A 72,089-nucleotide genomic window follows, 5' to 3' on the forward strand; every position below is an offset into this window, starting at 1 on the left:
TCTGAAAAGACCCCTGTTTACCACTATCTCTACAACCATTTGAAAATACATCAAAGCTCTGTAAGATATTTAGTATTAATTGTCAACTTCGAAGAACTTGTGGTTGTCATTGATGATCATAACCGAAAATCAATGAGATGGTGATAGTGATTGCTGGCAGTGATGAAGATGGAGTTTGGTTGGATGTAGGAGTTTGCACTACGGAATCGCAATCAGTCGGTGTTGTCAATGGTGAAGATCGAGTAACAAGAGAAGAAAGTGATTTGGGTGGTTGTGATGTTGTAGTGTGGTTTAATGATCGACGAAGCTGAGGTTGATAATAGTGATGTAGATGAGTTCAGCGAAGGAGCCTAATGAAAGAAAAAATTGAATTTTTTGATGCTACGAGCTTGGTAACGAAGTTGATAATCAGTTTGGTTGATGATGATCAATGTGTTTGATTGGTGATGTTGACTTACAAGAATATATTCTAAGGAGAATTGGTGTTCTACTAGAAGATTTACAAGAGAAAAATTCCTAAAGATTTACAAGAGTATCTTCATGCTCATAAATGTCTTTATAGACAAAATTTTGATTATCCGTAAAATGTTCCAATTGCGAGTTGTTATCATAAGCAATGTAAACACATTTTTCTTGGTAAGATAAGGATTTCCTAACATAAAATTGCTCATTAGAATCTCTCATTTCCCTCAAATCTCCAGAATTCTTTTTTTTTTCTTCTTAACTCATACTTCAAAATTATATAGCAATTACAAAATAAATTTGGATAAGGGGTTTGTAGTATTACTTCATAGTGTTTCTATTTTTTATTTTATTTTTGTATATCCCCCAATACGTAGAGGTGGAGTTGTTTACTGTGAAGTGACTTAACAGAGGGTGCAATTCCATAATTTTATTATTCTTTATCAAAACTTCCAAAAGCGATTTTTAAACTATTTGCATACCTTTTTTTTACTCCCATAATAGACTTTTCACAATGTTTTGGTCAACGAATTCTAGTAGAGTCCAGTTGACTGACAAGGAACGGAAAAAATCGTCCTTGACTAGTTAAATGAGTCCAGTTGACCAGTACATGGCGGGGGTGCACTCGTGCTCTCATATAGTATTATTGACCGGTCAAAATAATTCCAGTTGACCACTCAATTTTTGGAACGCACTATTAGTGCACTCCAAAAAAAAAATGTTCTTACTGCATTCGTCATGCAATCATATACGTCACATTTTAAGGATAAAGACGGAATTCTTTTAGGCCATATATTTCCCTTTTGGTCATATATTTTTATTTTGAAATTCACTAGGATTCTCGAAGGGAGATAAATTTCACCTTTTTTTAAGTCCAATACGACAAATACCTTGTAGAAGTATCCCCAAATGTGGAATTTTAATTAAAACCAATTAATCAAAAATCAATCAGTCATTAACAAATAAAAATACATGGATAAAGAATTTTTGAAACTATTTTAAAATAACCTTGTACTATTATTTATTGTATATGTAGCTTCAATTTATTTGGGTAGCCCTCAAAATAGCTAAGTAATATTGAAATGATTTCGTTTTCCTTTTCTACTTTCTACCGATAAGATTGGATAATAGATTTGAAATTCTTCTCTAAAATTCTTCTCGTAGAAGTATCCCCAAATGCGGAATCTTAATTAAGATCAATTAATCGAAAGTCAATCGACCGTTAATAAACAAAAAGACGTGGATAAAGAATTTTTGAAATTATTTTACATTAACCTTGTATCACTTATTATGTAGTTCCAAATTATTTGGGTAACCCACAAAAGAGCTAAGTAATATTAAAGTGGTTTCGTTTTTCCTTTTCTACTTTCTACCGGTAAGATTGGATTACATATTTTAATTCTTCTGTAAAATTGTATAGGATTTACTTCTTTCCGCCGATGAGATTGGACTTTAGATTTGTGATTCTTATGTAAAGTTATTAGATTTGAGATTCTTGCGAAAAGTTATACAAGACTCTTTACCAGTCCGCTTCTTTAAAGTTCAGATTTAAGAACGGGCACCTAGCTCAGCTGGTCATCCTCGTTCCCCAAAATTGCATGCGTTTCAGGAGGTCCCAGGTTCGAGTCCCCCAATGACGTAATATTACAAAAATTAACATGGAAGGTAGAGTTAGTTTGTACCCCTTGTGACACAATCACCCCATCCATTTCGGCTCCTTTAACTAGGTTATCCATGAGGCTCGCTGGTAGGCTAACACAACAACCCGTTCAATTAATATAGTAGTATGTCGTTGGAGCTTAGCTTGTTAGGCTTCCAACTAATTTCACGTAATAATCATTATCCAATAATATAGAAAAAATTGTTTTATTATTTTATTTTTAACAAATTTTGAGACATTATATACGGCAAAGAATATCTATCCTCTCTACAATTATTGGGATATTATATACGGCAAAGAATGTCTATGCTCTCTACAATTATTGGGAAGTGTTTAAAAAATAAAAATTAGGGAAGTAACTTTAACAAGTATAAAGTTCAGAAGGGAGGCGAGGGGTGACCACTACATCGAGGGGAGTGGCTTTTACGTTAGTTAATCCAATGCTCTCAGTCATGTCAGTTGGTGCTCCTGTTGGTGTTTTGAACTCGAACCCGTGTATCAAACGAGCTAATGCCAAGTGCACCACTTGCAGAGCGAGTGATGAACCAGGGCAGGATCTTCGACCCACCCCAAACGGCATGAGTTCAAAGTTCTGACCTCTAACGTCCACGTCTACATGTTCACCACCCATGCAAAACCTCTCTGGTTTGAACTCTGATGGGTTGCTCCAAACCCGTGGATCACGTTGAATCTTCCAGATATTCAACACTAGTTGAGTCCCCGAAGGAATGTGGTAGCCAGCGATGGTAGAGTCTTCAATGGATTTTCTAGTCGATAGTGGCGCAGCTGGGTATAAACGCATCGTTTCCTTTACTATGGCTTGGAGATATACGAGGTTCTTGATGTCAGAGTCGTTCACTTGTCTGTCTTTGCCAACGTGGGTGTCTATCTCATCATGAGCCTTCTTTAGCATATGCGGATGGTTTACTAGTAAAGATAAAGCCCATAGTAAGGTAACCATGGTCGAGTCACTACCAGCAAGGATCAGTTGCTGCAAGGACACAACAGATATTGTTAATATATATTTTAGCTTTGGTATAATAGGTGCATGACAGAAGAATTTTAATTAGCAAATAATCTATCTGAACGAATAACATCATGCATACCAGACAAGTAGCTTTCGTTATTGTATCAGCATCGAAATTGTCTTCTGTGACCTTCATCGAGTCCCTTTCAAAGACAGACAGCATCACGTCCATGAAGTCATGCGCTGCTTCTTTCTTCTCTTGATAATTATCTCCTGATGATACGCTTATTCTCTGTTTCCTCTTCATTTTATGTTCTTCTAACCATTCGCTTACTATACAATCCAGATCTTGTCCTGTTTTCTTCATCTCCCTTTCGTAACCACCAAAATCTATCCACCCTTGGAGAAATGGTATGGTGTCCGATGGTACGAACACAGCCATCAACCTAAAAAATTCTTTCAGCGCTTTCTGATACCTCTTGGTAACTGCATTTTTCCCTCCTGATTGATCAGAAGGACCGCAAGTACTACCAAAGTATCGCTTACCTGCAATCACCCTAACAGAGGTATTCAACGTGAAAACCTCAAACCATTTTTTCATATCCACCAAACCCCCCGTACTGCCACCAGCTACAACGTTCTTGTAAAGTTCATTAGTGGATATGTTAACCTCAGAGTCCCACACATGCTTTATCAACTCTAACCTACTGTTAGAAAGAAATTCTTGCTTCACCATCTTCCGAAGTTCCCGCCAATAATGTCCGTAAGGTGAGAACGCATACATTGCGGTACCGTAACCCATGTGCTTCATAGCTATTCGAGTTGGTCTTGAGGACCATACCCTATCGTTGTGGCCGTAAATTTCCCTCGCTACCTCCATAGAACTTACTACAATTGCTGGTTTCAAACCGATTCGGAAGGAAAAGATTGGTCCATACTTGTCGGCTAAGTTACCCACTGCCACGTGAGGAAGGTCTGATCCCCTTAAAAGAGGGAGATGACCAATTATTGGCCATGCACCCTTCGGTTCAGGCGCCCTATTACGACTAGATTTTCTATTGATCTTTGTTATCAAGGAATTGAAGAGTAGAATGCAGAGCAGCACAATGGTGGTTGTGAAAAAATATTGCTGGTAGTTTGGAACAGAATCCATGGTTATTTGTTAGCTAGCTAGATATGAGTATGGAAGTACGTTGCTAGTTAGGATTTCCTTAATTATGGTTATTGAATCAGCTGCGTGCTGTTTATATAGTGCTGCATAGTTACGAAAGTTCGAAGAAAGATAATCCAGGGAAAAAAGAAAAGAAGTCCTAAATGCTACCATAGACACTAAGGAAGAAAATTAAGGAGTTGCCATGAAAAGAAATGACGTGCGTTACCCATCATTGACTCATATTATAATAACATCAAAAGAATTTCTTCTCATTGACCATTGTTCTTCTATAAGCAGTTGTAAATTATACTACTTAATTAGGTGTAGTTCCTTATCGGAAAAAGGGACATGGATTAACACCGATAGAGATAAGTACATATGGCCGCCGGAAAAGAAACGAGCACTTCTTTTAGGTTGTACTTCAGTGAAAAATTCAAGGTATAACACGCCTTTGTAATATTGTTAGCCTTAGGCGTCTTTTTTTTTTAATATGTTAATTGACCGAGTTTGATATACATTTTATCTTACGCATAATAATAATTAGGTAAAAGTCGTTAAAGTACTCTTACGTCAAAGTGATGGCCAATTCTTACATTGACCACATACAAAAATAAACAAAAGAAAATTGACCAGGTACTTATTCTCGACTTTCAACATAACTGGGGGTGGTCCTAAAATTTGGGGGTAAACAACCATAACAAAGAATCGATAAGAAGAGTAAACGGGAGACCTGATCAAAACATTCCAGCGTTTCCAGTGACGTCGTCCTAGTATTAACTTAACTCAGTCCTTATTCCCGATTTTCATTTGATTCAAAGAACAAAAAAGCACTCTTGCTATACTGCTGATGGAAATTCAACGAAGCAATTTCCCTGAATTTCAACAAAACACATGGCTTTGAACAATCCATTCCTAATTCTCCATCGGTATGCATGCAAATTCTCATTGTTTTGCTGGCATACGCACTAAACAGCGTGCATGTGTACCGTTTTTGGGTACCATGGTGTAGGTTTTCTTTTTGTTGAATGGAAGAAAACTAGGTTTCCAACTGTTGAAAATAGGAAATGTACCCGAGTCCAACAATTTTTATGCACGGTTTGATAAGTCCAAGGAGTACTCGAGGTCATCTCATGGGAAAGTGTATGTCCGATTTTCTTAGTCAGATTTTACTAACTGGGGAGTCCATATAGAAAATCAAATGAGATGTATTGCATTTTTACTTTTCTATTTTATATTAAGTGTAATCTTCAGCTGGTCATCCTCGTTCCCCAAAATTCCATGCGTTTCATGAGGTCCCAGGTTCGAATCCCCAATGACGTAATATTGCAGAAATTAACATGGAAGGTAGAGTTAGTTTGTCCTCCTTGTGACACAATCTCAGCACCTCCTCGGTTCCTTTGACTAGGTTATTCATGAGGCTCGCTGGTACGCTACCACAACAACCTATTCAATTAATGTAGTAGTATGTCGTTGGAGCTTAGCTTGTTAGGCTTCTAATTAGTTTCATGTAATAATCGTTATCCAATAATTTAAGTGTAATTGTTTGTTTTTTTTGAAGCATGATTAAGGCAATTGTATGCCATCTCAAGGATTTGTTTTCATGGCGGGTGTCATGATAGTCTCACAACAATTTCTTCAACATGTATCAATGGCGGCCCCTGCATGATGGTGGGGGTAATGAAAAAAGACCTTTGGGCTCAAGTGGACGGGCAATTACGTACCTTTGTCGAGTTTGAGTGGCACTTAGGCTTATAACCTTGTTCTGGTGTAGGTTATCTTGGAAATTTTATTTTTGTTTCTCTTTTATTAGTGATACTGTACAAGGATGAAATATGGGATGAGAGCTTGTTGGAGTATGTTCTTTCATCTCTTTGTTTGTATGGGTTGTTATTTTGCTTACTCTTGGTATGCTTTTCAATATATTATTACATTTGCAGATCAAAAATAAAAACAAAAACAAACATATATACCATTTTGTCTTATGAATAACGCGTGGAAAGTCAGTCAAGCCATCCGGTGGTCAAGTTCAAACACAAGACAACGCATTTATTGAGGTAGCAGAAGAGACTCAATACAGTTGTAGAAGAGCGTATGCCATGTCAGAGCTTCGAATGAAGCTCGATTAAGAGTGCGATTCGACAGAGGATTTGGCACGATATATCTCGATGAGACGCAAAGGAAAGACTGTCCGAGAGATAATGGCGTACCACACCACCATAAATCGAGGAGTACCATATGTTCGGAAGAGTTTATTTGCCTATAAACACCATTCCATGTAGAAGGAGACATACATTTTTTTAGATAGCTCTGCTATTATGATATAGAGTCTAAGTAAGAAATAGTGAAGTGAGAATTTGTAATCTCGAAAATGGTAAGACCTTGAAAAATATTAATAAAAATGATACTTTCCAACCGTGGATTTAAGTCTTCATGGCCGAACCACGTTACATAGTTGTGTTTATATTTACTTTCATGTTGTTTGCATTTTGATGTTAGATTGTGTTTCCATACTTGTGTTTTTTTTGTTTTTTTTTAAAGCATGAAATTTATTAGATTAGACTGAAATTAAACGGGGGTGTGTAATATCCATATCTGCTATTACAACAGAACTGATAGATTGCGGAATTGTATGTTCCCATACTGCTGTCGTGAGTCTCCCTATGGAGCAATCATCTGCTGCTCGGTTTGCTAAACCATCTGCCGCTTGATTTTCTTCTCTGTAGACGTGGCTAACGGTATATTGCTAGATTTGGGCGAGCCTTTATTTGATCTCTACAACCAGGTCAGATATATACCAAGGGGGGTCTGTATCTGAGGTTATAAATATCATTAAATTTTCCGAATCCATTTCAAATTGGACTTTTGACCATCCTCGTTCCGTCGCCGTTTTAGAGGCTATGTGCATGGCCAGGTCTCCGCTGTAAGAGCTGTGGTGATGCCTAGAGGTTGTGATATTGCTAGGATAGTGTTGGTTTCCTCATTTCTACAAATAATACTTGCTCCCGCTATTCCGGGGTTTCCTATTGTTGCGTCGTCCGTGTTGATATTGATCCAATCTTATTGAGGCTTGAGACATCCTACAAAGATGGTTGAAGTTGTTACTGTTCTTTGTGTTGGGTTTGGATATGGATGCATCCCATGGAGCACCGATGGGAGGTGTGTCTAGGCCCAAGAATATTCATGCTGGAGCTTGATGGCCATTTGTATTACGTTGATCGGATTTTGTTGTTGGTGGCGATACATCACATCGTTCCTGGTTAAGCATAAGGACCAAAATAGGAAGCAGAAGGTTGTGGTTATCGGTGCAGGAACTTTTTTTTGAAGGAGTTCAGATATGGTTGTTTGGTGAGGTAGTGAAATGGGTATTCCTTGCGAGGCGACGTGAAGGTTTCTGAGATGGTTTAGTAAGAGGTTCCAAGAATCTATAGCTGTCTGAAAGTGTAGCAGGATATGACTGGATGTTTCGGGATTAGAACTGCATTGAGGGCATATGTTGGAGTTGGTGAGATGGATGCGATGAAGAATGTTGAGGGTTGGAAAACCCTCATTAATTGTTTTCCACAAGAAAAGATGTACTTTTGGGGGACATGGGAGTGTCCAAAGGAAGTTGGATGGTGGAAGGGGTTTTTGGTGAGTTTGCGCAGAAGCGTTAATGAGGCAGTTGTATTCTGAAGCAGTAGTATATTGTCCTCTTTTTGTAAAAGGACATATGATCCTATCGGGTTGATTACTATGTGGGATGTGGTTGTTGATGATTCATTGAATTATGGGGTGGGGAAGTAGGCTTAATCTTTCATGATCCCAATTCCTGGATGATAGGTCGATGATGTCTGCTACTGATTGTATTGGATAACAAGAAGCTGGGTTAATGGTATTTTGAAATTGTGGTATCCAATCTATTTGGTAAAAGAGATGTTGTTTGAAAAATTTTATGAGAGAGGCCAGTTGCCTCCACTGAGGGATAGGGGAAGACGGGAGTGGTGGGATGTTTTCGAAAATGGGGGTTTGATCAAGGTATTTTGCATTATATAGTCTGGCTAAGATAGAGTTAGGGTTTTGCTGAATGTGCCAAACTCGTTTCATCAGTAGTACTTTGTTGTGTTCCTTACTACTTCGGATACCGAGCCCTCCCTGTGATTTGGGTTTGTGGAGCTTGTCTTTTCCCAGTGGGTGGAGTTTTCTGATTGAAGAATCGTGACCCCGGAAGAAGTTTGTCGTGATACGATCCATTTTTTTGTGGGTATGAGAAGGAATGATTTGGGTTTTCATGAGGTGGTTGGCAGTAGGGGTTAGTGATGATTTTATGAGCTCGAAACTTCACGATTGGTTGAGGCATTTGGTCATCCATACTTTATGCCTTGTGTGCCAGCCGTTGAAGTAGAGGGCAAAATATGTGTCTAGAGGATCTATCATGTTTAAATTGTACTCCTAAATAGGTAGGGTATTCAATGTTGTTGGCATGTTGAAATCTTGGGTTAACTTATCTATCTGGGATTGTTCTAGCTTCGGGTGATGTATTAGTATGGATTTAAAGTTGTTGATGTGTTGACCCGCCGAGGTGTCGTAAGCCTGTAGCAGTAGTTTGAGGTGATTGTTGCCTTCTGGAGTTGCTTTATATGTTTAGGTTGTTACTTTATTAGTCGTTAGATTTATTTGGGAGTGGTATTGAGATTTTATGCATCCACACCATGGATAAATCATTTTGTCTACTAATTTTCTTAAAATACAAAAGAGCATGATTAACAGCCAACATGGTGATAGTTATATGGGATACGAATCTTTATTGTTCTCGTTTAATTGACTTTTAGAAGTAAAAGTGCAAGGTTTATAGATTCTTACTATTTTATCCTTTATACCCACTTTCGTAGAAACGTGAATAAAACATATATAGAAAAGGGACGTTGGATGAGAACATGCATGCATAATCGATGTGCGTTTTTTAGAGGACAGTGAATGATGCGACATTTTGGCCACCTATTATGCTAAATTCGAACCATCGAGTTTGTGAATGAATTGGTATCATTTGGTGACAATTTTTTGCACCACTTGAGTAAAACCAATGACGGAGACCCACATCGCATCATATGGATCAATAGTGCTTTATCTTGTCTTTGTGGTGATGCATATGATGTTACGTGAATTGGAACCCACTTAGAGGGTGGGCCATGTATCTTTCAACTAAATAATTCTCATCTGATCATATCACTATGGAAGAGTTGCTTAAAAGCGAATTACTGCACCCAAGTAGAGATCTAAACTCACGAATAAGCTAAAACATAATTAAAGAGACACTAGGAAATAAAAATTTGTAATTCATTGATATAAATTCTCAAGTTGGGATTCTTTGAAGAATCGTGGATGGGATCCTTAGAGCGTCCACAATGGACGAGTAAAAGGTGCACCAAAACTAAATTTGGTCGAAAATTCAATCGCAGTCAACAAGAGTAAAACTATATTTCGTGGGTTTTTTTAGGGTTTCGGAGTAAATTTGGTCGAAAAACTGGAGTAAAACTAAATATAGTCGAGCGGAAATTAAAAGTGCGTCTGGTATCAGGCGTAAATATTATCTACGTTTGAAACGCGACGTAGATTAGAAGTCTGTTCCATGGTCAAGCTTTAATTGAATGTTCGCTACAGATGCGCATAAGTTAAATGTTCACCCCATCAAGCGCATATACAATCTCCGCCCCAAAGAAAGTAGCATAGGAAGTGATACTAGTATAGGAAGTGATGCTATCAGGCGGTGATATTATCTTTTCATGTCACTCAAGCGTACCTTTACACCTCCACCCGATAATAGACGTAAATTAAATCTCTGTCCCATAACAGGCGTTAATAGTATGTACGCCCAACTGAAGCGCTGGCTTAGACGTCCGCCTCGGTCTTAGACGTAGATTAAAATTACGCTCGGTTTCAAGCGCTCGTTAAAATTATGCTTGACCAAATTTTTCTCCACCACCATGGCGTGCAACCACTTACCAACCCATTTTTATTTTTATTGTTTTAGTTTAGTTTGATTTCATGATCGTGGACGCTCTTAGATTTGAGCCTTAGATTACATATTCAATAGGTTTGGTGGACCGCTGGATCAGAATCTTCTCAACGGTTCGGTGCTCTTCAAATGGTACATTATCTAAGTTACATACATTATAAAGTGATCCTAGAGTTGGACTTAGGCTTAGTGTCTTATAACAATACGAGTTTTTAGGCTACACACTCAGGAGTCCCTAAAGTTCACAAAGTTGGTACCAAAAAGTTGTATTACTCTGTGGAACAGGATCCAGTTTCCCACCGTCCCTGACGGTCATCCAGGTTGCCACTCGTAAGTGGGATGCTAGCCGGGCCTGACAACACACACCATTAGACAGTTGCCAACGTGTGGGATTAATCAGTCCCATTGTCTACCCACCGTCCCAGACGGTCTTCCGAATATCCACTCGTAAATGGGGTGCCACTTAGGCCAGGCAAACTCACAGCACTCAAACAAGCTCAACTCAATTCGCATAGTAACTGGCATAGCAGTTACAAACTCCTTTCTGTGCAAAAGTTGTCCTACTCTCCAACTTTATTTCTGTGACGCCCCAACCTAAATACCTTCTTAGCTAGAAGGAGTACCACCTAATTGAAGCATCGGAATCCAAAAATTATCGATCTAAAGAACCATCTTCACAAAAAGTACTAACAAACAAACCCAAACTCTCTGATACAGTATATTTGAAAGGATCTCATGTTATATGAATATACAAATGTGTTGTCTTACAGAATAAAGAAAGAATACATATAATAAAAGATACACGATAACACCAGATCTGGTAAAGCACTAAGCTACGAAAACGGATATCTTCTCGCGCTCATTTTTTTCTGATTACTTAAAACTGAAGTGGGAATGAGTGAACACATCATCCCAGAAGGGTGCTCAATGAAAACATGTAACTCTCAAGTAATTACTTTCACAGTTCTACATGAATATAAGTTGAAAGAAACAAGAAGAAATTAATCTAGTTCAGCAATTTATGCATCATGAAGCAAGTGTCACTCTAACCTCACCAAACTCATTGGAGAAGACGACGCGAGAGCAACCCTAATCAATAATAATAACCTTGCCCACACAGAGTGCCCATACAAACCATGATTCAGAACATTACCATCAAGATCAGAAAGTTAGACAAACAAGTATAATATGCACACGAGTGATTCCCCCAATTAAAATAGTATATATAGTATTGAAACGGATGACTTACCGCCCTATTAGGTACTATAGCCGACGAATGACTTACCGCCCTACTATCTTAATAAGCAATAATATTCAAACAGGTGACTTACCGTCCTACTAAATGAAATAGTTATAATAATATTCAAACGGATGACTTACCGCCCTATTAATACTATTTTCAACGGATGACTTACCGCCCTACTTAACTTAGCTAAGAGCCATGGGGAAACACAAACACTCTTCGCGGGGAAATCATATAACGAATATTACACACACGCAATTACATTCCAAGCAACATCTTATGCAATTAGAATATACACTCATACAATTAGTAAAACACATCATGCTCGCAAGGAAAATAAAGTCAATGATTACAAGAAGGTTACGAGAGTTCCCACCTGATTTGATGACAAGCCACGCCTACCTTGAAGTCTAGAATCCACTAGTTCATCCTTTGAATCGAGCGTTGTTAATAAAGACTAACTGTTAATCACACAATAAATCTACGAGTTTAGCCAAAAGGCTCATACAAGGTTCATAACATAATATCATACAAGTCTCCAGATATGGGCTAAGTCAAATAACTAATGGTTCTAACTCTATCAATGGTTCTATCATTTGATATTAAGCACTCTAGGCATAAATAATTATCTACTTATCCAAATAGGGTCAAATTGGGTATCATCGGAAATCCCTCGGAAAACCCTACAACTTTACAGAAGGAACCAAAAGGTAGTTCGGATCATAAGTGGTCCAAAAACTCAAAATAGGGTTTCTATCCCTAAACCCAAGCCCATTGGGCCTGACCCGAGACAGCCCGCTAATCCGGCCCAATAACCCATATCCTGACCCGTCGGGTCAATCCACGACCCTACCCATTAACCTGTTTCCTGACCCGAATGGTCTGACTCACTAACTTGGTATGTCTCGGTCGAGTCAGACGGCTGACTCAATCAACTTCTCCACTGGACAGCTTGGAAATATTCCAAGTGTTGGCCAAAAATCCATATTAAGTGGTCTACTTTCAAGGTCTCTAGATTATATCCTATAAATTCAAAATACACAAACTTAGGTTCATTAGAATCATGGGATCATTCTCTACAACTTTATCCTACTGAATATTTTCCAATTATAATTCGAACCTATCTAGTAAGTCTCATAAACATTGACACTCGTGACTGATAACACATGGTATTTGCTGCGATGACTAACTTTCTAACGCTGATAACTAGTTCTCTACTCAACCGATTTGGACAATCTTTATATCTGCATAATCACCACCCGATATACTACAAAATACATTTCTATATCCAGTTATTACTCTATGGTACCTATAAAAGTCTCTAGATATAGGCCAGTTAACAAAGTACCATGCACATAAAATTATGATTATCGATTATTTATTTATTTTGTTCGGTAACGATTAATTTCATATAGAATAGTTAGTATAAAGTACAAACCCCAAACACATGCTTCTAAGAAAGAATCCCAACAAAGGAAAGACATGGACTAATGTAATAAGTACAAGGCCCAAACAATGTTAACTCACATTACACAATTCTGAGAGCCCAACATAGAAAACCCTCTTCAGGACAAATGAATTGCCCAAAATTACATAGAAACCCTACTAGCCCTAAAAGAGCTTATCACATAGAAACCCTAGCCCTAAAATAGCTATAGAAAAGTCTTCCAGCAACCTGAACCCTAACTCCGCCGCCGTCGCCGTTATTTCCAGATCCACCATCATCTAAGAATCCACTGCAGAAGCTATTAACGTCCACAACCAAGCCACCATAACGAAATCCGTCGACACTAATTTCGTCAACCTAAACAAATACCTAGGGTTGATGAAATCAGTGATTTCGATTTGATGTTGATTGAAACAAAAAGAAGAAAAGGGAGCAGATACCCAAATTGTATGAAAATCATGATTATCATACTATTCATAAACTTAAGAACTTGATCTTTTTAATATAATCTTGTTTCTAACACATACCCAAATCATTATAAACATATAAAAATTATTTAAAATGGTTACCTTAATTGGTTTACTAACTTCCATCATCTCCATCCTCTTAAAAATTAATTCATCATCCTTATGATCAAGAACATCATTAACATATATAAATCCTTCCAAGCTCGTCTCCCAAAAATCATAACCTATTTTCTACTGATCTATTTAATAATTACTCATCCTCACCCTATTCATATATGAACTTTTTAACCCCCATCAATATCTAGAACTCAAGTTTCTCCATAACAATTTCTTAAACTCTTTTCTTTTTCTCTCCTTCTCCTTCATTCTTAAACTAATTCTTCCTTTAAAAACAAACAAAACAAACTCTCTCTATGACTAATATCCCTACTTCATCAACAGTTCCTACTTATTTTTCAAATGAGATAAGTTTCACACAAAAAATATCTATTCCTTTAACTAACCGTAATTAGATGACTAATCTTAGCCTAAACATGATTAGCTATTAATAATTAGGTCTAAATTAATTAATAAGTTTCTAATATTACCAACCACTCAAAAATACTAAGGGACACCCTTTTACTAAAGGAAGGTCCGGTCAAACTTACTTTGACTTCATGGTCAACAATGTACTGCCGGTCAATGCTCATGGTCAACTCCGGTGGACTAATTTTTGTTCCATCTTCCGAGTTTGGTTTCTTCTTCGTCCGGTATCCGATTTAAGCGTTTGAGTAGTCCATTTCGCATAAATTTTCGAGATATATCTAATGGTACTAATTGTTTGTTCAAATTATTACTTGATTAATTTCTATTAAATTTATTGTTCATAATTAATCAGTTACGTCATTATTGGCTAAATTGTCACTTGACCGGTCTAATATCGTTGACGTGCTTGCGGGTCTTTACAATTTCCTTTTTGAAGAAAAATTACTCGTTGAAGAGTCCAGTCCGCACAGTCCCTAGAGTTATCTCGGAACTTGCTCTGATACCAACTGTGACGGACCGGAAATTTACGCCTGGCGCACCTGGATGCGCATGCCATAACTTCCCAGATGCGCTATGATGATGCTACAGTCCGGGCCTTAAAGCTAGGAAAATGCACGTCCATTTGCCCATGCAGGCATGCTCCGTAAGCATGATGCATCTAACTTAGCTTCCACAACGTTCCAAACTTACCCTTGTCCACAAAAGAGTATAAGGCCATAAGGCCAAGGCCAATACATATTTGCATGCATCACTGGCTTTGCCTCAGCGTAGGGAGTTCATCACTGAATTTCCTATCTAGACGAGTAACCGTCAAACTGTCGAGTCTTGTCCGGGTATAAGGCATAAGCCTTGGACTTAGGCATAGGCCACTCCTATCCTATTGTCATTTCCTTACTCCGCTTACTAACTATTTGTATCTTGATAGGAAGTATGAACATCCACTTGATGGCATGCAACTAATCCTCATCAAGCTTGGCTACAATCATCTCTTGCATCGAGCTACCGATATTAGATGATACGAGGGGCCAACGTGCTGGACCAGCTCATTGCGGATGCCTACGTACCCTTCCCTACTCTAAAGGGATGAAGCATTGACCGTAGTTCATCAAGAAGGACAGAAACTTAAGAAAACTCATTTGCAAGGCTTTGGCCTAGCAAAAATGGTAATGGCCTAGTCCATATTGGATGTTTTGTCAACATGCACAAAGGTTACGCATTACTGGGCCCGCGGCATGACATAGTGATGCCTAAGCATCAAATTCCCTCTTCGCAAGGCTACACATCTATGAGTGAGGCTTACGCATCATTTATATTCTTTCGGCTAAGTTATGAAGCTTACTTGGTGCATAGTCCGCATATGAACCTTCAACCGACTACCCCTCCCTATATATGTTAACTTGCAATTTTTACAACTTTGGAAAAGGGAGAGGATGAACATTCACCAAATTCCACTTTTGAGGTGCTTGCTTCACTATTCATTTACAATGATTGCGCACAATGATGGCGTGCAATGATTACGCGGCATTCTCTAATCCAGCCCGCACTGGCATATTGCACAATGATTGTGCAATATTCACTCAGCCAGCCTGCTCCGTCCTGATGCACAATGATTGTGCGAAATTGGCTCTAGACCAATCTTCCGCATGATACGCAATGATTACACTGCAACGCTCAAGGCCATCTACCCAACTGGCCTAATGCATCATGATGATGCAACATTGGCTCTGGGAAAATATTCCTCTTAACGCGATAGAAACTTGAGAGGAATCATCATTTCATGCCATGTCGCATCTTTTAGCATTCTCCATGCTAAAAACACGGGGTGTTACACTTTGTATATACAACATCGACATAATCTATTGTATTTAGTTACTTGATTATGTGCATTATACAGGTGTGATTTCATCCTAGGAAACTATGTATTATTACATTAGTTTAAGGAAGTAGATGTATGAACTTGTTTCATAATCGAAAGGGAAATCATGATGTATTGATCCGGTTCTTCATTGAATATTTTGATTGATCAATACAAGATGACTAGGTAGAACCAATCTTAACTTTGGTTTAGAGATGAGGTATAACTGGTCATAACCTATGATACGTCGCTAGTTGTAATCGGTCACAAGCTACTTTGGAAATCAAAGTGTAACCAATCACAAGCTATATTGGAATGCAAGTTGTAAATGGTCACAAGTTACTTTGGAATCCAAGATATAACCGGTCAGAAGATGAATTGGGAAGTTAGTTGTAATCGGTCACAAGCTACCTTTGGGAAGCAAGGTGTAAGCGGTCAAAAGCTACTCCGGGAAGCAAGGTGTAACCAGTCACAATCTACTTTGTGGAGTAAGGTGTAACTGATTACTATCTATCTTTGGATTCATGTTATAACCGGTCACAACATATTTTGGAGTGATGGTATAATTGGTTCCATGAGAAAAACCAAGTATCCATGGTTCACATATCTCTTCATGATGTGTGTGAATTAGGGTTTAGGGTTTGCCAAGATGATAAGCTTCTAGATGTAGGCATTATTTGAATATGTGCACAACTCATATCATTAATTGTTCAAATATATTCCTTGATACTCAAGGTGATCCCAAACCGAAATAATTAAGGAGAACTTAATTATGATATTTGATTTTATATGCTTTCATTTCCATCAATAAAAGCATATACTCTAGAAAAGGGTTATTAGTTAATGTGCTAGACTAATAATAAAATTTTGTATGAGATATTTCGGAAATAGGGTTCAAAATTAATTGGGAATAGGAAAACCGAATTGCACTTATTGCATATCTTGAAAATACTTTTGGTTTTGGAATTTTCTTGTTGTTCAAACAACCTTGGTCTATAAATAGTTGAGTTTTCATTTCTTGCAAACCATCCTAAGAGCCAGGCAAACTTCAATCATAGAGTTTCTGGTGCAGCCGTCTATTAGGAGAGGAAAGTACCCTAATTAGGCGAAATCTCTTATGACCGCTCGTTTAATACTTCTTTGGGATCAAGAAGCTCTACGAGTACCGTTGGTGGGAAACTAGATAATTGCATTGTTATTTTATTTTTCGATTATTGATTTGATTGGCTAACGGTTGTTGTAACTTTGATTGCACCTAGTTTGATTATTCTTGAGAGCCTTCTCTTCTGACATAAGGGTCACTCAAACTAGATCAAAGTATCGACGGGATCTTTAGAATCATATAAAGAGCTAAAGACATCTTGTGATAATCCATTGTTAACAGACTCCGTTCTGTGTGCGATTGATCACAAGAGGATTCAAGTTTGTGTTGTGCAGGTTTAAAGAAGGCGATTGAAGACGAAGAAGACGAAGAAGATTTTATTATTAGTTTTTTTATCTTTATGATTCTTGTACACACATATTGATTGGCTGGGATCCGACATAAATTAGATTTATCTAATCATAAATTCGTACATATCGGCAACTATCATTTGGTGGCATTTTTCAGTGTACGAATCTGATAGTAAATAAATATGAATCTAAGTTACTGATTTGGATTGATCTAACCCGACAAAGGAGTTTATTAGATTAAAAGGAAGAGCCTTTGTCAAACTGATTATATTATCACTAAGATTGAATAGAGTTGTTACCAAACAGATTTTGATCCTTTACTATTTGGAATACGAACCAAAGGAGTTGTGATTCACGTGCGCGACTCTCGAATTCGAAGGCGCGGGGATACTGACGAAACTAAGTAGCTAGGGGTAGTTTGTTTGGTTTCAAATATACGAAGTTGGTATTAGATTTTGTATAGCAGCTTAATTCTGAGAGTATTCAAAACTGGAATAAGTCCTGAGGTTTTTCTGCATTCGCGGTTTCCTCGTTAACAAAATCTTTCTATGCCATTTACTTTATTATTCCACATTATAATTGTTTTATTATAATTAAAGTAAATTGCACTAGTACGTTAATCTGAATTACTTGACTTTGATCATAATAGTGAATCGGTTTTTACCATAAATATTGTCAAATAAATATCTTGTTGTTGTATTATCTCGACCCCGTCCATAGACAATCACACAAGGTATAGGACTTAAGTTGTTTTGTATCGACACTGTCCATAGACGATCACTGGACTTATAGATTGATAAATAAAAGATTGTGGTATATTTGGGTATCGTCGTCTATTCAAAAGTAATTAAAACCACATTAGGATTAAACTTTGATATCTAAGGTCAGACACCGATTGACCCCGTCCAGCCAACTTGGTCGGCCAATATGACCGGAATTTTACCTTCCATGGAGGACCAATCACGTTTCTCAGACTTGGGATGTTACCCCTCTATTGTCCTGACCAATCAGATCGCTTAAAGATGGAAGGATGAACTTACAATGACCGGCCAAAGTTAGTCGGACGAACTGATGCAAGCATGTGAAAGGCACATGCGATTATCTAAGAAATTTGCATGTGAGAAACGTTGAATTCATCAGGATAAGGCTCTACAACAATTAATGGCTAGACCTGAACTCTGCAACGGGGCTCCTAATTCAATTTTTTTTGTTTATGAGTCAATGTACTCAATATTTATTGACTCGAAGCTCTTTTTTATTTGTATTTATTTTCTTGTAAACCGGATTCATTTAATTATTAATTATGATTATCTATGGCCGAATCTTCCTCTTTCTAAGCCTGGATTTTTGCCTTCTATCTTATGATGACCTTTTCATATACTTTCATTCATGCTTATTTTGGTCCAATCCGTACTTATTGAGTTCAGAAACCTGGTTCCGGACAAACAAAAATTCCTACTAGTTCGGTCTTGAAGTAAGGGGAAGCGACTGGCCCAAAGAAACAAGGAAGAGAGAGGTTTGGTTGACCCTAAACATCTCTTCCTATTCCGGACTCTCAAATAAAATAAAATACGATGACCCATAGCCCATTTTTTATGACGGTGACAAAAATATAGATTCGAACGAAGATTAGTCTTTAAAAAAAAATTATTTGGATATTGTATGTAATAAAAATGTGAATAAAGTATTCCGAAAATAAAGAAGAAATTAAGATACCCAACTTTTCTCCAGTAATCCTATATGGGATTCACTCCTGTAGAACTCGCAAGCTACTTTCTAGTAGATTCCAGTTATTCCTTCCCTACTAAAATAGATCAGACAAACCATATATCTTCTAGCTCGAATAATTATTGTTACAAAGAATAAAATAAACCATGCAACGATTTATTCGTTGCAATATGTGTTTCAGTTTCATTTATAGCAGTTGCCACATATATAAGTATTGCAAATATTGTTACAATGCGCAAGAATAAAACATTCAACGCTTAGCGACTGTAATAGTTAATAAAAATTGCAAAAACGGTTGCAACATTCATATTTAAAGCAAACCACGCTTTTCAAGTGTCGCCATAATCATCAACGACTTCCTATTAGTATCGAATTCATGACATTGATGCATGCAGCCTATTCCAACATTTCATCTCACATGACCTAGTCATCAAAGGATGCCACATATTGGTGTTAGTCGATTATTGCATGTGATTCATATTATCAGTCATATTTCTATAAAATTGACTTGTCATTTGTGATTTTTCACACATGCAGTTCACATGTATGAAGAAAATCAGTGTTTGACCTACTAAACACTCATGTGTGACGTCACTCGTTAATATATGCATGTCAACTGATTGATGCCTGTGATCTCTCACATTCTATCAGAGAGTCTTAGATACTCAATGAAAAGCCTAATTAGATAAATATATATATATATATATATATATATATATATATATTTATTCATTTTAGTCTGTCTGTTATATACAATCCTCACCAGTTATATCAGACTCATCAACACTTGTCAACCTCTTCAAGACAGGCATGATAAGTCATCAGTCGTCCTAACTATAAAAGTCATCTTTGACTTCATATTAAGTTAGTGCTTTCTACTAAAATTACACGAGACATCAATAATATCAAAAATGGGAGATATTCACTTTATTGGTCTGGTGGTCATTTCTTCCTCTGCTTCCCTCCCTAAAACCAACTCTTCTCCTTTGTTTGTGACCGAAACAAGACTGGAACCGCCATTTTTTGGTTTAGGTCAGTCTTGAACATATTGATCTCTCGAATCTAAGTTTTTCTGTATAATACATTTTGTTTACGGTTCAGACTTATTTTTCTTCAACCTATCCCATTTTACCAATTTAACCGGAATCAATTTTTACCCACATTGTGCAAAACTAGCACTAAAACGTTCCAAACATAAGACATGACATGTCCACATGTTACCCAGTAAGACATGACATGCAGATTAGTTGTAGACACATACCAAAGTGTTAATAAGTTGCAAAATATGCCAAATTGTGTAAAAAGCTGCAACTTGTGCTAAACTGTGTTAAAAGGTTACAACGTGTGCTGAAGTATTACAAATCTTGGAAAATACGTTCTTACACGTTGCAACCACCTAACTCATATAAAACATGCGGGACAAAAAATTTAATATTCACAATGAAAAATAATTATGGAGATAGTGATCTTCAGATCAACCCATGTAAAATATGACGAAAGTTTAAAATAATGCTTGTTTTTTCAACAAAGCCATACTCTCTTACGGGCGACCAAAATATATACGCACCCCCTGGTCGCTTATTCAGATGCAAGACAAGGAAATCATCTTACGAGGCTAGTTACGATACAAAAATAAAGGCATGAAATATTGAACGCATACCTCGTCTCCAGTACGTCAACCCTGTCATGCCTTTAATAAAAGCAAACCATGCAACGGTTTATTCGTTGCAATATGCATTTTAGTTTCATTTTAGAGCAGCGGCCACTTACATAAGATTTGCAAACATTGTTACAATGCGCAAAAATAAAGCATACAACGCTTTAACGACTGTAACACCTAATAAACGATGCAAAAACGGTTGCAACATTCATATTTAAAGCAAACCACGCTTTTCAAGCGTCACCATAATCATTAAAGGCATCAATGACTTCGTTTTAGGTATTGAATTCATGACATTGATGCATGCATCCTACTCCGATATTTCATCTCACATGATGTCATGAACAGATTCACAGAAACAACTACTTTCAGTAACCTACTCTCCTAACTCAAAGAAGAGCCTGATAATCTCATGATTATTTTCAACATATCTGTTCTTACAAAACTCTGGCCAATAAATAGCCGCAATAATACTAAATCACCCATTGGGTGCTAATAACTTCTCAGGCGCCCTAATAAAGGAAGTAAACTAATTGGATCAGATACCCCAAGTGGGCTACAAAGAGTAACAGGCCCATAACAAACTTTAGCTAAATTTAGATTCTCTAGTTACATGACACATGACCTAGTCATGAAAGGATGCCACACATATGTGTTATCCAATTATTGCATGGAATGCATATTAGCAATCATATTTCTATAAAATTTTCTTGTCATTTATGACTTTTCATACATGTCGTTCACATTGTCAACAGTCAACAAGAAGGGAAGTTTTTGACCTACTCAACACCTATGTGTGACATCACTTGTTAATAAATGCATGTCAACACTGATTGATGCCTGTGAACTCTCACATTCTATCATAGAGCCTCAAATGCTCGACAAAAGGCCTAATTAAATGAATATATGTATATATATATATATTAGTCTGTCTGCTCCATACGATCCTCACCAATCTTACCAGACTCATCAACACCTGACAAACTCTTCTAGACATGCATGATAAGTCATCAGTCTTCCTAACTATACAATTCATCTTTGACTTCATATTGAGTTAGTGCTCTCTACTAAAATTACATGAATCATCAATAATGTCACAAATGGGGGATATTTACTAGGGCATTGGTCTGGCGGTCATTTCTTCTTCTGCTTACCTCCCTAAGATCAACCCTTCTCCTTCGTTTGTGACTGAAACAAGATTTGAACCGCCATTTGTTGGTTCAGGCTAGCCTTGCACAGATTGATCTCTCGAATCTAAGTTGTTCTATACAATACATTTTGTTTAGGGTTTAGACTTGTTTCTCTTCAACCTACCCCCTCATTTTACAGGGTGTTAGTCAATTGAGTTTTTTAGGGAATTTTAAAGACATTCCAAATCTCATGTTAGTCGATTGGGAGTCTTTGTAAATCTTCGAAAGTTTCTGTTATTGCATAGTGACTTTCTGAAAGTCTTTAGAATTCTCTGTTATTGGATTTGGAATTTCAAATCAATGATTTAAAGTTATGGGAGATTTTCAGAGACTTTTAAATGAAAATATACCATAAAAGGCTAAACAAAGTCTCTTCAAAATAGGTGATATTTGGAGAGACTTTTGGATATTTACAAAAATAAAAAATAAGGAAATAATAATAAACCAAATAAGCTATAATAAAATCCATGTATATTTAAATAATAATAAATATTATCTTCCAAAAACTCAACATTATGCAAGATCTCAACCCATGCATTACTTTCCTGTTCAATTTGGTTTAATTTTTCGGTTGACAAAATAGTCACAATTTCTATTAGGCGCATGTAAATTTATAATTTTTCATTAATTATGAAGATGGTGTGTGCTCTTGTTGCAATAAACCTATGGATATTTTTGGTGATCATGCATTCCATTGTGCTAAAGACGTGGGCCTCAAGTTTCGCCATGACCTGGTTCGGGATGTGATTGAGGATATTTTCTACAAAGCGGGGGTGCCTGCATGTAAAGAGGTTTCTTTGGGCCTTTTGTCGGAGAGTAACAAGGACTTACGTCCAGCAGACATCCTCATACTTAACTGGGAAAATGGTCAAGATGTTTGCATGGATGTCACAGGTGTCTCGCCCTTTAGAGGTGAGGGGGGTTCGTTCTTTCGTCCCAGGTCAAGCCATTTCGAAGGCTATTACGCTTAAACGTTCTAAATACTTGAATGAATGTACTTCAAACGGGTATGGTTTGGGCGTTTTAGCTTTCACCACCTTGGGGGAGCTTGGTGAGGAAATAATTTGTTTTTTTAAGCGTTTAAAGAACTGTTTAGTTAGTAATGATGCTGGTAGTGGCTTAGGCAGTTTTATTTTTCATAGGTTGGGAGTTGCTATTCAAAAAGGTGTTGGTGCCCAGCTTGTCGCTCGGTTACCAACCAAATCTTTGTATGATTCAATGATTTGCTCTTTATTAATTATGACATTATCTTTTAATTATTTTCTTTTTTTTATATTAAATATATGAATTATTTGTGATACATTAATTTTATAAAATTTGAAAAAAAAGAAAGATTTCTTCTTATTTGTTGTATGGAAGGTAAAATTCTTATATATTTTTTTGTCTCCATGACTCACCGAGATTTCTAAAAAATCATACAGAAAGTCCCCAAAAACCAATAAACTTACAAAAAAAATCTCCCCAAATCTATTACAAAAAGAAATTCTCTGGGTATCTCTAAAAATCCTAATTGACTAACCCCTTGTAAACATTGAACTGTACGAAGTTCTAATACATGACATTACAACTACATAAAATTGGCAACGTCTTGCATTGCTAATATTGGTGTGCCAATCGGACCCTATACAGATGCGACTTAGCTTGTGTAACACCAACATCATGAGAGGCTTGTTCTCATGACCCTTACAGATACGAACTTTTAGATGTGCATGTGGAACTTAGCTAGAAACCAGATCATAAACCTTCCCGTTTAATGCATTTGACATTTAAATGTGCACATTTTTTTGTGATCATGTGAGTTACATCCTTATAATTTGACAGTTTTTTTATGGAAACCCTAAAGTTGGGGTAAATTTAAAAATAATGGACAGATTAAGAGAAATTAAAACTCAATTGGCCAAGGAGGAATAGCCTTCCCATTTAAATAAAAGCGGATGCAAAACGCAGTCATGAACCTTGGTAATGCTTCAAAACAAAACAAAAAAAATGAACCTTGGTAAAAAAAAGCTTATGTGGCAACTACTACTCCAGCTCATAATCACAGCATCTGCCTTTCTATATCACAAATTTTATCAATTGCCAACACCTACAAACTGGGTATCACTTGCAAGATTTGGTTAATGCATGATTAACCAAAATGCTTCTTCAGTTCTTTATAAGCGGTTGAGTTTCATCAGTAGTTTATGGACAATAATTGAAAACATTCACTTTTATTCGTTAGGTCTACATATGAAGAAATACCTCCAGATATAAATAAATCAAACAGACAAATTTGATTTGAAAAAGAAACTATACAGTTGATTCTATAAAGCTTTCACTTCCATACCCACTGAACTGTCGCTTTGCTTCTTGGTCCAATGTGTTTACCACCTCACAGAATCTGCGCCGGAATGTTGGCAGCCTTGAGAGTGTCAGGCAAAACCCATGTAACCTGATGAAATCACCAAAAACAGGAAAACAGTGTTTAAGAAGAGAAAACCTCATTCAAGATGGTTAAAAAAAAAGTAAGTAAAAATTATCCGAATGAGACAGAAGATCTCTTTCCCAACAGAAAGACGATGAAAATTGATTGCTGCTTATACCTTCTTGTTATGCCCTCCAACTGAGCTCTTCTAATTTCATTATAGGGAGGAATTCCACCATTTTCCCATGCTTCCACTCTCTGTCTTTGAGTATCACCACAATATAGAGCTAACTTCGCCAAATATAGTTCTTCTGTTTTTTGTAAATGCAAACTCTTAATTTGTTCTTTCATTATACTCATTGGCTCAAATAACCAATCAAATACTCTTCCTTCGGGTCTATTAACATCTGTAACTTGGACATTATCACCTGAGATAACATAATAAAAACAGAGTGTAATAGCTAAGAAAAAGAAAAGAAAATTCTGGAGTGAAGTATTTGCAGGGAAAAGAAGTCATTTTACATACGCATGAGAAATCCATCAGAACCACTCTCGATGGAGTGAAGAAAGCAACGAAGAAATGCATATGCAGGAATCCCAATCGTAAGCGTCTTTTTGTTGGTAGAGTTTTTCCATTCCTTGAGATCCATTATCCCAATAGCTCCATCTGTAAGGAGCTCTAACCCAGAAAACTCACAAGTCTCGAAGAAATTATCCCAAATCTGATGTCAAATCAAAGGAGAGCAAATGAGTTGCATATATTTCCAAGAGAATCATACATATAATCTACATGACAAAAAGTTCAAAGGATCAGCTTAATGATAGATCCACTAATCTTACCACGGCAGCTTTCAGTTCCTCCAATTTCATCGAGGCTGTTCTTAATGGAGGTTTTGCACCATGAACAGACTCAATCCTTTCGTGCAATTCCTTTACAGGAAGCAGAGGTAAACTTGCTTCAGTTGACTCCCTATACCTAAATCTGGCTGCCCATACGAACAAATCTTAATAAATCTGGAACTGGGGAAGCTTTCTCATTGATTAATCATTATTCCATCTATGCACATGACATATAAGTAAAACAAACAAAAGAACGGGAACACTGGATACACTTTTACAAAGTCACATACCTTGGGAACAAGATCCTTCGCGTAGGAAGAGAAATCATTGGTGGACTCATCAACAAGGACAACAAGCAATGATATACACTAATCCTTCTTTTTGAATTTTCTACCCAAAATAAATAGTACACCAAAAAAAAAGCTTATGATTATAAACCCATGAAAATAGGCATCCAAACATAATCCGATCACGTGTTGCAGCATCGCTTGGGAAAGAAAGACGAAGCAAGTAGTAAGTTCTGAATGAAGTTGATAGAATTGTACCTGATACGCAACAACAGCAGCATAACCTCCAAAACCGAAGCTTGAAATGATTCCGACTAAAACAGATAGTATAACAATGAACGGCCACATCAAAATTAATAAACCAGCAAAGGGAACACAAACATCCTCCAAAAAAGGTCCCGCTCTTCCAATAAGATCTTCAACTAACCGATGCCATCCTTTAAACAACATGACGGGGGCTTTGTATATCACTATCAAACTAATCATAGGAACATCCACTATTAATCCGAAAATTGTTGCCAATATGCATCCTGGTATCTGCAAAACCCTAGAAAGGAAAGGGAACATAAGTTCCATACTTGAACCTGCCCAGGGAATATCTTGCAATCACCGAAGCTTCAGTTAAATAAACCAATAGAAAATACTGTCCTTTAAAACAATTTATCTTGCCAAGTGGAAGGGTGCAAATGCAATCTCATCAGTTTGTTATTCATATGAGGTTCTTCACTAACATTTGGCTTACTCACAAACATAGTGTGCCAAGAATTCAGCAGCTTTAAATAATAACAAGGCTCGGTAATATTGATTGGTCAAAATTTGAAAAGGTCCGGCAAAGTTTATCCTTGTGAATAGCTTAAATAAAACTGAATTGCAAAGAGATAAAAGTTATGTTAAAGAGAAAGTACTTGAGTTCTATCGGCTTCTCACAGTCTTTCACCTCGAGCAACTCATCCATCACTGAGAAGTAAGAATAATAGGAGAAATCTGCAAAGTCGCGTACGATGGTGCATGCACCCCAAAGAATACTACAAGTGCCATCCTAAAGTGAATGATTTAAAAAAAAAAAAGAAAAAAAACATGTCAATTCCCTTTTAGAATGAATACAATCACCTCTGACCTCTATCAAGGTTCAATGAGAAATCACAGGACCAAAGAACAAGACAAGAATTTTACCGTGAAGCAGGCGACCAACTTATTAACATAGCCTTCTTGATTAGTAGCTCTAAATGTCTCCATAACAGGCCAAATGAAGGCATAAAAAACACCCATAATCACACTTCCTACTACACCCACAACTGCCCACAACGCTATTGGAATCGGCATTAATAGAATCAACAAGCATTTCATATACGGGCCGAATTTCTTTGACCTAATCCAATCCAGAAAATCAACAACAAATCATTACTTGAACTAATCAATCTTCTCATTCTAATTTGAACTTACAAAAGCTGAATTTTAATAATACATAGTACTAAATTTTCTGACGGACTTACTTGGCAATACAGTATGAAGTCCAAAATAAGTGCATCGGCAGTAGCCCAAAAATAATACATGTATCTCCAAATGCAATCACTAGAAATACAAATGGGCAAAATACAGCAACTACAAGCATACAAATTACACAAAATTAGTTTCTCATAAACAACAAATTCCATAGAGAGAAAAATGAAAACCCCATAGACTTAACATACCTTTAATGATCCCAAGAAGAAATAGGAACACAAAAACAGGGATGAATAACAAGGAGTAGAACAGATAACGAAGAAATCCAAGATGCCCGGTCTCCATTTTCTTGAAATAACAGAAAATGATAGCAAAAACCCTTATAAAACAAAATAACAGAGAATGAGAAGAAGAGGAAGATCAGCTAACCAAGATAATCTCTATAGTCTATTATTCATAATTATTCATTCATGAGAATAATGACTTCTTGATATTTTGCAAGTCTGTCTGTAATTGAAGTGGGGTCGTCTATTTTACTATATAAATCCCAACCTGCTTGCAACAACCCACCAGTCACCACAATTTGTGTGAGATTAGATCCCGCCAACAAGTCAAGAGTCAATTCTGTTTCTCCAATCATAAATAGTCAACCCTAAAAGCTGGATCTTTCTGTGGATCTTTGTATACCAGATCAAAGGTTTGTGACCTTTTTTCTGTGAGTTTCGAGGTGGTGTATCAACGGTGATCACGTATAGATGATGATTAACAACTGTCCACAAGCTTCGTTGGATTCTACGGGACAACATGTGATATTCTTTGGTCTCTACCGGGATAAGCGTACCCGTCACGGATTTTTATTTTTATTTTGGGTTTTGAGTTTTGATACAATCTGCAGAACCTTACGGGCAAAACCAAAAAAAGAAAAAGAAAACCCAGTGTCTATAATAAACTTTTCACTCCTATCCTCCTCGAGAATATTGTTCATCTCGCTATCAAAACAGTCGGTACCACAGTTCATATAGGAGAGCCATGTCCAGAAAGCAGTCGATAGACATTCATAGAATCATAGCAAATATGCAATTTCCTGCACTTATTAGTTTTAGCTAATTTAAGCTTTACCTCCACTCCTTGCAATTCATAGACCAAAACAGTGGCAAGGATAGATCCACCACAAGCTGCAGCAATAGTAACGCCCTGGTGATTTTTGATGATAGTGCCACTACCTCCCGATTCATCTTTTCGAGAGCCATCAGTGTTCACCATTACTTTATCTTCACCTGGAAACAACCAAGAACAAAATATCACCTTCACCTCCTTGTATAAGCAATCAATGCCCCAACCTTCCATAAATCTTCTAATATAAGGTTTATCTACACCTGAAACCTTAGCAATTGCACACTTAAGCCTGATATCTAGAGTAATTAAGTGACTAACACCATCAGGACTGGTCTTCTTAGTGGAAAAAATCATATTATTGCGTCCCATCCATATATGATAAATAAAGTTGTTCAAACACAATTTCTTAATAGTATTGACAGCTCTTTCACTGTTGAAATTGTTCTGACACCAAAGAAGCTCTTCATTCCAGGTTCTGGCCAAATCTCTAAAAAATCCCTGCTTGATTAGCAGACCTTTCCAAAATGTACTAGAGAAAGAACAAGTTAAAAACAAGTGTTCCTCATCTTAAGTTCCTCCACCACACAAAGCACAAAAGGCATTGTTCACAAGACCCCATCTCTGCAATTTTGCTTTGGTTTTAAGCCTCCTATGACAAGCTAACCAGCAAATAAATGAATGTCTAGGGATATTATTCTTGAACCACACCAATTTTGTCCAACCCACCTCAATAACATCTCGATTGAGAGCTCGAAAAGTCTCTTTCATAGATAAATCTCCATTTTTACCACCCTTATATATCACCATCTCTTCATCTCTAATATCATATACCATCACAATGAGGCCAATGATTACAATCTGGAAATTCAAGAATACCATCAACCATATAATCAGCAACTTTTAACTCCTTATTAGGACAGATAGTATCTAAACATTCTCCCACCATTGATAGACACATTTTTGTGTCCGATTTGTCTCGATTCTATATATTTTTAGAGCTCATTTTTGTACTTATTATGGTGTTTTATTTATTTGTAGGTATTTTTGGCTAATAAACATTTTTGGAAAAAATTGGCCCGAAAAGTTGTCGGAAAGCACCCGGAGGACATTTACTATTCGGACTCTCACTTTGGATAAGGGGTAACCTAATTACTAAGGGGCATCCCATTTCCATGCAGTTGCTGATCGCACCCCTACGCCGGATAAGGGGCAACCATCTTCAACATTCAAAAACCAGGATTTTGGCGGGGGAAAAGTGCAGTTAAAGAACAGTTTTGGCAATCGTGATTTGGAGGAGTTTGAGGTCGATTAAACCTATGATTTTCATAGGATAGACTCCTTATGGGTCTAGGAATCTGATATGGGTGTTTAAATCGATTAGATTGGGCTCAATCGACGGATTTTTCTCACAACAGAAAAATATGGAAAGTCACGTGTGTGACCTGTTTTAGGGAATTTTAGAGAGATTAAAACGCGGTAAACCTTCCCAAAGATTTGTATCTATCTAAGGAAGAGTTTAGAATAAAAAGGAAAGCTCAGAAACGCGTAGAAATCCTAAAACAAGAAATTGCCGCAACTTGGCCGTGAAGAGAAGGAAAGAGATTTTGGAAGATTTGGTAGAGATTTAATCGGTATTTTTGATATAAACAGATGTCTTGGGTCATATAGAAGAGGTGTCGAGAGTTTGGGAACCTAAGGAGAGCCAGAGAAGAAGAAATCAGAGCTTTACCAAACTCTGTTTCTGTTTCTGCTGCTGCTGAAGAAGAAGAACGCGAAGAACATTGACGCTCGGTAGACAGTCGCAGAACAGTGTCGTTGTTTAACAGCTGAAGAACATTAAGCTGTTCAGGGCAGTCTTATTTTAGGGTCTTAAAATCAGCGACAAAGCAACAGTTTTTCTGTAACAGTTCCATTGTAACAGCTGTTTTGCAACACCAATACGCTGTTGCAAACAGTCTGTCTTATTACTTTTCACTCTTTTAATCATCTTTTGAGCAACAAACACATATTTTGAGATCATGATTAATATGAGGAGCTAAACCCCATTGCCGAGGCGATAGAGGAAGCTATTTTTCCAACAAAAAGTGGTATATTCTATTTTATCTTTTTATTTGCAATAATTATATGATTACTTCCTTGAACTATTATTGAATATGATTTTTATTTGAGTGATTGTGATCTATTTTGATGAAGTATGCTTAGTTTTAAGACTTTTGATGCTTCATACTTGGTATTTACAATTATTACTTTTGAAAATCTACTTGTTGCAATATTTTAGAATCAAATTAAACAAGAAAATTGCATAAATATAAGTATTGGTTTAATCACTTTGAACTTGGAAAATAGTGGAATCTTAGCCTCAGTGTTTCTTTTAGTATTGATATCATCTTTGATTGAGTTTGCTATAATTTTTAGTGAGTTTTCTATTTTAATATTAGAATTTAAGTCTAATTAATATCCTTCACAAGTCTGAGAATCGAACCACTTTTACCACTATCTACAAATCACATCAATTTTTGGCGCCGCCGACGCGGACTTGTTTTTAGGGTTTTAGATTTATTTATTTTTTTTTATTTTTATTTTTATTTTTTGTCCTTTTTATGTTTTTGGGTATTTATCTTGTGTCTACAGGTTCTGGATCATAAAGAAAATTGAGCCAAGGAGTTTGGTGATTTCATAAAGACTTGGAGCTAAAGATTAAAGCAAAAAGAACAGAAAAGAAGACAATTTTTTTAGACAATTTTAGTTTAGGGTTTGTTTATTTTATTTAAAAAAAAAATGTATTAGGGTTTATTATTTTTTAATTTTTCTTATTTTTTTGGACTTTTGGACTTTGGGACATTATTAACCCTACGGAAGGGTACTTTAAATATAAATGTTTGCAGAGAAGGAGGACAATTACGATATTGTCTCTGCACCTTGGGTTCGTACACTAGACATCGGAGTCAGTGGCCCGAGTCGACTACAACCGATTCATCCCCCGTCTGGAACGGGAGGTAAGATTCTAAACACTCGCGAATCCCCTGTCAGCGAGTTACTGGACTCCTTCGTATGCATATATGTTGAGGACTGAATACGGACATTTATTTTTCTAGTAAAGGGCAAGGCCTGGCCATACAAGATAAGGGTTCGGATTTCATCACCGTTCTCTTCTTGCCCGCTTTAGGAACACGTAACCTACGCGAACCTAAGCCTAAAATTTTGACTAGAACGAGACCGATAGGGTAACGAGCTTAACAGGAAAGTCATTCGAAAAATATTGGTTACTCTTTTAAGCATACTTCGAAGTTCTTGACGGTTTCTGTAAGTTGAATGCGTGACTGCGCCGCCTTGTAATACCGGTGAGGCCTTGGGTATCAAAGCTCCACCGAGCTTCCCTCGCCTCTATTCAACTTACGTTAACTCGGATTGATTCCAGAGGGGTTTGCTTAAATTGTAACGAATTCCCGTTCGAAGGATTAGAAGCTGGTCTAGAAACAATCTAAGTGGAGCCATCATGCTTTTTGTTTGCTAGAAATCAATAGGTTTGATTTGGTTGAGTCGGCCTTGATCTGTGTTTGCTTACCCTTCCAATTTAGAAAATTCTATTGTATGCCTGAACGTAAAAGAGACGCACTAGGTAGATTTGTTAAAGAGAAACCTAGTAGTTCGAAGCGTCTCGATTACCTTAATCTAGAAAGTCCGGCTTTTGAAGAGTCTGTTTTTGAACGTTCTTTGACTGAGGAGAGAATCCATGTTGCTCCGATAGCGCCAGAAATGGCAACTTTGAAAGCTTTGTTGAATCCAACTAGGACTACCCGTCCTTCGTGTATTAAGTTAGCTGAAACGGAGGCACCCTATGAACTGAAACCTGGGACCTTACAGATGCTCCCAATCTTTTTAGGGAAAGAAAATGAAAACCCTTATTACCATGTTAGGGATTTTGAGGAAATTTGTAGTACTCTAAGAATTAGAGGCTTAGATGATGATGCTTTGAAACTTAGGTTATTCCCATTTTCCCTGAAAGATAAGGCCAAGTCGTGGCTGTATAGTTTGGACTCCGAGTCAATTGAGACATATGAACAACTTACATCTGCCTTTTTCAATAAGTTTTCCCTAGGCACAAAACATCGTCTATTAGGACGCAAATATGCACATTTTCACAACAAGAGGGAGAATCTTTATATAGGTATTTGGAAAGGTTCAATGATTTATTATCCCAGTGTCCTCATCATGGTTTAGAAAAGGTTAGGCTAGTTCAGATCCTTTATGAGGGTTTATTATTCCACAACGACCCATGGTTGAGTCTCTATGCACTGGTGGATTTGAAAACCAAACTGTTGATGCGGCGATGGAATTTTTTAATGAAATCGCCGAAAAAACCCAGCAATGGGAAAATAGTAGGGCACCCCAGAAAACAATTCTTTTAAGTAGAGGAAACGTTAATAGGGTAGAAGGAGGCTATGAATCAGATGCCAAAATTGCTGCTATAGCAAAAAGGTTAGAAGCCTTAGAAGTGGGCCAGACTAGTGGTAGAGTGGAGCCTTTTTGGGAAGGCCAGAATATTGAAGAGAGGCCAATGTCTTTAATAACATAGATTTGATAACCGTCAAAATTGACCCATATTCAGAAACCTATAATCCTGGTTGGAGAAACCATCCGAACCTTTCGTGGTCTAAGGGCCAAAGTCAAGGTCAGTTTAGTAATTCTAATGCTCCCCCAGGTTTTGGCTATACTAAGAATCCTTCAGGACTAGCTCAGTTTCAGAATCAGTCAGATAAGAAAATCCTAAGTTTAGAGGAATCTCTCGCCTTGTTAACTCAGCAAACTGCAAAATTCCAGTTATCCGTAGAACAGAGTCTACAAGCTAGTAACAGGATAGGACAAGAAAATAGTCAGGCTATTTCCGAGTTAAAAACCCAGGTTGGTCTGATAAGTGATTCTTTGAGAGAAAAAGGTAAGTTTCCTAGTCAAACACAACCCAACCCTAGAGGAGTTCATGAATTAGGTGCAAAACCATCGAATCAATTGAATGTTGTTAGAACCCTTAGAAGTGGTAGAGTTGTAGACAATAAGGTAACCATGCCCGATAGTGAACATACTGTAGTTCACCCCTCAGGATCTCACCTCTCAGGACCAGTAGCTGAAGAGACTGATAAAGTTTCTGATGATGTGAATTCGGTTCCTGAAAGGTCTGATTTTAGGCCTAGAGCCCCATTTCCTCAGCTATTAGTACCAACAAAGAAGGAATCGAACTTTAATGACATAGTGGAGGTTTTTAAGCAAGTTACCATAAACCTTCCCTTATTAGATGCAATTAGGCAAATTCCTGCTTATGCCAAGTTCCTTAAGGATATGTGTACGCGAAAGCGAAAACTTAGCGTCCATAAGAAAGCCTTTTTAGCTAGTCACGTAAGTTCAATCATTCAGAACACCACAACTCCAAAGTACAAAGACCCAGGTTCTCCTACCATTGCTTGCACAATAGGTAACTTCCGGGTAGAAAAAGCTTTACTTGACTTAGGAGCCAGTGTGAACTTACTGCCATTCCATGTATACTTACAGCTAGGACTTGGTGAAATGAAACCTACTCAGATGACACTGCAGTTAGCTGATAGGTCTGTTAAAATCCCTCGAGGTGTTATCGAGGATGTTCTTATTGAGGTCGACAAGTTTATTTATCCAGTGGATTTCGTGGTCCTAGATACCCAACCTGTCCCTGACCCAGAGAACCAGATACCTGTGATTTTAGGTCGCCCATTTTTAGCTACGTCTAATGCGATCATTAACTGTCGAAATGGTGTGATGAGTTTATCTTTTGGTAATATGACTATGGAGATGAACATTTTTAATGTCAGTAAGCAACCTCATGAGCTAGATGACACATGTGTTGAGGAGGTGAACATGATAGAAGCCTTAGTTCAGGAGTCATTACCAAACATCTTGTCTGAAGACCCATTAGAAAGTTGTCTATCCCATTTTGGTTTAGATTTTGACGACGATAGCACTATTGAACAGGTGAATGCTCTATTAGATTCTACCCCTGTGTTAGACACTGATAGATGGAAAGCTAGGTTCGAACCGTTACCAGTTTCTGAGACTACCCTAATTCCTTCTTTAGAAGAGCCCCCAAAGTTGGACCTTAAACCACTACCCGATACTCTAAAGTATGTGTTTTTAGGCCCATCTGAGACTTTACCTGTGATTGTAGCTTCCAATTTGGATAGTGATCAGGAAAGTAGGCTAGTAAATGTACTTCAAGACAATAAGGAAGCTTTAGGGTGGACTATAGCAGACATTAAGGGTATAAGTCCTACTGTGTGTATGCATCAGATTCATTTAGAGGAAGACTCCAAACCTTCTAGGGAGATGCAACGTCGACTGAACCCTAACATGAAAGAGGTAGTTCGAAAAGAGGTGCTTAAGTTGTTAGATGCGGGTATTATTTACCCAATTTCAGACAGTAAGTGGGTCAGCCCTGTTCAGGTTGTCCCCAAGAAATCAGGTATCACTGTAGTCCAGAATGATAATAATGAATTAATCCCAACCCGAGTGACCACGGGATGGCGTGTGTGTATTGACTATAGGAAATTGAACAAGGTCACAAGGAAGGATCACTTTCCCCTTCCTTTTATCGACCAAATGCTAGAGCGATTAGCTGGACATAGTCACTATTGCTTCTTAGATGGCTACTCCGGTTATAATCAGATCGTTATTGCCCCAGAAGACCAAGAGAAAACCACTTTTACCTGTCCCTTTGGTACCTTTGCGTATAGACGCATGCCTTTCGGGCTATGTAATGCCCCTGCAACTTTTCAGCGTTGTATGATGAGCATATTTTCTGATATGGTAGAACGGTTCTTAGAGGTCTTTATGGATGATTTTTTTTTTCAGTGTTGGTTCATCTTTCGATGAGTGCTTGCATCATTTGACATTAGTGTTGACTAGGTGTAAGGAAAAAAATTTAGTGCTTAATTGGGAAAAATGCCATTTCATGGTTAAATCAGGAATTGTATTAGGGCACATCGTCTCTTCAAAGGGTATAGAGGTAGACAAAGCCAAAGTTGACCTTATTAAGACTTTACAGGTCCCAAAAACCGTAAAAGATATTAGGTCATTCCTAGGGCATGCAGGTTTTTACCGTCGATTCATTAAGGATTTTAGCTTGATTTCTAGACCTCTTTGCAATTTGCTTGCAAAAGATGTTAAGTTTGTCTTTGATGATGCTTGTTTAGAGGCTTTTGAGAAGCTTAAAACTTTACTCACTAGCCCCGATAGTCCAGGCACCTAACTGGAACCTACCCTTTGAGATTATGTGTGATTCTTCAGATTATGCTATAGGCGTCGTTTTAGGACAACGAGAAAACAAATTACTTCATGTGATTTATTATGCTAGCAAAACTCTGAATGATGCCCAAATGAACTACACAACTACCGAGAAGGAACTTTTAGCCATCGTGTTTGCCTTGGATAAGTTTAGGTCCTACCTATTAGGTTCTAAGATCATAATCTATACAGATCATGCTGCTTTGAAATACCTTTTATCTAAGAAGGATACCAAACCTAGATTGATTAGATGGATCCTATTGTTACAGGAATTTTCCCCAGACATTAGAGACAAAAAGGGTGCAGAAAATGTAGTAGCAGATCACTTGTCTAGGCTAGTTGTTAGTTCCCCTAGTGATTCCCTTCCTATAAGGGAACTTTCCTGATGAACAATTTTCTCTGTTTCCCAATCACCTTGGTATGCAAATATAGTGAATTATCTTGTTACTGGTCGAACCCCTCAACATTGGGGTAAGCAAGATCGTTCTAGGTTTTTAGCCGAGGTTAAGCATTTCTTTTGGGACGATCCTTATCTGTTTAAGTATTGTCCGGACCAGATTATTAGGAGATGTGTATCTGAGAGTGACCAGTCTAGTATTATCTCCTTTTGTCATGAACATGCATGTGGGGTCATTTTAGTGCTAAGAAGACTGCTGCTAAGATTTTGCAGTGTGGATTTTACTGGCCTTCGTTGTTTAAAGATTCCCATAGTCATTGTGTTTCTTGTGAGCGTTGCCAGAAGTTAGGAACCATTTCCCGTAGAAATATGATGCCTTTGAACCCTATTTTAGTGATTGAGGTCTTTGATGTGTGGGGCATTGATTTTATGGGTCCATTTCCTATTTCGTTTGGTTATCTTTACATACTTGTCGCTGTAGACTATGTGTCTAAGTGGGTTGAGGCGGTTCCGTGTAGAACGAATGACCACAGGGTCGTAGTCCAGTTTTTGAAAGAGAATATACTTACACGTTTTGGTACGCCGCGAGCTATAATTAGTTATGGAGGTTCACACTTTTGTAATAAACCGTTTTCTCTTTTAATGAAACGATACGGTATTACCCATAAAGTAGCAACCCCATATCACCCTCAGACTAGTGGTCAGGTAGAGGTTTCCAATAGGGAAATTAAACGTATTCTAGAGAAAACAGTTAATCCAAATAGGAAAGACTGGTCGTCGAGGCTTACTGATGCCTTATGGGCTTACCGTACTGCGTTTAAGACACCCATTGGAATGTCACCTTATCGTTTAGTGTTTGGAAAGGCATGTCACCTGCCTGTTGAGTTAGAGTATCGAGCCTATTGGGATATTAAGAACTTAAACTTTTCACTTGACAAGGCAGGAGCTCAAAGAAAGCTCCAGCTCAATGAGTTGGACGAGATTCGTAGAGATGCATACGATAGTGCTAAGGAGTATAAGAACAAAATGAAACTTGTGCATTATAGGATTATTTTACGAAAGTCATTTTCTCCATGTCAAAATGTTCTTCTGTATGACACTCGTTTGCATCTATTCCCCGGGAGGTTGCGCTCTCGGTGGACCGGTCCTTTTGTGGTCCGTACTGTTTTTCCTCATGGCGCTGTTGAGATTGAGACACCATATTGCAGTAGTTTTTCGAAGGTTAACGGTTAGCGATTGAAGCCCTTTTTAGAGCCTTTTCCTACAGGTGATGTTGAGGAGGTCCCTCTGGAGGACCCTGTTTACCTTGATTGACCATCGAGGCGATTTTGTATGTTGTATAATATTTTTGTAGGTTTTTGGTTACACTTCACCCAAGTACTATCTTTCTGACTTCTCTCTTTACTATTTTCTCATGTTACTTATATTTTTGGTACTGTTCTTTGATTAGAAACATTGAGGACAATGTTAGATTTAAGTTTGGGGGTGGGGTAGAACTTTTTGTTACCTTTTCGTTGCAATAAATAAACTCCAGAGCCTAGGAATTTATCCCTATTAAGGATGGCACTAACCAATCTAAGTGGATGGAAGCATTTTGGTTGTAGGAGTTGAGGAACCAATCTGACTAGATGGCAACATCTAAATAGTCTATTCATAAAAGCACAGAGCTCAGGTGTTAGAAATAACATGATAGTTTCACCATATCTCGTTGAGTCCTTTTCACTTCTGTTTTTATTTTGTTTTGTTTTTAAACTATGTTTCTCTAAGTGATTAGGTGGGGCTCATGATTCAAGTTTTTACCAATGCTAGGGTGAATTAGAGTGATTGAGATTCAAAAAAAAAAATGAAAAAAAAAAAAAAAGACCAGACCATCAGACCAACTGGAATAAATTCAATAAAGTCGACCACTGGAACCCTTGTATATGCCAGTTTTGTTGACCTAGAGTTAGGATTATCAATCACTGGTTCCCTTGTATATGCCAGTGTGTTGATATTAGTCATACTAGTATCTCAGTCCATTAGGATAGGTTCATTTTGGCGGAGGCCTTCAGAGTCTCAGACAGATATGAGAAACACCGTTCACCTAGTAAACATCAAAACCATCTATGTTTTTCTATATCCATCTTCTTGATCTATCCATGTGATTAGTTTTGACTCCGGATATTGATGTCCATAGTGCGACTATCTGAGTAGATCTTTGTCACTTCATATGAATTTTAGTATGCTTGAGTGCAAACTCGTGTACAACAATTGGAATTTCGCATCAGGGTACTTCCTCCTGTAGTCAATAAGTATGCCAACCAAGGAGATTCTTTAGTGCCTTCCAAGGTTCTGTGTAGATAGATAGAGTCTGGAGTATAAAGGTTTTGTGGGTATACCTCTGGTAAGTCCTCCGGAGACAACACTCCGCCACTAGGGACACATAGGGGTTTAAAGGCTTATTGCATACGCTAAATGCAATCGACGATGCCTGCGACAGCGAGTTAGGATTTTATTTCTATTTTATTTTTTCTCGAGGACTAGCAAATAATAGGTTTGGGGGTATTTGATAGACACATTTTTGTGTCCGATTTGTCTCGATTCTATATATTGTTAGAGCTCATTTTTGTACTTATTATGGTGTTTTATTTATTTGTAGATATTTTTGTCTAATAAACATTTTTTTGGAAAAACTTGGCTCAAAAAGTTGTCGGAAAGCACCCGGAGGACATTTGCTACTCGGACTCTCACTTTGGATAAGGGGTAACCTAATTACTAAGGGGCATCCCATTTCCAGGCAGTTTCTAATCGCACCCCTACTCTGGATAAGGGGCAACCATCTTCAACATTCAAAAACCAGGATTTTGGCGGGGGGAAAGTGCAGTTAAAGAACAGTTTTGGTAATCGTGATTTGAAGGAGTTTGAGGTCGATTAAACCTCTAATTTTCATAGGATAGACTCCTTATGGGTCTAGGAATCTGATATGGGTGTTTAAATCGATTAGATTGGGCTCAATCGACGGATTTTTCTCACAACAGAAAAATATGGAAAGTCACGTGTGTGACCTGTTTTAGGGAATTTTAGAGAGATTAAAGCACTGTAAACCTTCCCAAAGATTTGTATCTATCTAAGGAAGAGTTTAGAATAAAAAGGAAAGCTCAGAAACGCGTAGAAATCCTAAAACAAGAAATTGCCGCAACTTGGCTGTGAAGAGAAGGAAAGGGATTTTGGAAGATTTGGGAGAGATTTAATCGGTATTTTTGATATAAATAGATGTCTTGGGTCATATAGAAGAGGTGTCGAGAGTTTGGGAACCTAAGGAGAGCCAGATAAAAAGAAATCAGAGCTTTACCATATATAATTTTTAGTGAGTTTTCTATTTTAATATTAGAATTTAAGTATAATTAATATCCTTCACAAGTCTGAGAATCGAACCAGTTTTACCACTATTTACAAATCACATCAACCATCCAGTCACATAACCTGCCATTGGGATGCCAAAAACCATAATACAAACTAGTATTTTCCCCATTACCAAGGCAGGTACCCATAAATTGTTTAGCATTATCTATGAATTCAAGGATTCTCCTCCAACTCCAAGAGCAATTCTTTGGGACAGCTAGTGACCAGAAATCCCTATGCTTAATAAGATTAAAATGAACCCACTGAGTTTAAATGGTGTCTTTACCTGAATTTATGTCCCAAGTCTTAAATTGGAAGTACTATTTGTTTGTTCCAAGTCTCTTATAGAAGACCCCCAACTCTCTCAACTGTGCACACCTGGCTCCAACTTATAGGATTGTGCTTCCTTCCAAAGTCATACCCTGCCCAAAGAAATCTCTTAAAAGTAGTATTTAACTCTTTTATCACTCTCTTAGGAAGTAAAGCAAGAAAATAAAAAATCGACCATGCCAATAAGAACAGCTTTAATGAGCAGCAATCTTCCTGCAAAAGATAAGTGTCTAGCCTCCCAGGATTTAACCCTCTTAGTCACTCTGTATATGAGAAGTTGGCAATCCACATAAGAGAGTCTTGAAGAAATCAAAGGAATTCCCAAGTACCTCACTGGAAGCTCCCCTGTAGAACAATTCAAGTATCTAGTAATATATTCTAGAACCCCAACCTCCACAGAAGAAGAAAATAAAGACGTTTTATTGCAATTCACAACTAAACCAGAAAATTTACTAAAATCCTTCATCACCTGAGATAACACATGAGAAGATTTCACATTACCTTTGAAGAAGACTAAAATGTCATCATCAAAACACAAGTGTGTTAACTTTGTACCCTTACACTTAAGATGGAAGCCATAATTGACGGATAGAACTTTCTGCTGCAACAAACCACTTAGGGCCTCCATAACCATCACAAACAGATAAGGAGGCATAGGACACACATGTCTCACACCTCTTTGAGCACCAGAAAACCCATAAAGGGAACCATTTATCATAACATAAAATTTGGTAGTAGAGATACACACCATAACCCAGTTAATAAACTTATCTGGAAACCCAAACTTCATCATCACGACAGCAATAGCTTCCCAACTGACTATGTCATAGGGTTTTTGAAGATCTATTTTAAGAGTACACCTAGGACTTCCACCAGACTATGGTAATTCCTAACTATCTCATGAGCAAGAAGGATATTATCTTAAATTGATCTCCTTGATATAAAAGCAGACCGACTATAACTAGTTAACCCTTTTAAGATGAACTTCATTCAAGAATACATTATTTTAGTCAAACACTTATAAATTGTTAGAGCATAGCTCGGTTGAACCCACCAAGCGTTGGTATATCAAGTTTGGTTGTCATATTTTAGTGAATAAAAACTCATTTAAAGAGTCGCTTGATTATTTACTAGAGTCAACTTCGTATAGGTTAGCTTGAAAGTATTAGGATATGCGACATTACAAGTATTACGTGAAAACTTGAAGAATGTGAAGAAGTAAGGATCTATAACGACGACATCATCCTTCCACTTGAGGTTAGTAATATTTGACTTGAATTGTTTCATTACCCAAGGTATCTTTCAAGTCGTGCATATTGAAAAAATAACTGCGAAGCTGTGAATGATTATACTCTAGTTAGACGTAGTATTAAGGAATACAATACGTAGTATAACACATCTTTTGAATTTCGTATATAAGACATCGACATAATCGTATGAATGCTATTGTGATTATGTATGGGTACGGGTGAAGATTTTGTCCTAGGAAACAATGTTTTACATTCGTTTAAAGGAAGTAAATTCATGAACTTGTTTTGTGAATCGAAAGGGAAATCGCTAGGCTTATTGGTATTGTTATTCATTGAAAATCTTTGGATTACCAATATGTGTGTTTAGTATAATCGCTCATAACTTGTTTATGTATCTTGGTAAAACTATTCACAAGGCCTGACTTTTGTATTGGTATGACTTTTATTAGTGAAATCGATCTTAAGTAATTACCTGAGATGGTATGATCGATTTATTGTAATAGGTATAACAGACTCTAGACATTGGGGAACCGATCCTAGTAAGAGGTGAAACCGGTCATAAAAAGGGAATCGATCCTTGTAAGAGGTGCAACAAGTTTTTAGTAATTTGGGAACCGATCCTATGAACATGTGCAACAAATACAAGTTAGATACCATATATATGTGGGAACCGATCCTAGTACCTAGTCAACCAAGTTTTGGTAACTAGCATGACTAATTCTAGTACCCACATGGATATAAACCGAAACTTGTTTTGGTAGAACCGTGAAACCCATGATTTATGATTTGATAGGATAATCAATCACATAGTTCTTGGAAGTCAGATGAACCAATTCTAAACTCGTTTGGAAGTATGGCAAATCGGTTCCAAGTTTGTAAATATGAAAAAGTATTTACAAAGTAAAGATGTCGACATACTTTGAACATGTGCAGTAATTTTTACCTTTTATTGTTCAAAGTTATTCCTTAATAGCTAAAGGAGAATACCGGATCGGAATAAATTGAGAATCTTTTAATTAAGGTTTTTAGTTTTATATGCTTTAAATTTCAAGCAATTAAAATGCATATCTTGGGAAAATAAAAATTAGTAATCTGCATTTACTAGTTGGAGATTTTCTACTGAGATTTCGGTCATTAATTGGAGAGAGCATTTCCACGAATTATGAAAACCGTTTTTGGCTTTATTGCATATCTTTGAGAATATTCGGATTTGTAAATTCCTTGGTGTCCAAACTTCCTTGATCTATAAATATTGAAGTTTGCATTTCAAGCAAACTAATCCTCAAAGCCAGCAAAACTACCTAGTTGTGTTGTTACTGGTGGAGCCGTCTAATCGGAGAGGAAAGTTACCTAATTAGGCGAAATCTCTTATGACCGCTTGTTTTAAAGACTTCTTTGGGATTGGGAAGCTCTGCGAGTACCGTTGGTGGAAAACTAGATAATTCCAGTTTATTATTAGTTTTTGATTTATTTGATTGACTAACGGTGGTTGAACTTTGATTGCACCTAGTTTGTTTATGCTTGAGAATCTTCTCTTCTGATATAAGATTCACTCAAACTAGATCGAAGTTTCGACGTGGATCTTTAGACTGTTTGTAGTTCTAAAGACGTCTTGTGATAATCCATTGTTAACAGACTCCGTTATTTATGTGATCGATCACAAGATATTCAAGTTGATTGTGTGCCAGTGTTTATTGAAGATCTAAGAAGATTTGAAGACGAAAAAGATTTCTGATTTGGGTTCATAATCTTTAGTGTGCACAATACGTGTTTCTGCTGGAAAGGGGATCCAACTATAATCGGTTTATCTTTGTGATAGATTTGATTGATTAGTTGAGTAGATCGGCATCAATACAATTCTTTGTGATTAAAAGTATGGATTGCTTAGTCTTAACAATTACTTTGGTAGTTGTTGAAAAGATAGATCTAAGAACCTGACAAAGAAGTTTATTGGGATAAACGGAAGAGCCTTTTGTCAACTCGTATCACGTTGTTTGAAAAGAGTTGTTACGGAGCATATCTTTTGTTCCTTATTGTTTGGAATACAAACCGAAGGAATTGTTCCAAGTGCGTGACTTATTGCAAGTTGGAGGCGCAGGGATACAGACGGAACTATGTGAAATATAGGTTTAGTTGCTTGGTCTAAACTATACGAAGTTGGTTTAGGTTTTGTATAGCATCTTAATCCTGAGAGTATTCAATTCTGGACAAGGTCCCGGGGTTTTTCTGCACTTGCGGTTTCCTCGTTAACAAAATCTTGCTCTGTCTTTTACTTTTCTATTTCCACAATTATAATTGTTTTATTATAATTAGAAGTAAAATACACAAACGTTAATTCCTATTTACTTGATAGCAATCCTATTGTGTTTGGTTAAGTCCGAACCTATTATCAAGTAAACATATTTCGTTGTTGTATTGTCTCGATCTTGTATCCATAATTAATCACACAAGTTATTTTGTTGTCGTATTGTCTCGATCTCGTATCCATAGACGATCACACGAAGTGTGAACCGATTATTTGTATTGTCTCGACTCAGTCCATAGACAATCACTTTCTTAGAAATGACTTATATGTAGAAAAGTTTTAGATTGAGGTATATTTGGGTACCCTCGTCTTTTCAATTGGTATCAGAGCAGACAAACACGAAAAGATCTAACAATCTGTGTTTGGTGCGATCTAACCTATATTTAATTTTTTACTATGTCTGATAATGTTATGCAAGAGTATGAATACTCAAAAGTTGAAGATGTTACCACTTCGTTAATTCATGATCCAGGAGTTGCAAAAACATCTTTTTCGTGCTTTGATGGAAAAGAAGATGCTGATAAAGAGTTGGTAAAACTCATAAAGCCTATAAAATCTCTATCTACAAAAGTGTTGATATTAAAGATAGAGTCAAATCTTCATAAGAGTGAGATCAGAGATAAAGTTATTCAACTGAATATTCTATCCAAAGAGAATATGGAACTCATTGTTAAATTAGAAGCTCTTGGTAAATCTCTTACTCAAGATAAAGACACGCGTCCTGTGACTCTGACTAATGATGTTGTTATGATTTCTTCTGATACTGAGGAAACTAAAAGTCCTTTATCAACTTTTACAGACTGTGATAAAACCGGTTTAGTCACATCTGAAACATCTCAAGATGATGGTAGTTTGCCTAACTACATCAAGTCAGAAGAGGATGAGAAACCATCTTCTGCATCTACTGATAATCAGACGAAATCTTGTCCAAAGGAAACTTTAAACCGATTCCGTGAACATGATCTTAAGGAATACAACTTTCAGTCACTTGACAGTAAACTTATACTTCTTCAAAATACAGTGGTAAAAATATTGAAAGAAGTTTCTTGTCTTAAAAAACTGAAAGACCATTCCTCAGTAGAAAGACATAATATACCACTACCCGATAAGATCAACTCAAAAGAATCAGAGGAAAGAGTTGATAATCGCTTCTGGAAAAATGTTCCTCCTCACCCATATCGAAACAATTCTTGTTTTGATGAAGAACGACTCCAGAAGAAAGGAAAAGAGAAAATTTCTGCCAAAAGAAAATTTCCGATAATTGTTTCAGATAACCATGCTGATGTGCATCATAAGGAAATCCATAGAATGAGAAAATCTTATGAAAATCTCATTGATAGAATTAAGAGAAATTTATCTATCCCTGAAAATTCTCACATCAGTACATCTTCTCCACATGATCATATCTCTAGAGCTAGAAAAGAACATTGTCCTGGGAGAAAATATTTAGGGCAGAAATTCCCAAGGAGAAACATGAACTATGTTTCTCATACTCGTTGTAAGCTAGAAAGAGCTTACTCCGATACAACTTAGTTGTATCGAAATTGTGCACTCTCATCCTCCCCGTGCTCTTAATTACGGATGATAAAAGCACAATAAAACGAGAGCACAATTTTCTTTGTGTTTATTTATCAGAAAAATCCGTGACATTTTATGGATGACTACGAATCCATGTTTGTCTAAAAAATTGTTCATGTTTAACATGATATTCCAAAAATAGGTTTCATTTAGAACTGATTTTCAACCTTTCTCTGGTAAAGGTTGGTCCTTGTTGTTGTTCTTTTGTCTTGCGAGAGGATGACAACACAATGGGGGAGAGTTCTAATGTGAACTTGCGCTTAATGACATATCTTTCTTGGGAGAAAAGGATTCGGAACTTGAGGTAACGAAATTGTTAGTTAATCGTTTTCCTGTTTAAGAAAAGCCTGATTTTATTGCATATATTTATGCTTTTGCTTAACAACATTTTGGTACAATTGATGTTTATTCCATTATTTGTGTATGGATGTGTGTGATTCAATTTTTTCGGTTAAGAAAAACTATTGTTATCTTTATTTATTGTTTGGTATCAATTGTTTAGTCTTACAAAATTTCGGTGCAATTTTGGTACTTTAATGTTATGTTGTTTCAATTGCTTCCTGTTGAGGTAAATAATTATGCAAGTTTATTTATTTGGTTTGCATGAATTGTTTATGGCTTAACAAAAGAGTTTTCGGCATGAATTGTTTAGTCCAATTTGATTCCGCATAAGAGAAACTAAGTTAATTCCGATCTTAGTTAGACTTATCAAGTGGAGGTTTCGGTTATTCAAGTCTAATTGAATGCCTTAACAATAAATGCTAGTTAATTAACCTAGTACTTGTCTTGTTTAAAATTGAAAGGTCTAAGTTATTGATGAGAATAACTCGAACTGATGAGAAAAATATCGTTAGTTCTGCCTTATTTGGTCTTATCGAACAAGCGATTGTATTTGTACAATCGGTTTAGCAGAGGAAATAAGGTTGTTAGACGATTTTTAGTTTGCTAAACTATTAGGGAAAATTGCTTCGGAAAATTGTTTCCTTGCTAACGTATCAAAAAAAATTACTTTGTAGTTTCGTTTTTGATATGGTTATCAAAAATGGTGCGTGGAACCCTCGTGCTTAACTCTTATAAGTTTTGCAAGTCTTTTGAGATCTGTAGATCCTTTCGTTTTGTCGTTTATTTACTCGTACCTTGTCATTTTGTGACAAAAAGAGGGAGAAATATGTGGAGTAAACAAGTGATACTGATATTGATTTGTATTTATTTGCTATCACTAAAGAAAGACAATGGTGCTTAAACGTTATATCTAAGGAAAGAGTAAAGCATAGACTAAGGGGGAGTAATATCATATGATGATGGAAATAACAAAGACGTGCGTATTGAAAATCTACCTATCTTACCTTTAGGGGAGTATTATCGTTGTTATTATAATGTCAAGAACGTATTTATGAATTGAATGTATACAGGTTATTATGATGTTGAATTTGGGAATCAAGCGTATGTGTAATGAATTCTTGTAATTTGTTTATCCATATGATGTAAGAGTTTTGTCACTAAAATTTACAAAGGGGGAGATGTTAGAGCGTAGCTCGGTTGAACCCACCAAGCGTTGGTATTTCAAGTTTGGTTGTCATATTTTAGTGAATCAAAACTCATTTAAAGAGTCGCTTGATTATTTAAGAGTCAACTTCGTATAGGTTAGCTTGAAAGTATTAGGATATGAGACATTACAAGTATTACGTGAAGACTTGAAGATGTGAAGAAGTAAGGATCTATAACGACGACATCATCCTTCCACTTGAGGTTAGTAATATTTGACTTGAATTGTTTCATTCCCTAACGTATCTTTCAAGTCGTGCATATTGAAAACATAACTGCGAGGCTGTGAATGATTATACTCTATTTACACGTAGTATTATGGAATACAATACGAAGTATAACACTTATCTTTTGAACTTTGTACATAAGACATCGACATAATCGTATGAATGCTATTGTGATTATGTATGGGTATGGGTGAAGATTTCGTCTTAGGAAATAATTTTTTACATTAGTTTAAAGGAAGTAAATTAATGAACTTGTTTTGTGAATCGAAAGGGAAATCGCTAGGCTTATTGGTATTGTTATTCATTGCAAATCTTTGGATTACCAATATGCATGTTTAGTATAACCGCTCACAACTTGTTTATGTATCTTGGTAAAACTATTCACAAGGCCTGATTTTGTATTGGTATGACATTTATTAGTGAAACCGGTCTTAAGTAATCACTAGAGTTGGTATGATCGATTTATTGTAATTGGTATGACCAACTCTAGACATTGGGGAACCGATCCTAGTAAGAGGTGCAACCGATCACAAAAGGGGAATCGATCCTTGTAAGAGGTGCAACAAGTTTTTAGTAATTGGGTAACCGATCCTATGAACATTTGCAACAAATACAAGTTAAATACCGTATATATGTGGGAACCGATCCTAGTACCTAGTCAACCAAGTTTTGGTAACTAGCGTGACTAATTCTAGTACCCACATGGAGGTAGAACCAAAACTTGTTTTGGTAGAACCGCGAAACCCATGATTTGTGCTTTGATAGGATAATCAATCACATAGTTCTTGGAAGTCAGATGAACCAATTCTAAACTCGTTTGGAAGTGTGGCAAATCGGTTCCAAGATTGTAAATATGAAAAAGGATTTACAAAGTAAATATGTCGAGATACTTTGAACACGTGCAGTAATTTTTACCTTTTATTGTTCAAAGTTATTCCTTAATAGCTAAAGGAGAATACCGGATCGAAATAAATTGAGAATCTTTTAATTAAGGTTTTTAATTTTATATGCTTTTAATTTCCAGCAATTAAAATGCACATCTTTAGAAAATAAAAATTAGTAATGTGCATTTACTAATTGGAGATTTTATAATGAGATTTCGGTTATTAATTGGACAGCGCATTTCCACGAATTATGAAAACCGTTTTTAGCTTTATTGCATATCTTTGAGAATATTCGGTTTTGGAAATTCCTTGGTGTCCAAACTTCCTTGGTCTATAAATATTGAAGTTTGCATTTCAAGCAAACTAATCCTCATAGCCACCAAAACTACCTAGTTGTGTTGTTAATGGTGGAGCCATCTATTCGGAGAGGAAAGTAACCTAATTAGGCGAAATCTCTTACGACCGCTCGTTTTAAAGACTTCTTTGGGATTGAGAAGCTCTACGAGTACCATTGGTGGAAAACTAGATAATTGCAGTTTACTATTAGTTTTCGATTGATTTGATTGACTAACGGTGGTTGAACTTTGATTGCACCTAGTTTGTTTATGCTTGAGAATCTTCTCTTCTGATATAAGATTCACTCAAACTAGATAGAAGTTTCGACGGGGATCTTTAGACTGTTTGTAGTTCTAAAGACGTCTTGTGATAATCCATTGTTAACAGACTCCGTTATGTATGTGATCGATCACAAGATATTCAAGTTGATTTTGTGCAGGTGTTTATTGAAGATCTAAGAAGATTTGAAGACGAAAAAGATTTCTGATTTGGGTTCATAATCTTTAGTGTGCACAATACGTGTTTCTGCTGGAAAGGGGATCCAACTATAATCGGTTTATCTTTGTGATAGATTTGATTGATTAGTTGAATAGATCGACATCAATACAATTCTTTGTGATTCAAAGTATGTTTTGCTTAGTCTTAACAATTACTTTGGTAGTTGTTGAAAAGATAGATCTAAGAACCTGACAAAGAAGTTTATTGGGATAAACGGAAGAGCCTTTTGTCAACTCATATCACGTAGTTTGAAAATATTTGTTACATAACAGATTTTTTGTTCCTTATTGTTTGGAATACGAACCAAAGGAGTTGTTCCAAGTGCGTGACGTATTGCAAGTTGGAGGCGCAGGGATACAGACGGAACTATGTGAAAATAGGTTTAGTTGCTTGGTCTCAATTATACGAAGTTGGTTTAGGTTTTGTATAGCGTCTTAATCCTGAGAGTATTCAATTCTGGACAAGGTCCCGGGGTTTTTCTGCATTTGCGGTTTCCTCGTTAACAAAATCTTGCTCTGTCTTTTACTTTTCTATTTCCATAATTATAATTGTTTTATTATAATTAGAAGTAAAATACACAAACGTTAATTCCTATTTACTTGATAGAAATCCTATTGTGTTTGGTTAAGTCCGAACCTATTATCAAGTAAACATATTTCGTTGTTGTATTGTCTCGATCTTGTATCCATAATTAATCACACAAGTTATCTTGTTGTCGCATTTTCTCGATCTCGTATCCATAGACGATCACACGAAGTGTGAACCGATTATTTGTATTGTCTCGACTCAGTCCTAGACAATCACTTTCAGAGAAATGACTTATAGGTAGAAAAGTTTTAGATTGAGGTATATTTGGGTACCCTCGTCTTTTCAATTGGTATCAGAGCAGGCAAACACGAAAAGATCTAACAATCTGTGTTTTGTGCGATCTAACCTATAAGAAATTGAATCTATGTCTGATAATGTTATGCAAGAGTATGAATACTCAAAAGTTGAAGATGTTACCACTTCGTTAATTCATGATCCAGGAGTTGCAAAAACATCTTTTTCGTGCTTTGATGGAAAAGAAGATGCTGATAAAGAGTTGGTAAAACTCCTAAAGCCTATAAAATCTCTATCTACAAAAGTGCTGATGTTAAAGATAGAGTCAAATCTTCTTAAGAGTGAGATCAGAGATAAAGTTATTCAACTGAATATTTTATCCAAAGAGAATATGGACCTTATTGTTAAATTAGAAGATCTTGGTAAATCTCTTACTCAAGATAAAGACACGCGTCTTGTGACTCTGACTAATGATGTTATTATGATTTCTTATGATACTGAGGAAACTAAAAGTCCTTTATCAACTTTTACAGACTGTGATAAAACCGGTTTAGACACATCTGAAACAGCTCAAGATGATGGTAGTTTGCCTAACTACATCAAGTCAGAAGAGGATGAGAAACCATCTTCTGCATTTACTGATAATCAGACGAAATCTTGTCCAAAGGAAACTTTAAACCGATTCCGCGTGAACATGATCTTAAGAAATACAACTTTCAGTCACTTGAAAGTAAACTTATACTTCTTCAAAATACAGTGGTAAAAATATTGAAAGAAGTTTCTTGTCTTAAAAAACTGAAAGACCATTCCTCAGTAGAAAGACATAATATACCACTACCCGATAAGATCAACTCAAAAGAATCAGAGGAAAGAGTTGATAATCGCTTCTGGAAAAAGGTTCCCTCACCCATATCGAAACAATTCTGTTTTGATGAAGAACGAATCCAGAAGAAAGGAAAGAGAAAATTTCTACCAAAAAAAATTTCCGTAATTGTTTCAGATAACATGTTGATGTGCATCATAAGGAAATCCATAGAATGAGAAAATCTTATGAAAATCTCATTGATAGAATTAAGAGAAATTTATCTATCCCTGAAAATTCTCACATCAGTACATCTTCTCCACATGATCATATCTCTAGAGCTAGAAAAGATCATTGTCCTGGGAGAAAATATTTAGGGCAGAAATTCCCAAGGAGAAACATGAACTATGTTTCTCATACTCGTTGAAAACTGATTTTCAACCTTTCTCTGGTAAAGGTTGGTCCTTGTTGTTGTTCTTTTGTCTTGCGAGAGGATGACAACACAATGGGGGAGAGTTCTAATGTGAACTTGCGCTTAATGACATATCTTTCTTGGGAGAAGAGGATTCGGAACTTGAGGTAACGAATTTGTTAGTTAATCGTTTTCCTGTTTAAGAAAAGCCTGATTTTATTGCATATATTTATGCTTTTGCTTAACAACATTTTGGTACAATTGATGTTTATTCCATTATTTGTGTATGGATGTGTGTGATTCAATTGTTTTCGGGTTAAGAAAAACTATTGTTATCTTTCTTTATTGTTTGGTATCAATTGTTTAGTCTTACAAAATTTCGGTGCAATTGCGGTACTTTAATGTTATGTTGTTTCAATTGCTTCCTGTTGAGGTAAATAATTATGCAAGTTGATTTATTTGGTTTGCATGAATTGTTTATGGATTAACAAAAGAGTTTTCGGCATGAATTGTTTAGTCCAATTTGATTCCGCATAAGAGAAACTAAGTTAATTCCGATCTTAGTTAGACTTATCAAGTGGAGGTTTCGGTTATTCAAGTCTAATTGAATGCCTTAACAATAAATGCTAGTTAATTAACCTAGTACTTGTCTTGTTTAAAATTGAAAGGTCTAAGTTATTGATGAGAATAACTAGAACCTGATGAGAAAAATATAGTTAATTCTGATCTTTATTTTGGTCTTATCGAACAAGCGATTGTATTTGTACAATCGGTTTAGCAGAGGAAATAAGGTTGTTAGACGATTTTTAGTTTGCTAAACTATTAGGGAAAATTGCTTCGGAAAATTGTTTCCTTGCTAACGTATCAAAACAAAATTACTTTGTAGTTTCGTTTTTGATATTGGTTATCAAAAATGGTGCGTGGAACCCTCGTGCTTAACTCTTATAAGTTTTGCAAGTCTTTTGAGATCTGTAAGATCCTTTCGGTTTGTCGTTTATTTACTCGTACCTTTGTCATTTTGTGACAAAAAGAGGGAGAAATATGTGGAGTAAACAAGTGATACTGATATTGATTTGTATTTATTTGCTATCACTAAAGAAAAGACAATGGTGCTTAAACGTTATATCTAAGGAAAGAGTAAAGCATAGACTAAGGGGGAGTAATATATCATATGATGATGGAAATAACAAAGACGTGCGTATTGAAAATCTACCTATCTTACCTTTAGGGGGAGTATTATCGTTGTTATTATAATGTCAAGAACGTCATTTATGAATTGAATGTATACAGGTTATTATGATGTTGAATTTGGGAATCAAGCGTATGTGTAATGAATTCTTGTAATTTGTTTATCCATATGATGTAAGAGTTTTGTCACTAAAATTTACAAAGGGGGAGATTGTTAGAGCGTAGCTCGGTTGAACCCACCAAGCGTTGGTATTTCAAGTTTGGTTATCATATTTTAGTGAATCAAAATTCATTTAAAGAGTCGCTTGATTATTTCCAAGAGTCAACTTCGTATAGGTTAGCTTGAAAGTATTAGGATATGAGACATTACAAGTATTACGTGAAGACTTGAAGAATGTGAAGAAGTAAGGATCTATAACGACGACATCATCCTTCCACTTGAGGTTAGTAATATTTGACTTGAATTGTTTCATTCCCTAACGTATCTTTCAAGTCGTGCATATTGAAAACATAACTGCGAGGCTGTGAATGATTATACTCTATTTACACGTAGTATTATGGAATACAATACGAAGTATAACACTTATCTTTTGAACTTTGTACATAAGACATCGACATAATCGTATGAATGCTATTGTGATTATGTATGGGTATGGGTGAAGATTTCGTCTTAGGAAATAATTTTTTACATTAGTTTAAAGGAAGTAAATTAATGAACTTGTTTTGTGAATCGAAAGGGAAATCGCTAGGCTTATTGGTATTGTTATTCATTGCAAATCTTTGGATTACCAATATGCATGTTTAGTATAACCGCTCACAACTTGTTTATGTATCTTGGTAAAACTATTCACAAGGCCTGAATTTTGTATTGGTATGACATTTATTAGTGAAACCGGTCTTAAGTAATCACTAGAGTTGGTATGATCGATTTATTGTAATTGGTATGACCAACTCTAGACATTGGGGAACCGATCCTAGTAAGAGGTGCAACCGATCACAAAAGGGGAATCGATCCTTGTAAGAGGTGCAACAAGTTTTTAGTAATTGGGTAACCGATCCTATGAACATTTGCAACAAATACAAGTTAAATACCGTATATATGTGGGAACCGATCCTAGTACCTAGTCAACCAAGTTTTGGTAACTAGCGTGACTAATTCTAGTACCCACATGGAGGTAGAACCAAAACTTGTTTTGGTAGAACCGCGAAACCCATGATTTGTGCTTTGATAGGATAATCAATCACATAGTTCTTGGAAGTCAGATGAACCAATTCTAAACTCGTTTGGAAGTGTGGCAAATCGGTTCCAAGATTGTAAATATGAAAAAGGATTTACAAAGTAAATATGTCGAGATACTTTGAACACGTGCAGTAATTTTTACCTTTTATTGTTCAAAGTTATTCCTTAATAGCTAAAGGAGAATACCGGATCGAAATAAATTGAGAATCTTTTAATTAAGGTTTTTAATTTTATATGCTTTTAATTTCCAGCAATTAAAATGCACATCTTTAGAAAATAAAAATTAGTAATGTGCATTTACTAATTGGAGATTTTATAATGAGATTTCGGTTATTAATTGGACAGCGCATTTCCACGAATTATGAAAACCGTTTTTAGCTTTATTGCATATCTTTGAGAATATTCGGTTTTGGAAATTCCTTGGTGTCCAAACTTCCTTGGTCTATAAATATTGAAGTTTGCATTTCAAGCAAACTAATCCTCATAGCCACCAAAACTACCTAGTTGTGTTGTTAATGGTGGAGCCATCTATTCGGAGAGGAAAGTAACCTAATTAGGCGAAATCTCTTACGACCGCTCGTTTTAAAGACTTCTTTGGGATTGAGAAGCTCTACGAGTACCATTGGTGGAAAACTAGATAATTGCAGTTTACTATTAGTTTTCGATTGATTTGATTGACTAACGGTGGTTGAACTTTGATTGCACCTAGTTTGTTTATGCTTGAGAATCTTCTCTTCTGATATAAGATTCACTCAAACTAGATAGAAGTTTCGACGGGGATCTTTAGACTGTTTGTAGTTCTAAAGACGTCTTGTGATAATCCATTGTTAACAGACTCCGTTATGTATGTGATCGATCACAAGATATTCAAGTTGATTTTGTGCAGGTGTTTATTGAAGATCTAAGAAGATTTGAAGACGAAAAAGATTTCTGATTTGGGTTCATAATCTTTAGTGTGCACAATACGTGTTTCTGCTGGAAAGGGGATCCAACTATAATCGGTTTATCTTTGTGATAGATTTGATTGATTAGTTGAATAGATCGACATCAATACAATTCTTTGTGATTCAAAGTATGTTTTGCTTAGTCTTAACAATTACTTTGGTAGTTGTTGAAAAGATAGATCTAAGAACCTGACAAAGAAGTTTATTGGGATAAACGGAAGAGCCTTTTGTCAACTCATATCACGTAGTTTGAAAATATTTGTTACATAACAGATTTTTTGTTCCTTATTGTTTGGAATACGAACCAAAGGAGTTGTTCCAAGTGCGTGACGTATTGCAAGTTGGAGGCGCAGGGATACAGACGGAACTATGTGAAATATAGGTTTAGTTGCTTGGTCTCAATTATACGAAGTTGGTTTAGGTTTTGTATAGCGTCTTAATCCTGAGAGTATTCAATTCTGGACAAGGTCCCGGGGTTTTTCTGCATTTGCGGTTTCCTCGTTAACAAAATCTTGCTCTGTCTTTTACTTTTCTATTTCCATAATTATAATTGTTTTATTATAATTAGAAGTAAAATACACAAACGTTAATTCCTATTTACTTGATAGAAATCCTATTGTGTTTGGTTAAGTCCGAACCTATTATCAAGTAAACATATTTCGTTGTTGTATTGTCTCGATCTTGTATCCATAATTAATCACACAAGTTATCTTGTTGTCGCATTTTCTCGATCTCGTATCCATAGACGATCACACGAAGTGTGAACCGATTATTTGTATTGTCTCGACTCAGTCCATAGACAATCACTTTCAGAGAAATGACTTATAGGTAGAAAAGTTTTAGATTGAGGTATATTTGGGTACCCTCGTCTTTTCAATTGGTATCAGAGCAGGCAAACACGAAAAGATCTAACAATCTGTGTTTTGTGCGATCTAACCTATAAGAAATTGAATCTATGTCTGATAATGTTATGCAAGAGTATGAATACTCAAAAGTTGAAGATGTTACCACTTCGTTAATTCATGATCCAGGAGTTGCAAAAACATCTTTTTCGTGCTTTGATGGAAAAGAAGATGCTGATAAAGAGTTGGTAAAACTCCTAAAGCCTATAAAATCTCTATCTACAAAAGTGCTGATGTTAAAGATAGAGTCAAATCTTCTTAAGAGTGAGATCAGAGATAAAGTTATTCAACTGAATATTTTATCCAAAGAGAATATGGACCTTATTGTTAAATTAGAAGATCTTGGTAAATCTCTTACTCAAGATAAAGACACGCGTCTTGTGACTCTGACTAATGATGTTATTATGATTTCTTATGATACTGAGGAAACTAAAAGTCCTTTATCAACTTTTACAGACTGTGATAAAACCGGTTTAGACACATCTGAAACAGCTCAAGATGATGGTAGTTTGCCTAACTACATCAAGTCAGAAGAGGATGAGAAACCATCTTCTGCATTTACTGATAATCAGACGAAATCTTGTCCAAAGGAAACTTTAAACCGATTCCGTGAACATGATCTTAAGAAATACAACTTTCAGTCACTTGAAAGTAAACTTATACTTCTTCAAAATACAGTGGTAAAAATATTGAAAGAAGTTTCTTGTCTTAAAAAACTGAAAGACCATTCCTCAGTAGAAAGACATAATATACCACTACCCGATAAGATCAACTCAAAAGAATCAGAGGAAAGAGTTGATAATCGCTTCTGGAAAAAGGTTCCTCCTCACCCATATCGAAACAATTCTTGTTTTGATGAAGAACGAATCCAGAAGAAAGGAAAAGAGAAAATTTCTACCAAAAGAAAATTTCCGATAATTGTTTCAGATAACCATGTTGATGTGCATCATAAGGAAATCCATAGAATGAGAAAATCTTATGAAAATCTCATTGATAGAATTAAGAGAAATTTATCTATCCCTGAAAATTCTCACATCAGTACATCTTCTCCACATGATCATATCTCTAGAGCTAGAAAAGATCATTGTCCTGGGAGAAAATATTTAGGGCAGAAATTCCCAAGGAGAAACATGAACTATGTTTCTCATACTCGTTGAAAACTGATTTTCAACCTTTCTCTGGTAAAGGTTGGTCCTTGTTGTTGTTCTTTTGTCTTGCGAGAGGATGACAACACAATGGGGGAGAGTTCTAATGTGAACTTGCGCTTAATGACATATCTTTCTTGGGAGAAGAGGATTCGGAACTTGAGGTAACGAATTTGTTAGTTAATCGTTTTCCTGTTTAAGAAAAGCCTGATTTTATTGCATATATTTATGCTTTTGCTTAACAACATTTTGGTACAATTGATGTTTATTCCATTATTTGTGTATGGATGTGTGTGATTCAATTGTTTTCGGGTTAAGAAAAACTATTGTTATCTTTATTTATTGTTTGGTATCAATTGTTTAGTCTTACAAAATTCCGGTGCAATTGCGGTACTTTAATGTTATGTTGTTTCAATTGCTTCCTGTTGAGGTAAATAATTATGCAAGTTGATTTATTTGGTTTGCATGAATTGTTTATGGATTAAGAAAAGAGTTTTCGGCATGAATTGTTTAGTCCAATTTGATTCCGCATAAGAGAAACTAAGTTAATTCCGATCTTAGTTAGACTTATCAAGTGGAGGTTTCGGTTATTCAAGTCTAATTGAATGCCTTAACAATAAATGCTAGTTAATTAACCTAGTACTTGTCTTGTTTAAAATTGAAAGGTCTAAGTTATTGATGAGAATAACTAGAACCTGATGAGAAAAATATAGTTAATTCTGATCTTTATTTTGGTCTTATCGAACAAGCGATTGTATTTGTACAATCGGTTTAGCAGAGGAAATAAGGTGCTTAGTCGATTTTTAGTTTGCTAAACTATTAGGGAAAATTGCTTCGGGCAATTGTTTCCTTGCTAACGTATCAAAACAAAATTACTTTGTAGTTTCGTTTTTGATAATGGTTATCAAAAATGGTGTGTGGAACCCTCGTGCTTAACTCTTATAAGTTTTGCAAGTCTTTTGAGATCTGTATGATCCTTTCGTTTTGTCGTTTATTTACTCGTACCTGTGTCATTTTGTGACAAAAAGAGGGAGAAATATGTGGAGTAAACAAGTGATACTGATATTGATTTGTATTTATTTGCTATCACTAAAGAAAGGACAATGGTGCTTAAACGTTATATCTAAGGAAAGAGTAAAGCATAGACTAAGGGGGAGTAACATATCATATGATGATGGAAATAACAAAGACGTGCGTATTGAAAATCTACCTATCTTACCTTTAGGTGGAGTATTAGCGTTGTTATTATAATGTCAAGAACGTTATTTATGAATTGAATGTATACAGGTTATTGTGATGTTGAATTTGGGAATCAAGCGTATGTGTAATGAATTCTTGTAATTTGTTTATCCATATGATGTAAGAGTTTTGTCACTAAAATTTACAAAGGGGGAGATGTTAGAGCGTAGCTCGGTTGAACCCACCAAGCGTTGGTATTTCAAGTTTGGTTGTCATATTTTAGTGAATCAAAACTCATTTAAAGAGTCGCTTGATTATTTACTAGAGTCAACTTCGTATAGGTTAGCTTGAAAGTATTAGGATATGAGACATTACAAGTATTACGTGAAGACTTGAAGATTGTGAAGAAGTAAGGATCTATAACGACGACATCATCCTTCCACTTGAGGTTAGTAATATTTGACTTGAATTGTTTCATTCCCTAACGTATCTTTCAAGTCGTGCATATTGAAAACATAACTGCGAGGCTGTGAATGATTATACTCTATTTAGACGTAGTATTATGGAATACAATACGAAGTATAACACTTATCTTTTGAACTTTGTACATAAGACATCGACATAATCGTATGAATGCTATTGTGATTATGTATGGGTATGGGTGAAGATTTCGTCTTAGGAAATAATTTTTTACATTAGTTTAAAGGAAGTAAATTAATGAACTTGTTTTGTGAATCGAAAGGGAAATCGCTAGGCTTATTGGTATTGTTATTCATTGCAAATCTTTGGATTACCAATATGCATGTTTAGTATAACCGCTCACAACTTGTTTATGTATCTTGGTAAAACTATTCACAAGGCCTGACTTTTGTATTGGTATGACATTTATTAGTGAAACCGGTCTTAAGTAATCACTAGAGTTGGTATGATCGATTTATTGTAATTGGTATGACCAACTCTAGACATTGGGGAACCGATCCTAGTAAGAGGTGCAACCGATCACAAAAGGGGAATCGATCCTTGTAAGAGGTGCAACAAGTTTTTAGTAATTGGGTAACCGATCCTATGAACATTTGCAACAAATACAAGTTAAATACCGTATATATGTGGGAACCGATCCTAGTACCTAGTCAACCAAGTTTTGGTAACTAGCGTGACTAATTCTAGTACCCACATGGAGGTAGAACCAAAACTTGTTTTGGTAGAACCGCGAAACCCATGATTTGTGCTTTGATAGGATAATCAATCACATAGTTCTTGGAAGTCAGATGAACCAATTCTAAACTCGTTTGGAAGTGTGGCAAATCGGTTCCAAGATTGTAAATATGAAAAAGGATTTACAAAGTAAATATGTCGAGATACTTTGAACACGTGCAGTAATTTTTACCTTTTATTGTTCAAAGTTATTCCTTAATAGCTAAAGGAGAATACCGGATCGAAATAAATTGAGAATCTTTTAATTAAGGTTTTTAGTTTTATATGCTTTTAATTTCCAGCAATTAAAATGCACATCTTTAGAAAATAAAAATTAGTAATGTGCATTTACTAATTGGAGATTTTATAATGAGATTTCGGTTATTAATTGGACAGCGCATTTCCACGAATTATGAAAACCGTTTTTAGCTTTATTGCATATCTTTGAGAATATTCGGTTTTGGAAATTCCTTGGTGTCCAAACTTCCTTGGTCTATAAATATTGAAGTTTGCATTTCAAGCAAACTAATCCTCATAGCCACCAAAACTACCTAGTTGTGTTGTTAATGGTGGAGCCATCTATTCGGAGAGGAAAGTAACCTAATTAGGCGAAATCTCTTACGACCGCTCGTTTTAAAGACTTCTTTGGGATTGAGAAGCTCTACGAGTACCATTGGTGGAAAACTAGATAATTGCAGTTTACTATTAGTTTTCGATTGATTTGATTGACTAACGGTGGTTGAACTTTGATTGCACCTAGTTTGTTTATGCTTGAGAATCTTCTCTTCTGATATAAGATTCACTCAAACTAGATAGAAGTTTCGACGGGGATCTTTAGACTGTTTGTAGTTCTAAAGACGTCTTGTGATAATCCATTGTTAACAGACTCCGTTATGTATGTGATCGATCACAAGATATTCAAGTTGATTGTGTGCAGGTGTTTATTGAAGATCTAAGAAGATTTGAAGACGAAAAAGATTTCTGATTTGGGTTCATAATCTTTAGTGTGCACAATACGTGTTTCTGCTGGAAAGGGGATCCAACTATAATAGGTTTATCTTTGTGATAGATTTGATTGATTAGTTGAATAGATCGACATCAATACAATTCTTTGTGATTCAAAGTATGGATTGCTTAGTCTTAACAATTACTTTGGTAGTTGTTGAAAAGATAGATCTAAGAACCTGACAAAGAAGTTTATTGGGATAAACGGAAGAGCCTTTTGTCAACTCATATCACGTTGTTTGAAAAGATTTGTTACAGAACAGATTTTTTGTTCCTTATTGTTTGGAATACGAACCAAAGGAATTGTTCCAAGTGTGTGACGTATTGCAAGTTGGAGGCGCAGGGATACAGACGGAACTATGTGAAATATAGGTTTAGTTGCTTGGTCTCAACTATACGAAGTTGGTTTAGGTTTTGTATAGCGTCTTAATACTGAGAGTATTCAATTCTGGACAAGGTCCCGGGGTTTTTCTGCATTTGCGGTTTCCTCGTTAACAAAATCTTGCTCTGTCTTTTAGTTTTCTATTTCCATAATTATAATTGTTTTATTATAATTAGAAGTAAAATACACAAACGTTAATTCCTATTTACTTGATAGAAATCCTATTGTGTTTGGTTAAGTCCGAACCTATTATCAAGTAAACATATTTCTTTGTTGTATTGTCTCGATCTTGTATCCATAATTAATCACACAAGTTATCTTGTTGTCGCATTTTCTCGATCTCGTATCCATAGACGATCACACGAAGTGTGAACCGATTATTTGTATTATCTCGACTCAGTCCATAGACAATCACTTTCAGAGAAATGACTTATAGGTAGAAAAGTTTTAGATTGAGATATATTTGGGTACCCTCGTCTTTTCAATTGGTATCAGAGCAGGCAAACACGAAAAGATCTAACAATCTGTGTTTTGTGCGATCTAACCTATAAGAAATTGAATCTATGTCTGATAATGTTATGCAAGAGTATGAATACTCAAAAGTTGAAGATGTTACCACTTCGTTAATTCATGATCCAGGAGTTGCAAAAACATCTTTTTCGTGCTTTGATGGAAAAGAAGATGCTGATAAAGAGTTGGTAAAACTCCTAAAGCCTATAAAATCTCTATCTACAAAAGTGCTGATGTTAAAGATAGAGTCAAATCTTCTTAAGAGTGAGATCAGAGATAAAGTTATTCAACTGAATATTTTATCCAAAGAGAATATGGACCTTATTGTTAAATTAGAAGCTCTTGGTAAATCTCTTACTCAAGATAAAGACACGCGTCATGTGACTCTGACTAATGATGTTGTTATGATTTCTTCTGATACTGAGGAAACTAAAAGTCCTTTATAAACTTTTACAGACTGTGATAAAACCGGTTTAGACACATCTGAAACAGCACAAGATGATGGTAGTTTGCCTAACTACATCAAGTCAGAAGAGGATGAGAAACCATCTTCTGCATTTACTGATAATCAGACGAAATCTTGTCCAAAGGAAACTTTAAACCGATTCCGTGAACATGATCTTAAGGAATACAACTTTCAGTCACTTGACAGTAAACTTATACTTCTTCAAAATACAGTGGTAAAAATATTGAAAGAAGTTTCTTGTCTTAAAAAACTGAAAGACCATTCCTCGGTAGAAAGACATAATATACCACTACCCGATAAGATCAACTCAAAAGAATCAGAGGAAAGAGTTGATAATCGCTTCTGGAAAAAGGTTCCTCCTCACCCATATCGAAACAATTCTTGTTTTGATGAAGAACGACTCCAGAAGAAAGGAAAAGAGAAAATTTCTGCCAAAAGAAAATTTCCGATAATTGTTTCAGATAACCATGCTGATGTGCATCATAAGGAAATCCATAGAATGAGAAAATCTTATGAAAATCTCATTGATAGAATTAAGAGAAAGTTATCTATCCCTGTAAATTCTCACATCAGTACATCTTCTCCACATGATCATATCTCTAGAGCTAGAAAAGATCATTGTCCTGGGAGAAAATATTTAGGGCAGAAATTCCCAAGGAGAAACATGAACTATGTTTCTCATACTCGTTGTAAGCTAGAAAGAGCTTACTCCGATACAACTTAGTTGTATCGAAATTTTGCACTCTCATCCTCCCCGTGCTCTTAATTACGGATGAGAAAAGCACAATAAAACGAGAGCACAATTTTCTTTGTGTTTATTTATCAGAAAAATCCGTGACATTTTATGGATGACTACGAATCCATGTTTGTCTAAAAAATTGTTCATGTTTAACATGATATTCCAAAAATAGGTTTCATTTAGAATTTTCGAATTTTAATAAACCTTCCAGCATGAGAAGTTCGGACAAAGGAAATAGAATATATTATTTTATATTTTCCGAATTTCCTGATATTTTTCGGTCCAAAAGTTGTCTCTTCTTAAAGAGAAACTATCTCTTGCTTGTATTCTGAAACCCTGATTCATCCCTATTTAAATAACTGAGCATGCCTGCAGTTACTCGCAGTGTCTCAAAGGATAATAAGGAGGAAGATCAAAAGGTTAAGGATTGTCAAGGAATCAATACAGAAAGGAAGAAGAAAAACATATCTAAAATCATGTCTGATTATGAATCTGATAGCTCTGTTGGATCACAAGATGAATCATGTCTGTTGGATTACTATTTACAAGATCCAAATGAAATCAAGTGGATCCGTTCTGATAGTATTGACTATATCCATGGTTTTGAAGAACTGAGAACCAACCTCATAATGACGGTTCGAAATCAAGATTGGCTCAAAGATTAGATTGAGAAAACTAAAGTTGATCTTGCTGATATGAAGGCTCAAGTTGAAAAACTTGAGAAACAAGAAGTGGTTGCAGACAAGTCTCTTGAGACATGCTTCAAAAGTTTGAACACTGAAGAAACCTCAGTGAACAACAAGAGCACCACTAGAGATTAAGTTATATGCTGCAATACTTAATCCAAGAAAAATAGACATCAGTTTTTTGATTTCTTTTCAATAAATTTTATAAGGTCTATTATGAATAAAACTATCTTATTTATCAATAAAATTATTAGTTTATAATTTTTCTTGTGATAGTTTTTCAATTACATAGCATGTACTTGAGTTCTTTATTTTATTGTTATGTATGTTTATGGGATGTTTGTTTTCGGTTTTCATGACCTTAATATTCGATCTCATATTGTTTGAACCCTTATGCTTTGGGTGACTTTTTGGTTTAGCGGGATTGAGTTCTAGCCAATGTTGGTAGGCTTTATCAAAGGATCATAAGGGGTTCCGATTGAAACAAATATGTGAAAAAGTCACAATATGTTGAATCATTTGGTTTAGCATAAAAGCATATGTGTTTCAGGGTTTCAACTTTTGCATCACATTAGTTAAAACTGATTTTCAACCTTTCTCTGGTAAAGGTTGGTCCTTGTTGTTGTTCTTTTGTCTTGCGAGAGGATGACAACACAATGGGGGAGAGTTCTAATGTGAACTTGCGCTTAATGACATATCTTTCTTGGGAGAAGAGGATTCGGAACTTGAGGTAACGAATTTGTTAGTTAATCGTTTTCCTGTTTAAGAAAAGCCTGATTTTATTGCATATATTTATGCTTTTGCTTAACAACATTTTGGTACAATTGATGTTTATTCCATTATTTGTGTATGGATGTGTGTGATTCAATTGTTTTCGGGTTAAGAAAAACTATTGTTATCTTTCTTTATTGTTTGGTATCAATTGTTTAGTCTTACAAAATTTCGGTGCAATTGCGGTACTTTAATGTTATGTTGTTTCAATTGCTTCCTGTTGAGGTAAATAATTATGCAAGTTGATTTATTTGGTTTGCATGAATTGTTTATGGATTAACAAAAGAGTTTTCGGCATGAATTGTTTAGTCCAATTTGATTCCGCATAAGAGAAACTAAGTTAATTCCGATCTTAGTTAGACTTATCAAGTGGAGGTTTCGGTTATTCAAGTCTAATTGAATGCCTTAACAATAAATGCTAGTTAATTAACCTAGTACTTGTCTTGTTTAAAATTGAAAGGTCTAAGTTATTGATGAGAATAACTATAACCTGATGAGAAAAATAGAGTTAATTCTGATCTTTATTTTAGTCTTATCGAACAAGCGATTGTATTTGTACAATCGGTTTAGCAGAGGAAATAAGGTGCTTAGTCGATTTTTAGTTTGCTAAACTATTAGGGAAAATTGCTTCGGGCAATTGTTTCCTTGCTAACGTATCAAAACAAAATTACTTTGTAGTTTCGTTTTTTATAATGATTATCAAAAATGGTGTGTGGAACCCTCGTGCTTAACTCTTATAAGTTTTGCAAGTCTTTTGAGATCTGTAAGATCCTTTCGGTTTGTCGTTTATTTACTCGTACCTGTGTCATTTTGTGACAAAAAGAGGGAGAAATATGTGGAGTAAACAAGTGATACTGATATTGATTTGTATTGATTTTCTATCACTAAGGAAAGGACAATGGTGCTTAAACGTTATATCTAAGGAAAGAGTAAAGCATAGACTAAGGGGGAGTAACATATCATATGATGATGGAAATAACAAAGACGTGTGTATTGAAAATCTACCTATCTTACCTTTAGGGGGAGTATTAGCATTGTTATTATAATGTCAAGAACGACATTTATGAATTGAATGTATACAGGTTATTGTGATGTTGAATTTGGGAATCAAGCGTATGTGTAATGAATTCTTGTAATTTGTTTATCCATATGATGTAAGAGTTTTGTCACTAAAATTTACAAAGGGGGAGATTGTTAGAGCGTAGATCGGTTGAACCCACCAAGCGTTGGTATTTCAAGTTTGGTTGTCATATTTTAGTGAATCAAAACTCATTTAAAGAGTCGCTTGATTATTTACTAGAGTCAACTTCGTATAGGTTAGCTTGAAAGTATTAGGATATGAGACATTACAAGTATTACGTGAAGACTTGAAGAATGTGAAGAAGTAAGGATCTATAACGACGACATCATCCTTCCACTTGAGGTTAGTAATATTTGACTTGAATTGTTTCATTCCCTAACGTATCTTTCAAGTCGTGCATATTGAAAACATAACTGCGAGGTTGTGAATGATTATACTCTATTTCGACGTAGTATTAAGGAATACAATACGAAGTATAACACTTATCTTTTGAACTTTGTACATGAGACATCGACATAATCGTATGAATGCTATTGTGATTATGCATGGGTATGGGTGAAGATTTCGTCTTAGGAAATAATGTTTTACATTAGTTTAAAGGAAGTAAATTCATGAACTTGTTTTGTGAATCGAAAGGGAAATCGCTAGGCTTATTGGTATTGTTATTCATTGCAAATATTTGGATTACCAATATGCATGTTTAGTATAACCGCTCACAACTTGTTTATGTATCTTGGTAAAACTATTCACAAGGCCTGACTTTTGTATTGGTATGACATTTATTAGTGAAACCGATCTTAAGTAATCACTAGAGATGGTATGATCGATTTATTGTAATTGGTATGACCAACTCTAGACATTGGGGAACCGATCCTAGTAAGAGGTGCAACCGATCACAAAAGGGGAATCGATCCTTGTAAGAGGTGCAACAAGTTTTTAGTAATTGGGGAACCGATCCTATGAACATCTGCAAAAAATACAAGTTAGATACCGTATATATGTGGGAACCGATCCTAGTACCTAGTCAACCAAGTTTTGGTAACTAGCGTGACTAATTATAGTACCCACATGGAGGTAGAACCAAAACTTGTTTTGGTAGAACCGTGAAACCCATGATTTTTGATTTGATAGGATAATCAATCACATAGTTCTTGGAAGTCAGATGAACCAATTCTAAACTCGTTTGGAAATGTGGCAAATCGGTTCCAAGATTGTAAATATGAAAAAGGATTTACAAAGTAAATATGTCGAGATACTTTGAACACGTGCAGTAATTTTTACCTTTTATTGTTCAAAGTTATTCCTTAATATCTAAAGGAGAATACCGGATCGAAATAAATTGACAATCTTTTAATTAAGGTTTTTAGTTTTATATGCTTTTAATTTCCAGCAATTAAAATGCATAGCTTTAGAAAATAAAAATTAGTAATGTGCATTTACTAATTGGAGATTTTCTACTGAGATTTCGGTTATTAATTGGACAGAGCATTTCCACGAATTATGAAAACCGTTTTTGGCTTTATTGCATATCTTTGAGAATATTCGGTTTTGAAAATTCCTTGGTGTCCAAACTTCCTTGGTCTATAAATATTGAAGTTTGCATTTCAAGCAAACTAATCCTCATAGCCAGCAAAACTACCTAGTTGTGTTGTTAATGGTGGAGCCATCTATTCGGAGAGGAAAGTAACCTAATTAGGCGAAATCTCTTACCACCGCTCGTTTTAAAGACTTCTTTGGGATTGAGAAGCTCTACGAGTACCGTTGGTGAAAAACTAGATAATTGCAGTTTACTATTAGTTTTCAATTGATTTGATTGACTAACGGTGGTTGAACTTTGATTGCACCTGGTTTGTTTATGCTTGAGAATATTCTCTTCTGATATAAGATTCACTCAAACTAGATAGGAGTTTCGACGGGGATCTTTAGACTGTTTGTAGTTCTAAAGACGTCTTGTGATAATCCATTGTTAACAGACTCCGTTATGTATGCGATCGATCACAAGATATTCAAGTTGATTGTGTGCAGGTGTTTATTGAAGATCTAAGAAGATTTGAAGACGAAAAATATTTCTGATTTGGGTTCATAATCTTTAGTGTGCACAATACTTGTTTCTGCTGGAAAGGGGATCCAACTATAATCGGTTTATCTTTGTGATAGATTTGATTGATTAGTTGAGTAGATCGACATCAATACAATTCTTTTTGATTCAAAGTATGGATTGCTTAGTCTTAACAATTACTTTGGTAGTTGTTGAAAAGATAGATCTAAGAACCTGACAAAGAAGTTTATTGGGATAAACGGAAGAGCCTTTTGTCAACTCATATCACGTTGTTTTAAAAGAGTTGTTACGGAACAGATTTTTTGTTCCTTATTCTTTGGAATACGAACCAAAGGAATTGTTCCAAGTGCGTGACTTATTGCAAGTTGGAGGCGCAGGGATACAGACGGAGCTATGTGAACTATAGGTTTAGTTGCTTGGTCTCAACTATACGAAGTTGGTTTAGGTTTTGTATAGCGTCTTAATCCTGAGAGTATTCAATTCTGGACAAGGTCCCGGGGTTTTTCTGCATTTGCGGTTTCCTCGTTAACAAAATCTTGCTATGTCTTTTACTTTTCTATTTCCACAATTATAATTAGAAGTAAAATACACAAACATTAATTCTTATTTACTTGATATCAATCCTATTGTGTTTGTTTAAGTCCGAACCTATTATCAAGTAAACATATTTTGTTGTTGTATTGTATCGATCTTGTATCCATAGTCAATCACACAAGTTATCTTGTTGTCGTATTGTCTCAATCTCGTACCCATGGACAATCACACGAAGTGTGAACCGATAGTTGTATTATCTCGACTCTGTCCATAGACAATCACTTTCGGAGAAAGGACTTATAGGTGGAAAAGTTTTAGATTGAGGTATATTTGGGTACCCTCATCTTTTCATAAATTACATTACAACAAGAAATAGGACTGAAGTCCAAAACAGTGGAAGCATTCTCACACTTAGCAACTAGAGTAATAAAAGTATTATTTACCTCTTTAAGTAACTTGCCAGTCTTGAAAAAATTACTAATAGCAGCAACAAAATCATCCCCAACCACAGACCAAACACTTTTGAAGAAGTAACTATTGAATCCATCAGGTCCCGGAGCTTTAGAATAATGAATGGATGACAAAGCTTCAATAATCTCATCTCTAGAAATAGGCATCACCAACTTTTCAGCATCATAAGGAGTAAGAATTCTATCAAAATGCAACATGTTAATCACCTTCTGCATTTCCTTCTGATCAGAAGCACCACCAAATAGGCCACTGAAAAAGATCACACATTCTTCCCCTATCATCTTATCATCCTCCAACTTAACATCATCTCTTGAATTCAACACAATAATATTATTTCTTGACCTCCTCTCCTTCAAAGAGTTATAAAAGAATCTTGTGTTTATATTACCAGCCTCCATCCACTTAACCTTAGACTTCTCCTTGTTAATGAATTCTTCATACCTAGATAATTTAGCATAAGTCTTGATGGATTCTTTTTCCTTGACAACTAAATCATTCCTCAAAGGCTAAGCTTGAAATTGTCTTTGCACTTCTGTTGATGGTGGATTTTCGATAAAGGATAAAATAGTAAAATCATGATCCATAATTCTGACACGGCTTCAGACCATATGTGAAACTCAAATTTTGGTGTTCGTCAAAGCTCATTTTACAATCTTTGACTGAGCAAACAACCTCTCAGATCTCTGTATTAATATGATATTTGTAAAGCCTCTTGAAAAACCGGAGGTCTAACAACCACACCCAATATTTCGTTTAGGCAATCTGTATGGACTAACTTTAATATATTTCCAAGAGAATCAACTAGACAGTCAGACTCAATCAAGGAAAATACATCCAAGAGTTATATCTCAATTTCTCAAATCAATCTGCAATCGAACAGATATAAATCTATAAGACGGATTAATATGAGAAATAACTTGGATGGTACCAAAGACCAATATCCAAGCGCCAATCAATTTCAATCAACAACCAAAGGTTGGATTCACCAATTAGTTGAACTAAGCACAATCTGTGATATTTCAATTATATAAAAATATAATGCAGAAAAGAAATAACACAGACACCAGAAATTTTGTTAACGAGGAAACCGCAAATGAAGAAAAACCTCGGGACCTAGTCCAGATTTGAACACCACATTGTATTAAGACGTTACAGACTCTAGCCTACTACAAGTTAACTTAGGACTGGAATATAGTTGAGCCCTAACCAATCTCACACTGATTAAGGTACAATCGCATTCCTTACGCCTCTTGAATTGATTCCCTTAGATGATCTCACCCACAACTAAGAGTTGCTACGACCGAAATTCGAATACTTGATAAACAAATCTATCTCACACATAAAAGTATACTGGGTGGATAAATCTATCTCCCACATAACTAACTACAAGTTTTTGTTTCGTCTTTTGATAAATCAAGGTGAACAAGAACCAATTGATACACCGGTCTTATATTCCCGAAGAACAGCCTAGTAATATAAATCACCTCACAATAATCTTAATCGTATGGAAGCGAAATAAGATAATGTGGAATCACAAACGATGAGACGAAGATGTTTGTGACTAGTTTTTATCTTACCTATCGGAGATTAAATCTCGAGCAAATCTTATAGAAGATAGTACTCAATACGATAGCACAAAGTAAGATCAGAACACGCAACTACATAGAAAATAGTTGGGTCTGGAATTAGAATCCCAATGAAGTCTTTAAGTCGTTAACCTATAATGGTTTTAGGAAAAACCTTGGTTAAAGGAGAATCGACTCTAGTCGCAACTAGTATCACACAGGAGGTGTGGGAATTAGATTTCCCAGTTGCTAGAGTTCTCCCTTATATAGTCTTCAAATCAGGGTTTGCAATCAATGTTACCTTGGTAACAAAGCATTCAATAATCACCGTTAGATGAAAACCTGATTAGAGTCAAGCTAATATCTTTCAACCGTTAGATCGAATTTAGCTTGTTATACACAAATTAAATGTGACTTCATTTAGGTATGAGTAACCGTACCCAAATGTGTGCACATATTTGACTCAACAATAGTTAACCGAAGTTAGCCATATGAGCACTTTCATATCAACCTTGTTCATCTTAATCACAACTAGTTCAAATGACTCAAATGAAACTAGTTATGGAGTTGTTGAATTGTTTATATTCTCATAGAATTATACAAGACACAACTGAAAAAAAATCAATTTTGATTCACTTGAATCAATTCATGAACATTATAGCCACGGTTTGCAAAAGATTGTATTCCTTAATATATAAATGTATTAGTTCATGAACAAACCGATTTTAGAACTTAACCCACTCAAGTATGCAAACAGGTACACATACCTAAGTGGCCGAACATAGTTTGGGTTCGCCAGTATGTGAATGGGTACGCATACCTCCAAACTCGGTTGAATTCCCGGACTTGAATCTTATGCTGGTATGCGTACTAAGTTCCCAGAATTTCAAGTAACCAACCAGTACGTGATAGACACATTTTTGTGACCAAATTGTCCTCAATTTTCAGTATTGTTGGTACTCGATTTTCTACTTATTATGGTGTTTTATGTGTTTGTAGGTATTTTTGGAAAATAAACATTTTTGAAAAATTCGGCTCGAAAAGTTAGTATAAGCACCCGGAGGACACATGTTATTCGGACTCTCAGTTTTGGATAAGGGGCACCTAACTGATAAGGGGCACCCCAGGGAACCAACTGCTAATCACAACCCATTATTGGTTAAGGGGGCTCCATCTTCTTCCTTGAATTGAAAAGAAAAAATTGGCGGGAAATTTGGTTTCAACGGTAAAGGATTTATTATCTTTAAGATAAGAATATCTTCTTGCCTTACAAACATGAAGTTTTGAAGAAAAAGGAAGTTATCTTGTATTAAACAAGAAAGATATCCTTAGAAGATTTTATCTTGGATTTTATTCTGCGAATTAAAGAAGATATGGGTTTAGTAAAGAAATATATAGAATAAAGAGAAGGAAAAATTCTGAAGATATTTTTAATTAAAAAGAAGATGATTTTGGAGTTATGGAAGAATATATTTGAGTGATGTGTATAAATGTGTGTATAAATAGAGAGCTAAAGAGCACATTTGGGGGAGTTTTTGGGAGAGAAAAGAAAATCACTGTTTTATCATTGTTTCTCCCATTTCATCTTTGTAAACACCCTTTGAGCAATAAAAATGAATTTTGAGCGTGTTTCCATGATGATGAGCTAATTCTCGCGCAACCAAGGCAATGGATGAAGCTATCTATGCATGAATGATTGGTAACAATTTTATTTTCTCTAATTTACAATTTATAATTCATTCAATCACCGCTTTTGCGGAGTTCTAAATGTTCACATAATTTTCTTAATTATTTGTGAATCAATTTGATAGATTATACTTTGTTTAATTGATTGATAATCTATTCTTAGGGAATACAATTAATATTTGGGAATATGTTTGATTATGTGTGAATTAAGAAATAAAATACTTAAAGGATAGTTAGAGTTTTGAAACATATTTGGTATCGTTCATTCATGTGTAATAGTGGAATCTAGTGTCTTGGTTACTTTTAATATCTTGAAATCAATTTTGCAATAAGTTTTCTATTTTTAAGTTTTATAAGTCTAAAATCTTTTGCTTTCACAAGTCTTAACGAACTTATTACTACAACATCATTGAAAAATATCATCAATTTTTGGCGCCGCCAACGGTGACTTGTCTTTAGGCTAGAGTTTTTAGATTTTTTTTAGGTTTTTATTTGTTTTTCATTTTTATTTTATTTGTTCTTCTTTACGTTTCTGGGTTTTTGTCTTTTCCTTACAGATTTTGGAATTTGGAGCGAAAGAAAAATTTGCCCAAGCTTTTGGTGAATACTTAAAGATTTGGAGTAAAAGCAAAGCGAAAGGAGCGAAAGAAAAGGAGAATAAAAATTAATTAAAAAAAGAGAGAGAGAGAGAGACAATTTATTTATTTTTTTAGATTATCTTTTTCTTTTGCACTTTATTTTTGGACTTTGGACTGTGGACTTTGGGACTTTATTTTTTTAAAACCTACGGAAGGGTAGTTTAAATATAAACTGTTTGCAGAGAAGGACGGCGATTACGATATCGCCTCGTCCCCTCGGGTTCGTACATGACATAGGAGTCGTGGCCAAAGTCGACTTCAGCGGTTCATCCCCCGTCTGGTACGGGAGGTAAGTTTGTCGAAACACTCGCGAATCTCCTGTCAGCGAGTTACTGTATTCCTTCGTTTGCATATATGCTGAGGATTTGAAAACGGCTGCTTTAATTTCCTAGTAAAGGGCAAGGACTGGCCATACAAGATAAGGGTTCGGATTTCATCACCGTTCCCTTCTTGCCCGCCTTAGGAAAACGAAACCAAACGCGAACCTAAGCCTAAAATTTGACTAGAACGAGACCTATAGGGTAACGAGCTTAATAGGAAAGTCATTCGAAAAATATTGGTTACTCTTTTAAGCATGCTTCAAAGTTCATGATGGTTTCTGTGAGTTGAATACGGCCTTGTAACGCCGGTGAGGCCTTGGGTATCAAAGCTCCATTGAGCTTCCCTCGTCTCGATTCAACTTACTTAAACTCGGATTGATTCCAGAGGGGTTTGCTTAAATTGTAACGAATTCCCTTTCGAAGGATTAGAAGCTGGTCTAGAAACAATCTAAGTGGAGCCATCATGCTTTTTGTTTGCTAGAAATCTTTAGGTTTGCTTTGGTGGAGTCAGTTGTTTGTGTTTGCATAGAACTTCCCTTCCTTTTAGGATTTCTTTCTTTTCTTTTGTTTTTCTAGTGTATGCCCAAGGTTATTAAAGAGCGGGCTTGGAAAAGAAACACTCTAGGTCGTTTGATTAGTGATAAACCTAGTAGTTCTTCTTGTGAAGGCGGGGAGCTCGAAGACTCTTCTTTTGAGAGCCCTGTTTTTGGAAACTTCAGTTTTGAGAATCTGTCTCTTCGTGAGGAAAATACCCCTAGTACTTCAGTTGTGCCAGCGATGGCAACTTTGAAAGATTACATGTTCCCAACTAGGTCCACCCGAGCTTCGTGCATTAAATTGCCAGCCACTACGGCTAATTTCGAGATAAAACCTAGTATTCTTCAGATGATCCCTATATTCTTAGGAAAGATGATGAGAACCCTTATTTTCATATTAGGGACTTTGAGGAAATTTGTGGGACAATTAGAATAAAAGACCTTACTGATGAAGTCTTGAAACTTAAGATGTTTCCCTTTTCCTTGAGAGATAAAGCCAAGACCTGGCTGAACAACCTACCATCTGAATCCATTGAAACATGGCAGGAACTTATTGCTGCTTTCTATATGAAATTCTACCCTAAGCATAAAACTGCGTCTGTTAGGCAGAAAATTAGTGCTAGTGTGCAACAAGAGGGAGAGTCTCTTTATAGGTTCTTAGAGAGATTCAATGATCTCCTATCCCAGTGTCCTCACCATGGATTTGATAAGATGAAACTCGTAGAGATTATTTATGATGGTTTAGACTATTCAACCAAAGCCATGGTTGAGTCTATGTGCGCTGGTGAGTTCACTAGTAAAAGTGCCAATGATGCTTTCACCTTCTTAGGAGCTGTCGCTGAAAAATCCCAACAGTGGGAGTCTTGTGTTGAACCCCCCAAAAGA

At 35.9% G+C, this 72,089-nt stretch overlaps 2 protein-coding genes and 1 pseudogene across 2 annotated transcripts; all 3 read right to left on the reverse strand.

Annotated features, from left to right (window-relative positions):
- Positions 1-2,483: 2,483 nt before the first annotated feature.
- On the reverse strand, positions 2,484-4,242 carry LOC113352403 (cytochrome P450 CYP82D47-like). The gene is made up of 2 exons (XM_026596223.1): positions 3,229-4,242; positions 2,484-3,113 (listed from the first exon to the last, which is right to left on the reverse strand). The coding sequence occupies exons 1-2, from the start codon at positions 4,240-4,242 to the stop codon at positions 2,484-2,486; spliced, it is 1,644 nt and encodes a 547-aa protein (XP_026452008.1).
- A 19,753-nt stretch (positions 4,243-23,995) lies between these two features.
- On the reverse strand, positions 23,996-27,297 carry LOC113352404 (uncharacterized membrane protein At3g27390-like). Its single transcript, XM_026596224.1, has 9 exons — positions 27,024-27,297; positions 26,826-26,934; positions 26,506-26,701; positions 26,238-26,371; positions 25,506-25,879; positions 25,046-25,191; positions 24,732-24,927; positions 24,384-24,633; positions 23,996-24,232 (listed from the first exon to the last, which is right to left on the reverse strand). Exons 1-9 carry the CDS (start codon positions 27,118-27,120, stop codon positions 24,091-24,093), a joined length of 1,644 nt encoding a protein of 547 aa, XP_026452009.1. The 5' UTR covers positions 27,121-27,297; the 3' UTR covers positions 23,996-24,090.
- A 4,713-nt stretch (positions 27,298-32,010) lies between these two features.
- On the reverse strand, positions 32,011-32,110 carry LOC113354705 (annotated as a pseudogene).
- Positions 32,111-72,089: the final 39,979 nt, after the last annotated feature.

This window comes from Papaver somniferum, chromosome 2 (genome assembly GCF_003573695.1).
Source record: "Papaver somniferum cultivar HN1 chromosome 2, ASM357369v1, whole genome shotgun sequence".
NCBI lineage: Eukaryota > Viridiplantae > Streptophyta > Magnoliopsida > Ranunculales > Papaveraceae > Papaver > Papaver somniferum.

Coding starts and splice junctions, on each gene's coding strand:
- LOC113352404 (XM_026596224.1), bottom strand. CDS start 27,120: ATGGAGACCGGGCATCTTGGATTTCTTCGTTATCTGTTCTACTCCTTG. Junction 26,935..27,023: donor TCTTCTTGGGATCATTAAAG/GTATGTTAAGTC, acceptor GTATGCTTGTAG/TTGCTGTATTTTGCCCATTT. Junction 25,880..26,237: donor GAGAAGCCGATAGAACTCAA/GTACTTTCTCTT, acceptor TTTCCTTTCTAG/GGTTTTGCAGATACCAGGAT.
- LOC113352403 (XM_026596223.1), bottom strand. CDS start 4,242: ATGGATTCTGTTCCAAACTACCAGCAATATTTTTTCACAACCACCATT. Junction 3,114..3,228: donor TAACGAAAGCTACTTGTCTG/GTATGCATGATG, acceptor GTGTCCTTGCAG/CAACTGATCCTTGCTGGTAG.